Source organism: Trachypithecus francoisi, unplaced genomic scaffold (genome assembly GCF_009764315.1).
Source record: "Trachypithecus francoisi isolate TF-2019V2 unplaced genomic scaffold, Tfra_2.0 Lachesis_group2, whole genome shotgun sequence".
Taxonomy (NCBI): domain Eukaryota; kingdom Metazoa; phylum Chordata; class Mammalia; order Primates; family Cercopithecidae; genus Trachypithecus; species Trachypithecus francoisi.
Genome location: NW_022681465.1, coordinates 176,850,848 through 176,915,563, shown reverse-complemented (window position 1 = coordinate 176,915,563; position 64,716 = coordinate 176,850,848). Strand labels below are relative to the sequence as shown.

The window sequence follows — 64,716 nt, the reverse complement described above, 5'->3', positions numbered from 1 at the left end:
CTTAAACTCTAGCCTGTCTGCCCTCCCAGGAGATTTGGGGGTTGGGCTGAAAGTTCCAGGCTTCTAATTAAGACTTAATCTTTCTGGTTACCATCGCCAATCTTAAAGCTATACAGGGGCCTACCAAGAGTTACTTCACTAGAACAAAAGATTCCGCCATCTCTCTTATTACTCGGGAAATTCCAAGGGTTTTAGGAACTCTGTGCCAGGAACCAGGCACAAAGACCAAATATTTTTCTGTGGCACCACAGCCGCTGTACACTTGTGCTCTGATTAATGAATCATAGTGATAGTTGGGGTTCCAAGAATCGGTATTAGTCAGTACATAATAATCTTCAAAATTGAAGTTATTTCTCCAGTGCATGGTTTCTGAGGTAAAGGTTCAAAAATCCCTTGGGGGAAGACTAGCAGTATGATCACGGAAAGGGCCTTTCTCAACAATATCCAACATCTTTTTATTCAAAACATTCTAGGTGTGGAAACCGACTCAGGTCTGGAATTGGATGGAAGACTGGGATTTTCTAATGTGGAGGTTCAGAGCAGATTTCTGTTAGCCTTCAGCTTACTTGCTGTTCTGTGATTGTATAAATCAAGGACTTTAGTAGGTTGCTTATCAGTTTTATTCATGTAGACCCTACAAATTAGTCACAACCAGAAATCTCTGCATATTACCCCTTTCTTTAGGTCTAATTAACAAACCCACTCTGCTGCCTTTGCAAATTAGCAGAACCACATTCCTTAGAGCACTGTTCTGGGAGATCCTCTTTATTCTCCTGAGTTCAGGGAGCCCATTTTTATTCAGCTTTTCCCTCAAGCCCTTCCAGCTAAGGACAGACAATAAACCATGTTTTAATGATTCAAGTGCACTCCTCACCAAACTGATTATCATGGCAAGTGTGAAAGGAGAGCCTTCTGGGCTGCAGGGTGGTGAAGGTGGATGGGAGGGATGCTTATCATATTCAGTTCAACATGGATGTCCTCTGAAGTCTTCGAATTTCTTCCTCAACCTCATGCAAAGGAATTTGCTGCCTTTTAATATCACTTAATGAGCCATTCATTGCAGGCTTGTATTTGCTGGTTCAGCCAGCACACTTTTAAAATCACAGTGGATTGCCTGAGCCAGCTCAAGGAATGGCAACACCTGCATCAAAACATAAGCTATCTGAAAAATTCCCTCCCAGACAAAGAACCTTCAAAATCTATTTTCATTAACATTCTCCAGATTTTTTTTTTTTTTTTTAGGGATAATTTTTCTTTTTCTTTTTTTTTTTTTTATTATACTTTAAGTTCTAGGGTACATGTGCATAACGTGCAGGTTTGTTACACATGTATACTTATGCCATGTTGGTGTGCTGCAACCATCAACTCATCAGCACCATCAATTCATCATTTATATCAGTATATAACTCCCCAATGCAATCCCTCCCTCCTCCCCCCTCCCATGATAGGCCCCAGTGTGTGATGTTCCCCTTCCCGAGTCCAAGTGATCTCATTGTTCAGTTCCCACCTATGAGTGAGAACATGCGGCGTTTGGTTTTCTGTTCTTGTGATAGTTTGCTAAGAATGATGGTTTCCGGCTGCATCCATGTCCCTACAAAGGACGCAAACTCATCGTTTTTTATGGCTGCATAGTATTCCATGGTGTACATGTGCCACATTTTCTTAATCCAGTCTGTCACAGATGGACATTTGGGTTGATTCCAAGTCTTTGCTATTGTGAATAGTGCCGCAATAAACACACGTGCATGTGTCTTTGTAGTAGAATAATTTAATCCTTTGGGTATATACCCAGTAGTGGGATGGCTGGGCATATGGTACATTTAGTTCTAGATCCTTTTTTTTTTTTTTTTTTTTTTTTTGAGACGGAGTCTTGCTCTGCGCCCAGGCTGGAGTGCAGTGGCCGGATCTCAGCTCACTGCAAGCTCCGCCTCCCGGGTTCACGCCATTCTCCTGTCTCAGCCTCCCGAGTAGCTGGGACTACAGGCGCCCGCCTCGCGCCGGCTAGTTTTTTGTATTTTTTAGTAGAGACGGGGTTTCACCATATTAGCCAGGATGGTCTCGATCTCCTGACCTCGTGATCCGCCCGTCTCGGCCTCCCAAAGTGCTGGGATTACAGGCTTGAGCCACCGCGCCCGGCCTAGTTCTAGATCTTGAGGAATTGCATACTGTTTTCCATAATGGTTGAACTAGTTTACAATCCCCCAACAGTGTAAAAGTGTTCCTATTTCTCAAATTCTCTCCAACACCTGTTGTTTCCTGACTTCTTAATGATTGCCATTCTAACTGGTGTGAGATGGTATCTCATTGTGGTTTTGATTTGCATTTCTCTGATGGCCAGTGATGATGAGGATTTTTCATGTGTTGTGGGCTGTATGGATGTCTTCTTTTGAGAAATGTCTGTTCATATCCTTTCCCCACTTTTTGATGGGTTTGTTTGTTTTTTTCTTGTATATTTGTTTGAGTTCTTTGTAGATTCACATTCTCCAGATTTTTTATGGCACGCACGAATTAGTAAATGCCTGCAATTCCTTGTGAATGGAACTCTTATTTATTTATTTTTTTTCTACTCTGGTTCTGTACTTCATTTGTTTTGAATTCTGGTTACTAGCCAAGCTACAATAAGACTTAGGTAATGATTCTTAGCTTTCTTCTGCAAGGGAGGTGAGCTACCATGGCAAAGGCAAGCAGTGGTGAGCATTTCAGAAGATTTTCAGGGTTCTGAGTGTGCCCAAATGTTGCTCTTCTAATTGTCAGGGTCTTAATTTTTCTTGATGATTGTCCTAATTTAACCAGAAATAGTGAAGTTTTAAATTCAACCAACCTTGTAATAAGGCAGCCCAATAATTAATCTCTGAGTTTGTTTTTCAGGAACCTCAGACTCTAGCAATCTTTGGAAAGGTTCTGAGCATTGTGCTGTGCTTTTGGGGAAGAATTTTAAGATTTGAACATGCCTTTCTTTCATTTTATTAGTTACTGCCTTGAAGAACAATTCTCCTGCCCCCACACACCAGAGATTTGCAAGAGAATATAAACCCTCAGAGATGAGCCATCTCATCACTACCTGCCATGGGTTGTAACCTTCACATCCTGGAATCTGCACATAAGTTTTACTACCTTTTGTCTAAGGCAGCTTCTTCCACAAGCTTTTCCAAGTTATTAAGAACAGCCAGTGGAGCACATTTTAGTGATTCCAGTGCTGCTGTCACACCATTCTAATTATCATGGCAAGAGAAAAAGGAGAGGCTTCTGAACTCTGTTGTGATAGTAGTGAGAGGGTGAGTGGCAGAGATGCTTATTATAGATCCAATCCAACATGACTGTCCTCTGAAAATCTGGGAATTTCTTTCATAACCTGATGAAAATGAATAATTGAAGTTTAAAAAATATCATTTAATACAGTCAGTTCTTTTAGAACCACAATGTTTCCCAGAGGCACTATTGCCTCCCTCTAACTCTTTGATACTAGTATCTGAATTAGTCAGAGTTCCTTGGCTGCAAGCAATAGAAACCAGCTCTGGATCACCTAAGCTGAACAGGGTATTTGCTGAAAGAATACTGAGTCAAAGCACTACTCAACCTCAGGAAGGACCAGAATCGGGGAAGCCCCACTTAACTCTGCAGATATCTAAGTGTTCCCATTGGATGACTCAGGTCCAACAGTCTTCCATTCCTATGTCCCCACTCAAGAGTCAAATTCTCCAGAGCATATGATAAGCCTAGCTTGGAGCATCCACTCTTGTGGCAGGGTAAAGGAGGGAAATGTCTCATCACTGGTACACTTCAGAATCACAAGCCAAAGGTGTCCTCTGAGGTCCCTGCAGTGACCAGATGGCACATACATATGAACATACACACACATCCACATGCATGCAAACACAATGGTGGCCTTTTAACTTTCCGTTTTAAATGCAAAGATTAGAATACTCATCATGAACTTTCTGTTACGTGGTCAATCTGAAGTAATTTTGGGAAAATATTTTACAAAGGCAAAGGATTGAAATGTGTTTTTACCTTATACTTCAGTTCTTTGGTAATCTAATTTACTATTACCTCTCACCACCCCTTGGGCAATGGTACAAAGAGGGCAGCCAATCTCTGACTTGTCCAGCTGCTAGAAGTTTAGCCAGTAATCACTGTATCTCCACCCACCTTGCTTGCTGGAAAGTTACATGTTGAGACTGACCAATGAGCTTAGAACAGTGGCATATTGAGCATCATATGGCAAAGGTAGCATTGACTTCAACAAAGGAACCGATGGCAGAACAATCCTGGCTAAGGGATTCTGTGGGGCTATGAGCTGCTCAGCCCAGATACAGGGGTTCCTGAGTTTCCTTGCTTGGTTCAGCTCCTGTGTTTGTAAGGCTAGACCTGCAATGACTGTTCAGTAGATTTAGAAAAAGAAGAGGCTGCTCATTCTACCACTGTGGGGAAAAGAGAGGTCAGCCTGTTACTGTGTTATTATAGAAAAAAGTAAGTTGAAGAGACTCCATCTGGCTCTGTATTTGAGATGCTGTTAATCTGTGACTCTACCCCCAACCTTGTCCTTACTAGAGACAGCGCTGTGGTGATTAAGGTTTAAAGGATTTTGGGCTGTAAGGAATGTGCTTTGTTAAACAAATGCCTGAAGACTGCTTGTGGTTAAAGGTCATTACCATTCTCTTAAATCTCAGTAAAAGAAAAACATCTGTCTCCTGCCCGTCCCTGGGCAATGGAACATCTCCGTGTATCTGTATGTCTTACTGTTGATTTACTCCCTTATCTTTTGAGCAATAAATACTGAGGGAACTCAGAGACCGGTGCCGGTGTGGGTCCTCTGTAAGCTGCGCACCGGTCCCCTGGGCCCCGCTTTTCTTCCTCTATACTTTGTCTCTGTGTCTTATTTCTTTTCTCAAGTCTCTCGTTCCACCAAATGAGAAGCACCCACAGGTGTGGAGGGGCAGGCCACCCCTTCATCTGGTGCCCAACAGGGAAGCTTTTCTCTAAGGTGAAGGTATGCTGGAGCGTGGTCATTGAGGACAAGTCGACGAGAGACTCCCGACTACGTCTACAGTCAGCCTTGCGGTAAGCTTGTGCGCTCGGAAGAACCTAGGGTAACAATGGGGCAAACTAAAAGTAAATATGCCTCTTATCGCAGCTTTATAAAAATTCTCTTAAAAAGAGGGGGAGTTAAAGTGTCTACCGAAAATCTAATTACGCTCTTTCAAACAATAGAACAGTTTTGTCCATGGTTTCCAGAACAGGGAACTTTAGATCTAAAAGATTGGGAAAAAATTGGCAAAGAATTAAAACAAGCAAGTAAGGTAAAATCATCCCACTTACAGTATGGAATGATTGGGTCATTGTTAAAGTAGCTTTAGAACCGTTGCAAACAGAAGAAGATAACATTTCAATTTCTGATGTCCCTAAAAGCTGTGCAGTAGATCGTAAAAAAGAGGCAGGGAGAGAATCCCGGAAAGGAAAAGAAAGTCACACTGTAAATGTGTAGCAGAGCTGGTAATGGCTCGGTCAACGCAAAATGTTGACAATAATCAATTACAGGAGGTAATATATCCTGAAACGTTAAAATTAGAGGAAAAAGATCCAGAATTAGCAGAGCCATCAGAGTCTAAACCACGATGGCCAACTCCTCTTACAACAGCTCAGATGCCTGCAACCTTAGAACCTCAAATGCAGGTTAAACAAGTACAAACTCCAAAAGAAGATCAAATAGAAAAAGATAGAGTCTCTGTCATGGCAATGCCAATCCAGATACAGTGTCCACAATATCAGCAGGTAGAAAGTAAGACCCAGCCGCCAGTAGCCTATCAATACTGGCCGCCAGCTGAACTGCAGTATCTGCAGCCCCCAGAAAATCTGTATGGACAGCCAGGAACATTCCCAGTGCCACAGGGCAGGGCGCCATATCCTCAGCCGCCCACCATGAGACTTAATCCTACAGCACCGCCTAGTATACAGGGTAGTGCAATACATAAGATTATTGATGAGGCAAGAAAACAGGGAGATATTGAGGCGTGGCAATTCCCAGTAATATTAGAAGCAAGACCACCTGGAGAAGGGACCCAAGAGGGAGAGCCTCCCGTAGCTGAAGCCAGATATCAGTCCTTTTCTACAAAAATGCTAAAAGAAATAAAAGAAGGAGTAAAACAGTATAGACCCAACTCTCCTTACATGAGAACATTATTAGATTCCATTGCTCATGGACACAGACTCATTCCTTATGATTGGGAGATTCTGGCAAAATCCTCACTTTCACCCTCTCAATTTTTACAACTTAAGACTTGGTGGATTGATGGGGCACAAGTGCAGGTCCGAAGAAATAGGACTGCCAATCCTCCAATTAACATAGATGCAGATCAACTATTAGAAATAGGTCAAAATTGGAGCACTGTTGACCAACAAGCAATAATGCCAAATGAGGTCATTGAGCAAATCAGGGCTATCTTCCTTAGGGCCTGGGAGAAAATCCAAGACCCAGGAACTGCCTGCCCCTCCTTTAATACAGTAAGACAAGGCTCTAAAGAGCCCTACCCTGATTTTGTGGCAAGACTTCAAGATGCTGCTCAAAAGTCAATTACCGATGAGAATGACCGTAAAGTCATAGTGGAGTTGATGGCATATGAAAACGCCAATCCGGATTGTCAATCAGCCATTAAGCCATTAAAAGGAAGGGTTCCCGCAGGATCAGATGTAATCTCAGAGTACATTAAAGCCTGCGATGGAATTGGAGGAGCTATGCATAAAGCTATGCTTATGGCTCAAGCAATCACAGGAGTTGCTTTAGGAGGACAAGTGAGAACATTTAGGGGAAAATGTTATAATTGTGGTCAAATTGGTCATCTAAAAAAGAATTGCCTAGTCACAAATAAACCAAATGTAACTACTCAAGTTACTACCACAACAGATAAAGGGCCACCTGGCCTATGTCCAAGATGTAAAAAGGGAAAACATTGGGGTAATCAATGTCATTCTAAATATGATAAAAATGGGCAACCACTGTTGGGAAACGAGAGGAGGGGCCAGCCTCAGGCCCCGCAACAAACTGGGGCATTCCAAATTCAACCCTTTGTTCCTCAGGGTTTTCAGGAACAACAACCCCCACTGTCGCAAGTGTCTCAGGGAATAAGCCGTTATCACAATACAGCAATTATCCCCCGCCACAAGTGGCAGTGCAGCAGTAGATCTATGTACTTTACAAGCAGTCTCTCTGCTTCCAGGGGAGCCTCCACAAAGAATCCCCACGGGGTATACGGCCCATTGCCTGAGGGGACTGTAGGACTAATCTTGGAAGATCAAGTTTAAATCTAAAGGGAGTTCAAATTCATACTGGTGTGGTTGATTCAGATTATGAAGGCAAAATTCAATTGGTTATTAATTCCTCAATTCCTTGGAGTGCCAGTCCAGGAGACAGGATCGCTCAATTATTACTCCTACCTTATATTAAAGTTGGAAACAGTGAAATAAAAAGAACAGGAGGGTTCAGAAGCACTGATCTGGCAGGAAAGGCTGCATATTGGGCAAGTTTGGTCTCTGAGAGCAGACCTGTGTATAAGGCCATTATTCAAGGAAAACAGTTTGAAGGGTTGGTAGACACAGGAGCAGATATCTCTGTCATTGCTTTAAATCAGTGGCCAAAAAATTGGCCTAAACAAAAGGCTATTACAAGACTTGTCGGCGTAGGCACAGCTTCAGAAGTATATGAAAGTACAATGATTTTACATTGTTTAGGGCCAGATAATCAAGAAAGTACTGTTCAGCCAATGATTACTTCAATTCCTGTTAATCTATGGGGTCGAGATTTGTTACAACAATGGGGTGCAGAAATCATTATGCCTACTCCATTATACAGCCCCATGAGTGAAAAAATCATGACTAAGATGGGATATATACCAGGAAAGGGATTAGGAAAAAATGAAAATGGCATTAAAGTCCCAATTGAAATTAAGAAAAATCAAAAAAGAAAAGGAATAGGGTATCCTTTTTAGGGGCGGCCACTGTAGAGCCTCCTAAACCCATTCCATTAACTTGAAAAACAAAAAAACCGGTATGAGTAAATCAGTGGCTGCTACCAAAACAAAAACTGGAGGCTTTACACTTATTAGCAAAGGAACAATTAGAAAAGGGACACATTGAGCCTTCATTCTCACCCTGGAATTCTCCTGTATTTGTAATTCAGAAAAAATCAGGCAAATGGCATATGTTAATGGACTTAAGAGCCGTAAACGCTGTAATTCAACCCGTGGGGCCTCTCCAACCTGGATTGCCCTCTCCTGCCATGATCCCAAAAGACTGGCTTTTAATTATAATTGATCTAAAGGATTGCTTTTTTACCATTCCTCTGGCAGAGCAAGATTGTGAAAAATTTGCCTTTACTATACCAGCCATAAATAATAAAGAACCAGCCACCAGGTTTCAGTGGAAAGTATTACCTCAGGGAATGCTTAATAGTCCAACTATTTGTCAAGCTTTCGTAGGTCAAGTCCTTCAACCCGTTAGAAACAAATTTTCAGATTGTTATATCATTCACTATATTGATGATATTTTATGTGCTGCAGAAACAAGAGACAAATTAATTGACTGTTACACATTTCTGCAAGCAGAGGTTGCCAACGCAGGACTAACAATAGCATTTAATAAGATCCAAACCTCTGCTCCTTTTCATTATTTAGGGATGCAAATAGAAAATAGAAAAATTAAGCCACAAAAAATAGAAATAAGAAAAAATACATTAAAAACATTAAATGACTTTCAAAAATTGTTAGACGATATTAATTGGATTCGGCCAACTCTAGGCATTCCTACTTATGCCATGTCAAATTTGTTCTCTATCCTAAGAGGAGATCCAGACTTAAATAGTAAAAGAATATTAACCCCAGAGGCAACAAAAGAAATTAAATTAGTGGAAGAAAAAATTCAGTCAGCGCAAATAAGTAGAATAGATTCTTTAGCCCCACTCCAACTTTTGATTTTTGCCACTGCACATTCTCCAACAGACATCATTGTTCAAAATACTGATCTTGTGGAGTGGTCATTCCTTCCTCACAGTACAATTAAAACTTTTACATTGTACTTGGATCAAATGGCTACATTAATTGGTCAGACAAGATTATGAATAATAAAATTGTGTGGTAATGACCCAGACAAAATAGTTGTTCCTTTAACCAAGGAACAAGTTAAACAAGCCTTTATCAATTCTAGTGCATGGCAGATTGGCCTTGCTGATTTTGTGGAAATTATTGATAATCATTCACAAAAACAAAAATCTTCCAGTTTTTAAAATTGACTACTTGGATTTTACCTAAAATTACCAGACATAAACCTTTAGAAAATGCTCTGACAGTATTTACTGATGGTTCCAGCAATGGAAAAGTGGCTTACACAGGACCAAAAGAGTGAGTAATCAAAACTCAATATCAATCAGCTCAAAGAGTTGGTTGCAGTCATTACAGTGTTAGAAGATTTTAATCAACCTGTTAATATTATATCAGATTCTGCATATGTAGTACAGGCTACAAGGGATGTTGAGACAGCTCTAATTAAATATAGCATGGATGATCAGTTAAACCAGCTGTTCAATTTGTTACAACAAACTGTAAGAAAAAGGAATTTCCCATTTTATATTACTCATATTCGAGCACACACTAATTTACCAGGACCTTTAACTAAAGCAAATGAACAAGCTGACTTACTGGTATCCTCTGCATTCATAAAAGCACAAGAACTTCATGCTTTGACTCATGTAAATGCAGCAGGGTTAAAAAACAAATTTGATGTCACATGGAAACAGGCCAAAAATATTGTACAACATTGTACCCAGTGTCAAGTACTACACCTGCCCACTCAAAAGGCAGGAGTTAATCCCAGAGGTCTGTGTCCTAATGTATTATGGCAAATGGATGTTACCCATGTACCTTCATTTGGAAAATTATCATATGTTCATGTAACAGTTGATACTTATTCACATTTCATATGGGCAACATGCCAGACAGGAGAAAGCACTTCCCGTGTTAAAAAACATTTATTATCTTGTTTTGCTGTCATGGGAGTCCCCAAAAAAATTAAAACTGACAACGGACCAGGTTATTGTAGTAAAGCTTTCCAAAAATTCTTAAATCAGTGGAATATTACACATACAACAGAAATTCCTTATAATTCCCAAGGACAGGCCATAGTTGAAAGAACGAATAGAACACTCAAAACTCGGTTAGTTAAACAAAAAGAAGGGGGAGACAGTAAGGAGTGTACCACTCCTCAGATGCAGCTTAATCTAGCACTCTATACTTTAAATTTTTTAGACATTTATAGAAATCAGACTACTACTTCTGCAGAACAACATCTTACTGGTAAAAAGAACAGTCCACATGAAGGAAAACTGATTTGGTGGAAAGACAACAAAAATAGGACATGGGAAATAGGGAAGGTGATAACCTGGGGAAGAGGTTTTGCTTCTGTTTCACCAGGAGAGAATCAGCTTCCTATTTGGATACCCACTAGACATTTGAAGTTCTACAATGAACCCAGCGGAGGTGCAAAGAAAAGCGCCTCCACGGAGACGGAAACACCGCCATCGAGCACCATTGACTCGCAGGATGAGTCAAGGGGTGATATTAGAAAAACAGATGAAGTCACCACACACCAAGAAGGCGGAGCTGCCGACCTGGGCACAGTTAAAGAAGCTGACACTGTCAGCTAGAAAAAGCCTAGCTAGCACAAAGGTGACACAAACCTCAGAAAAAATGCTGCTTGCAGCTTTAATGGTTGTATCAACGGTGGTAAGTCTCCCCATGCCTGCAGGAGCAGCTGCAGCTAATTATACCTACTGGGCCTATGTGCCTTTCCCACCTTTAATTCGGGCAGTCACATGGATGGATAATCCTATTGAAGTATATGTTAATAATAGTGGGTGGGTACCTGGTCCCACAGATGATCGTTGCCCTGCCAAACCGGAGGAAGAAGGAATGATGATAAATATTTCCATTGGGTATCGTTATCCTCCTATATGTCTAGAGAAAGCACCAGGATGTTTAATGCCTACTATCCAAAATTGGTTGGTAGAAGTACCTACTCTCAATCCCACCTGTAGATTTACTTATCACATGGTAAACAGAATGTCACTCAAACCACAGATAAACTATTTACAAGACTTCTCTTATCAAAGATCATTAAAATTTAGGCCAAAAGGGAAACCTTGCTCCAAGGAGATTTCCATAGAAAACAGAGATTTAGTTTGGGAAGAATGTGTGGCCGATAGTGCGGTGATTTTACGAAACAATCCATTTGGAACTGTTATAGATTGGGCACCTCGAGGTCAATTCTACCACGATTGCACAGGACAAACTCAATTCTGTCCCAGTGCACTAGTGAGTCCAACTGTTGATAGTGACTTCACAGAAAATGTAGACAAACATAAGCACAAAAAATTACAGTCTTTCTACCCTTGGAAATGGGGAGAAAAGGGAATCTCTACTCCAAGACCAAAAATAGTAAGTCCTGCTTTTGGTCCTGAACATCCAAAATTATGGAAGCTTACTGTGGCTTCATACCACCTTAGAATTTGGTCTGGAAACCAAACTATAGAAACAAGAGATTATAAGCCATCTTACTCTATCAACCTAAATTCCAGTCTAACAGTTCCTTTACAAAGTTGTGTAAAACCCCCTTATATGTTAGTCATAGGAAACATAGTTATTCAACTAGACTCCAAAACTATAACGTGTGAAAATTGCAAATTGTTTACTTGCATTGATTCGACTTTTGGTTGGCAGCACCATATTCTACTAGTGAGAGCAAGAGAAGGCGTGTGGATCCCTGTGTCCATGGATCGACCATGGGAGGCCTCGCCATCCATTCATATTTTGACTGAAGTATTAAAAGGCATTTTAAATAGATCCAAAAGATTCATTTTTACTTTAATTGCAGTAATTATGGGATTAATTGCAATCACAGCTACAGCCGCTGTGGCAGGAGTCGCATTGCACTCTTCTGTTCAGATAGTAAGCTTTGTTGACAATTGGCAAAAGAATTCCACAAGGTTGTGGAATTCACAATCTGGTATCGATCAAAACTTGGCTAATCAAATTAATGACCTTAGACAAACTGTCATTTGGATGGGAGATAGGCTCATGAGCTTGGAACATCGTTTCCAGTTACAGTGTGACTGGAATACGTCAGATTTTTATATTACACCCCAAATTTATAATGAGTCTAAACATCACTGGGACATGGTTAGACGCCATTTACAAGGAAGAGAAGATAATCTCACTTTAGACATTTCTAAATTAAAACAAATTTTTGAAGCCTCTCAAAGTCACTTAAATATTGTGCCTGGAGCTGAGGCGTTAGATCAAGTGGCAAAAAATCTTTATGAATTAAACCCTACGACTTGGATTGAGTCTATCAGAAACTCTACTACAGTACATTTTGGAATTATGTGTCTCTGTTTAATCGGTTTGTTTTTAGTGTGCTGGACCAGTCAAAGAATCCTGCGCCAAAATCAAGAGAACGAACGAGCCTTCATCGTCATGACACATTTATATAGAGGAAAAGGGAGGGAGAATGTTGCGGGAAGTCAGGGACCTTGAACAGAGGGACTGGCTGGAGCCACAGCAGAAAAACATAAAATATAAAGATTTCATGGACATTTTATTAGTTCTCCAAAATTTATACTTTTGTAATTTCTTACGTCTGTCTTTAATCTCTTAATCCCATCATTTTCTTTGTAAGATGAGGAGGATATATGTCACCTCAGGACCCTGTGATGATTGCCTTAACTACACAAATTGTTTGTAGAGCATGTGTGTTTAAACAGTATGAAAACTGGGCATCCTTTAAAAAAAAAAAAAAACGAGATAACAGCGGTGTTCAGGAAACAAGGGAGGTAACCTTGAACTGGCCGCCATAGCTCTTCTCCTTTTGCACACAAATAGGAGAGATATCGCTGAATTCTTTTTCTCAGCAAGGAATATCCCTGAGAAAGCAAATGCGCTCTAAGGGTAGGCCTATAAACGACCCCCTTGGAGGCGTGCCGCCTTTTACAGTTGAAGCCGAAGGGATGAAATAAGCCCCGGCCTCCTGTAGTGCTCTCAGGCTTATTAGGATGAGAAAATTCCCACCTAATAAATTTTGGTCAGTCAGGTTGTCTGCTCTCAAACCCTATTTCCTGATAAAATGTTATCAATGACTATGCGTGCCCAAAATTTCATTAGCAATTTTAATTTTAATGTTAACACCATCCTGTGATCCCATCCTGCCTCCACTTACTTTGTAATATTCTATTACTTTGTAAAGTATGTAATCTCAGTGTCATGATGACAATGGTGGTTTTGTTGAAAAGAAAAGGGGGAAATGTGGGGAAAAGAGAGGTCAGCCTGTTACTGTGTTATTATGGAAAAAAGTAAGTTGAAGAGACTCCATCTGGCTCTGTATTTGAGATGCTGTTAATCTGTGACCCTACCCCCAACCTTGTCCTTACTAGAGACAGCGCTGTGGTGATTAAGGTTTAAAGGATTTTGGGCTGTAAGGAATGTGCTTTGTTAAACAAATGCCTGAAGACTGCTTGTGATGTAGCTGGTATTCTTGTAGTCACAAGGGGCTTCTTAGAATCATTACCATTCTCTTAAATCTCAGTAAAAGAAAAACATCTGTCTCCTGCCCGTCCCTGGGCAATGGAACATCTCCGTGTATCTGTATGTCTTACTGTTGATTTACTCCCTTATCTTTTGAGCAATAAATAGTGAGGGAACTCAGAGACCGGTGCCGGCGTGGGTCCTCTGTAAGCTGCGCACGGGTCCCCTGGGCCCCGCTTTTCTTTCTCTATACTTTGTCTCTGTGTCTTTTTTTTTTTTTTTTTTTTTTTGAGATGGAGTCTCGCTCTGTCGCTCCAGCTGGAGTGCAGTGGCCGGATCTCAGCTCACTGCAAGCTCCGCCTCCCGGGTTCACGCCATTCTCCTGCCTCAGCCTCCCGAGTAGCTGGGACTACAGGCGCCGCCACCTCGCCCGGCTAGTTTTTTGTATTTTTTTTAGTAGAGACGGGGTTTCACCGTGTTAGCCAGGATGGTCTCGATCTCCTGACATCGTGATCCGCCCGTCTCGGCCTCCCAAAGTGCTGGGATTACAGGCTTGAGCCACCGCGCCCGGCCACTTTGTCTCTGTGTCTTATTTCTTTTCTCAAGTCTCTCGTTCCACCAAACGAGAGGCACCCACAGGTGTGGAGGCGCAGGCCACCCCTTCATACCACATCCCCTGTCTAGCCCTTGAGACTACCCTGACAGTCTGAAAAGGCCTCTAAAACTGTACCCCACCTGTACTTGATGCAGCTGGTATTCTTGTAGTCACAAGGGGCTTCTTTTTTTTTTTTTGAGACGGAGTCTTGCTCTGCCACCCAGGCTGGAGTGCAGTGGCCGGATCTCAGCTCACTGCAAGCTCCGCCTCCGGGTTCACGCCATTCTCCTGTCTCAGCCTCCCGAGTAGCTGGGACTACAGGCGCCCGCCTCGTCGCCCGGCTAGTTTTTTTTGTATTTTTAGTAGAGACGGGGTTTCACCATATTAGCCAGGATGGTCTCGATCTCCTGACCTCGTGATCCGCCCGTCTCGGCCTCCCAAAGTGCTGGATTACAGGCTTGAGCCACCGCGCCGGCCACAAGGGGCTTCTTAGTGGACATAAATCTGTAATAATTAAAGTAGTGGAGGATCGGGATTGTTATTTTTGCTTTTAGCAAATCTTTAATTTTTATTCTTCAGATCTTGTTGCAAATCTTTAGAGAGGAAAAGTGAATTCCCAGTATCTGAATGGCTGAGAGCAAGTCATGCTAAGATTGGGACCTACTTTTAACCAGCGAGAGTTAGGCAAGAAGGTTTCTGAGTAGAGATTGCTCGGTAACATAAATGAATGAATGGATGAATGGAGTCCCCCTGTTTCACTCTCTGCTAATCCTGATACTTTCCCTCAGGGGCCTTGAGCACAATCACTACTCATTAATTATTTCTCAGCTTATTGGTCTTATGCCAGTCTAATATGTTCTAGCTGGCAAGCCCATGGGAGTTGGAACTTTTCTACATTTACTCACCATTGGATCCCAAGCACCCACCTACTGCCTGGCACACAGAGGGCACTCAGTGAATATTTCTTGATTGATTATGTAGCAGGGTTATACATTGAACTCACACTGGATTTAAAGGTGCAGAATTGCTACATTTTCTGAAACTGTTCTGCTCTGGCCTTCCTCATGAATACCCCCAACCTCTTGGGTAATACCTTATCTAGGGTATGAAGATACCTTAGATGTGACAATTGAAAGATGTTGCTGGGCATGGTGGCTCAAGCCTGTAATTTCAGCATTTTAGGAGACCGAGGAGAGTGGATCACTTGAGGCCAGGAGATCAAGACCAGCCTGGCCAACATTGTTAAACCCTACGTCTACTAAAAATACAAAAATTAGCCAGGTGTGGTGGCACGTGCCTGTAGTCTCATTGACTCAAGAGGCTGAGGCATGAGAATTGCCTGAACCTGGGAGGCGGAGGCTGCAGTGAACCGAAATCACACCACTACTGCACTACAGCCAGGGCGACAGAGTGAGACTCGGCTTCAAAAAAAAAGGAAAGAAAGATGTTTCCGTTTCTTTTAGTTTAAACAGTGTAAGTAGACAGAGCTGGTTTATAGAGTGTGTGTGTGTGTGTGTGTGCCACCCTCTTTAGGTAAATGCTTAGTCTTCCTGAGCACTTTGTCCCTTTCCTGTGACCTTCTCTAAAATTATATCTGGGTGTAGGACCAGGTGCTTTGACAGAAGGATGAAATCACTGAATCCAGGAAGTGTCCTCTGGAGTGTCCTCTGGTGTCCTCAGTGGTGTCTCTTGAGTGCTAGCCACATCCTGCCCCGCAGGCATGAGTGGCTGATGCCTGAGGCCGGTGGAGCTCTGTTTGTGATCCACAGGCCCAGTTCTTCTGGTTGGGTCAGGGCCTGGCAGTGCCTCTGCTGCAGCCTCACCTGGGCTTTTGCCAGTGCTGTGGACCCTCTGAATCTCTGCCACATGCCCCATCCAAACCTTGACTAAGCAATCTACCGTACAGCCTCTGAAGCAGGATGACTTCCTTCCTCACCATGCCAACACCTACTAAGGCTGCCTGCCCTCCACACAGGCTTCTTCACAGGGTCCCTGTGTTCTATAGGAACCTCTGGGTCCTGCCACCTGGAAACTAATAGAGAATTGGTAAAGTTAATCCCAGCCCTCTCTCTGTCTAATGAGGCTACACAATAGATTCGTAAACCTCCCCGTTTGGTGGGGCAAATGGAGAGAGAATTGCCTCTTTCGTGTTCCAAACATGAGTTGGATGAGCATCAGTCCCTTAATTCATCTACCATGTTTCCAGTTAAAGCCTGTAGAGGAGAACTGGGGCTCCCTGCCTTTTTCATTCTCTTCCCATAATTTCCCAGGCCTAGAGTTTTGGGCTGCCTACTCTTAGGTCATGTTTTCCTCCAACTTGACTGCAGCCTCACAGCTAAAATAAAATGGCAGACAGCATGCTGTAGAGAAAACAGTGCCCAAGCTACAGATGAGGAATTTTAAATTGGGAATGACTAAAAAATTATATATTTTGTAAATAGATGGCTCCCTTCAGGCTTTCACTAATATTACAGTTTAAGTTTTATTTTGCTATAAGATGCAAAATAGATAATATGAGAGCATCTAATGTGGAAGTGAGTTATTGACCTAGTCAGGGCGGTCAGAGAAGGCTTCCAGGAGGAAGTGAAAAGCAAGCTAAGGACTATAGATTGTGCTAAAGGGTTTTCCCTGTGGAAGAAACAGCACGCCTAGGTGTCCTGTGGTCAGAAGGTGGCCCATTACTATTCATTTTACCTTCAATGATGGTTGATTGTCAATTTAACATATGAGAAGGATATAATCTGACCATAGACTGAGCTAGGGCTAATGAGGACAAATGGCAAGGAAGACAGTTTCTAATTACCATCTCCTGTATAATTCCAGTCTAATGGAGAACGATTTGTTAAATTAGTAGAGCTTGGTATCTTTTTGTTAAATGATTCTCTGATAATATTAACTTTTCTGCAAACTAGAAAGTAGAAAATTATTTTCTTTTCTTGAAAACAATGATTTCAAGGAGGCAATATTGCTTAAAGCAAAGAAATATTTTTAAATTCATAATAGGTATATAAACCTGACCTTAACAATTTTTTTTTTTTTTTTTTGAGACAGAGTCTCGCTCTGTCGCCCAAGCTGGAGTGCAGTGGCTGGATCTCAGCTCACTGCAAGCTCCGCCTCCCGGGTTCACGCCATTCTCGTGCCTCAGCCTCCCGAGTAGCTGGGACTACAGGCGCCCGCCACCTCGCCCGGCTAGTTTTTTGTACTTTTTAGTAGAGACGGGGTTTCACTGTGTTAGCCAGGATGGTCTCGATCTCCTGACCTTGTGATCCGCCTGCCTCGGCCTCCCAAAGTGCTGGGATTACAGGCTTGAGCCACCGCGCCCGGCCAACAATTTTTTTATAGGGCTAAAATTTTATTTTCCTCTTTAGAGGCATTGACTCAGTTTGATCTTTACAGAATATGTATGAAACACAATACAAGAGTCATTTAGATTAAAGAGGCTTGTGATTAAAACCAGATGGATAAAATGTTTTATTATTGGGCATTTTGATATTTATGCTGACTAAACATTACCCTTGAACTTGTCTCCAAAGGTCCTGACAAAATGATGACAGCGCATCCCTTGTGAAAATTCCGCCCATCAGACAGTGTGAGAACATGAGCTCAGAATTACATCTGATAATTGTTCATCTTTAATTCATTTTAGAATATGATACACATAGGTGGAAAAAAAACAAAACCCAATGACTAATGACTCATTCTTTTGTTGCCTTTAGCTTTACTTTCACAATAGCTTTTTGAAATACTGTGACTTGTGTGGTACAGAATCTGACCCCATCAAGAAAGGCACAGAAAGATTATATAACATACGTTAATCACCATCAGAATATCAATACGATTAGATAACTGCACCCTGATGTTTCTGAACAGATAAAAGAAAATTTGGTATGTTGGCAACCCCCACGTGGCAATCATTTGTTATCTGCCCAATATACAAATTTCTCAACATACAGCTGATTAAGCAAGAGAAAGAAAAATATCCACCAGTAATTTGACATATGGTATACTCAGTATTGAGTGTGGATACTTCATATTTTATGTATTTGCATAATTCCAGTGGAGAATAGGGTAAACTTTTATTTTTGAGGTTATAATATTTGAGATGAAAATGAACCTGCCCCTTATTCCTCACTCACTGGTTACATGTGATGAAGTCGTTAATCTTCAAAGTGGGTGAATTGAGTTTTTTTCAGGCTAAACTTATGGCAAAGACACAGTTTCTGAATTATGATCTACTATACATATATATGTATGTATATGTACATGTATATTATATATATATATATTTGGTTTGAAAATTCCCTTCAGAAATTTGATGCGGGGAAAAAATAGAAATAGGACAAGATAACGTGTTAAAGATGAAAATGATAAAATGCTAAGGTGCAGAGAATAATCTCACATGAGCTTTCTTAATACTTGGGAATAAAACATAACAACATGCTGTTCTTATATAACTCTGGTCTAGTTAATGGTGTGTTGTCTGTATATGGCACTACATAATACTGTGTTTTCCCTAAACCCATGCATGATACTTTACACTAATTTATAAAAAGAAAGTATGTTCCCATGGACTAAATGCAAGAATACACACTGCAGTAGGTAGACAAGCTCAGGGAGCAGAAGTCAAACAATGAAGCTCTTCTTGAGGAACTGTGGTCATAAGATGAGGTCCTGCCACAGTATACGACCAGAGCTGCAAACAGTTGAGAACACTGAGAATCTTTGGGGAAGGTGGTATGCAGAGTTGAGCTTGGGTATGGGTGGCATACCACAGGATGTGTGTGAGGGGCAACTATGAAGTGATATGTGAGATTTAACTCATGTGCCAAAAGTAAGTGTGGTCCTCTCTGCCCTCAGTGTTGTAGCTTAAGAAACCAATATCCCAGGTCACAAAAGATTCTCTTGACCTCTTCCTTGGTTATTACTCATAGCATATTCTTTTGAATATACTAGGGTGGAAAATTTTTTAGATTTAGGGGGACAGATGATTTTAAGGAATTGCCAAATGCCATTGGATGGGGAGTAATTTAGCTTTTTTTTTTTTTTTATAGTATTGTGATTTTTTTTTCTTTTTAGAGAAAGAAGGAGAAAGAGAAAAGAGATTATTATAAAATAATGAGGCATTTTCTTGCATATCTTCAGTAAATTTATTTTAAAATATTATATACCTCATATATGTATGCTCCTAAGTATAAAGCATGTCTACTCAAAAATATATAATTACATAATATTACCAAGTTGTTCTTAAAACAAGAAAGGTAGCTAATTTCTATCTGGACTACAGGTCTTGTGTGATTGGTTCATATGGAATATGTTCATAGTACCCATGTCAAGTCTGGGGATGGATAAAAATAGGAAAACAAAATACATGGACAAAGAATAAATCTTGGTGCCAATATGCATAACAAATGAAAGCTTTAATTGCATCAAAAAATGAATATAGTATAGATGTAAGGAGCTGGCACAAACTCAGCACTCAATATGTGCGATCTGTCAGAGGATAGAGCTGCCACAAAAGCTATCATTATGAGCATTTACTGTGTACTAGACCTGCCAAATTGCTTTACACATATATTTTGCTTCTTTCTCAGGATGGTCCTATTACAGGGAAATTACTACTTTCCACTTTTAATATAGGGAGGTCTAGAGAGGTTAGATAAGTCAATTAAGGTCATACAGCTAACAGTAGCAAAGCCAGATTTTGAAACCGTGTCTGTCTAAAACCAGATTCTGCACTTTTAATCCCTTAACTCTCTTTTGTATGTTTTCTGCAAAAGTAAAAAAGGAATTGAAATGAATGTACTCTGCTTATATTAAAACTATTACACCAAAAGTCTGTTCCTTGGCCACACACACACACACACACACACACGGCAAACAAGTAATGATTACATCAACACTATAAAATAAGAACTAATTTCGCTCTGCTTATGTATAAAAAATAAACAAATGCTATACAATGTCCCTGATGTAAACGTCCAATTCTTTCAAAACTTAATAGCTTTATAACATCATTGGCTAAGAATAGCTAAGAGAGTAGTCTAATAGTCTCTGTTCTGCTTAAGTAAACGTCTCTTCTGTAACACATTATCCGAATTCTGCTTATCTTTGATTTTTAATGATTCCCAGGCTGTTCCTGTTTCAAACTGAGATGTCACCTCTCTGTGTGAGGAACCCTGTTGCTAGTCAGTAAATGACCCCATCTGCAACTACTTAAAGTTCAGATTTTAAACAACAAAAGTCATTGTCATAGAATTGCCAATGTGTGTTTTCAATATACTCACCGAGATGCCTGGCACTAAGTACTTGTTGCTCCAAGAATAGCGTCAGGCAAGGAACAGGGGCCTAGTAAAATGAGGTTAAGGAGAAAAAAAAAAGCAATTTATTAGAAGGATGGGGGTGATGTGGGTAGCTTATAGTTCCTAAAGACAAGAAACTCAACTAGCTTCTCCAAGTTACTCTGTCCACAGTCACAGGATCTCTCTTGTTTCCAATTTTCTCTGGGCAAAGGCTTCATTCTCTCTCTTCTAGGCTGGCTCTCTGTGCTCATCCCAGCGTATGGGAGGATATAGCCACTGCACCAGCCCTAGTTGTTCTTCCCTTCCAATTCATACAATCAATAAAGACTTAGAGTTTGCATGTGCCTAATCCCCATTTGCAGGAAAATGAACAGATTGACCAGCAGAAATTAAGTTTCCATTGGGTCCAACACACTAAGGGAGGGGGCCAACACGGGAGCCCACAAGAGAAGGAGGTGAGGAACGGTTCTCAAAGGAGAAGGGTAGGATGAGGAGAACAATGGCTTCTGTCTCTGGGATAAATGGCTTCACTTTCTCATCACTGTGTCCTGCATGCTTCTGCACTCTTGAGCAGGGCAAATAATTTTTTTTAACCAGAGCCCAAGAGGCAAACTGATCAACCACTGGGCTTAATAATGGATGTTAGGACATGTCCCATGTATTACCATTAAACATGCTCCTGATAATACCTTTTCAAGGCTACAAGGATATAGCTGTTTAACGATGGTATCCTCTTGCTTCAGAGACATAGAAGCAAAGAGGGGAGAACCAAACCTTTGTTCATGAGCCAAGAATGAAAGGAACAGCAATCGAAAGAAGTTTGTTGTATCTTATTCCCCCATTCTAGGTTGTTATCTCTTATCAGGATTTAAATCCTATCCAAGGGAGGCTCTCTCCCCGACATAGTGGAGGCTAGAAGTCAGTCAACTAATTTTTTTAGAGTCAGTTAAATGTGAAATTATAAAAAATACACATATACCTTAAACATTTTATTTTATTTATTTATTTATTTATTTATTTATTTTTGAGATGGAGTCTCGCTCTGTCGCCCAGGCTGGAGTGCAGTGGCCGGATCTCAGCTCACTGCAAGCTCCGCCTCCCGGGTTCCCGCCATTCTCCTGCCTCAGCCTTCCGAGTAGCTGGGATACAGGCGCCCGCCACCTCACCTAGCTAATTTTTTTTGTATTTTTAGTAGAGATGGGGTTTCACCATGTTAGCCAGGATGGTCTCGATCTCCTGACCTCATGAGCCGCCCGCCTCGGCCTCCCAAAGCTCTGGGATTACAGGTGTGAGCCACTGCACACGGCCTAAACATTTTAACTTAAAACATGTAAATGCATATTCATTTGCAAATCTTTTGATGTAGCCCTGCCTTTTCTTTGAATATAGAATCATTGTTTGGTATTTAGTTCCACATTACTTGTCTAAACCACATTTATTTTTTCTGATCTCCAGATATGGTTTATTTAAAGTGGAATGAATAACGACTCATAAAAGAGTACAAAACAGTAGATGTTCACCAATTTTTCTCTTTCAAGAACATTTTTTAGTGACTTATTTTCATTGACTTTCTAAAATATTCAATGTGGTTGTCATAGAAACAATCATTCCTTTTCTTTTGCCCTCATATTTCACTGGTAAACATAATCATTAACTGAAATATGTAAATCGAGTGACAGGTACAATTGTCATGAACAGGTGTGAGAACTAGCTCTGCAGTCTCAGTAAGGACGCAGCTCAGATGAAGGAAGGGGAGTTTTGCAGCCTGCACAGGAGCAGTGTCTTCTCAAACTTGGGTGTGCCTCAGAATCACCCGGAAGGCTTATGAATACACAGGTTGCGGTGTTTTAGCAATTCCAGGAGGCCTGAGAATTTGCATTTATATTTACTTATAGGGGCTGCCAATGCTTCTGGTCTGGGGACCATACTCTGAGAGCCACCGTTCTAGTGCGTGACCCAGTAGCCACGAGCATTCAGCAGGTCATGGCAACAGTTTGGATGCTTTTCAGAGTGATTGGAAAGTGCCAGACAATCCAGCAGGCTAATTACACAAAGTTTGTTGTGAGAGTTTGCCCTGTGATTCTTCTCTATCAGTCTCTCATATTGCTTATCCAAATGATCCGTGGTTAGCTGCTGAGGCTCAGTCAGTCACCCTGGGCTCTGGTTCCATCTGCAATGGATGACCGTGTAAATAACCATGTGCTCTGGGCTGGCTATTTAATTTTAATGAACCCCAGTTTACTTATCTGTAGAAAATGGGATGATAACATTTTTAAGGGACAAAGGACCTTGTTACTCATTGCACAGCAGACAACATGAGCATCAACTTGTTTATGTTGATTTCCTTTGCCACCAAGTCCCATAGGGTGACACAACACGGGCCATATGGATGCTATACGCACAGGGGGTTTGTGTTATATCTAAGGAACACTGAGCTTTGGGAATCTATTGCTTTATAGCAAGCAGTATATAAGCCTACTCTTGGTGTGGAGGAAGATTGTACCTTATCTCTCAAATTTTCCAGCACATAAAATAACCTTGAGAAATTGCCCTGTAACAGAGCAATCAGTCTTGCAGCCCTACCACACCCAGAAGAAGAGTGCCAGGGGCCCAAGGAGGACTGGCTGTTCCAGCACTGTGCACTTGTTCAAAGTGCAGAATTGATGTATCTAAGCATATTCCTATTTTATAACTTGGCATTCATTACCAAATTGCCCTTCAAAAAATTTTTACCAAGTTACATTCCCAGCAAGGACCCATTTTCTTACGTTCTTACTACACTGAGTATTATCACCTTTTAATCTTTGCAATTTTATAGGTCAAAGACAAATTCTTGTTTCACTTGTGTCTCTGTGATCAATAGTGAGATTAGACACCTTTTTACACTCATTAGTCATTTATGTTTTTTCTGTTGTGAATGGCAGGTGCTGGTTTTCTCAAAACGAGTTGACTTGGCTCTTCTCCTTGGACCCAGGAAGAATGCAGCCTGGACCTGATCTTATGTGCTGAGTACCTATTAAGAACAAGGCTCTGGTCTCTGTCTTGAGCGTCCCCACAGTAGTTGGGAAAATGAACCACACTCAAGCACAGGGGAACTTGCAATGCCAGCCTCTGAGTCCTAAGGGCAGAATGTACAACACAATCATTTATTCAGTCAGCTATCACAGAGCCCCTTCTAGTACCAGGCATTTCTCCAGGCACCAGAGATAAAAGAACCAGACATATTTCTGCTCCTAAAGCACTCACTGTCTGGTAAAGAACAGGCAAGTAGAATACAGTGTGAGGAGGAGCTATGATAATAGGAGTGTACATGGGGTGCTATGGCAGCAAATCAGGAGATAATTTTTATATTTTCTAATTTATGTAACTTTGTGAGTAATGAGAATATGTAAGACAATATACAGCTCAAAAAATTATAAGATGTTATTATTAGGGATGGCATGATACTATGAGAGGACTGTAGTTTACACATACAAGAGTTGGTATCTCATTTCAGCCACTTTCTTTTTTTTTTTTTTTTGAGACGGAGTCTCGCTCTGTCGCCCAGGCTGGAGTGCAGCGGCCGGATCTCAGCTCACTGCAAGCTCCGCCTCCCGGGTTTACGCCATTCTCCTGCCTCAGCCTCCCGAGTAGCTGGGACTACAAGCGCCCGCCACGTTTTTTGTATTTTTTAGTAGAGACGGGGTTTCACCGTGTTAGCCAGGATGGTCTCGATCTCCTGACCTCGTGATCTGCCCGTCTCGGCCTCCCAAAGTGCTGGGATTACAGGCTTGAGCCACCGTGCCCGGCCTCATTTCAGCCACTTTCTAACTGTGTGATCTTGAGGAAGTTTCTTAATAATATCTTCTTCATAGAATCACAATGAGTCATAAAAATAATATAAAGTCCAATCTGTTTGTGGGGCCTGGAGAGCTACATATCATATTTATATATATTTAAAAGTTTAAATCAAGTTAGTTATAGATCAAATGCAATTTCTGTCAAAATGTCAGTTGCCTTCTTTGCAGAAATTGACAAGCAGACCCTAAAATTCATATGGATATGTAAAGGACTTCAAATAGCCCAAATAATCTTGAGAAAGAAAAGCAGTTGGAGGATTCACACTTAACAGAAAACTCACTACACAACTACATTAATCAAGACATAAAAATCAAGACATTAAAAATAGACATACAAGTCAACAGAATGGAATTGAGAGGCCAAAAATAAAACATTACATTTACAGCCAATTGTGCTAAGACAATTCAGTGGGGGAAAGATTAGGCTTTTCAGTAAATGGTGCTGGTCCAACTAGATGAAGCTGAAACCCCTTTCTCACACAAATATAAATGAACTAAAAAATGAACTATAGATCTAAATGTAAGAGCTTAAACTATAAAACCTTCATGGGAAAGCACAGGTATACATTTTCATGACTTTTTATTAAGATATGGTTTCCTTTTTTTTTTTTTTTGGAGACGGAATTTCGCTCTTGTTGCCCAGAACTAGAGTGCAGTGACGTAATCTTGGCTCACTGCAACTTCTGTGTCTCATGTGCTTCCATGTGAAGAGACCACCAAACAGGCTTTGTGTGAGCAACAAAGCTGTTTATTTCACCTGGGTGCAGACTGGCTGAGTCCGAAAAGAGAGTCAGAAAAGGGTGGTGGGATTATCATTAGTTCTTATAGGTTTTGGGATAGGCAGTGGAGTTAGGAGCAATGTTTTGCATGCAGGAGGTGGATTCTCAAGGGTGGGGAGAATTACAAAGAACCTTCTTAAGTGTGGTGGAGACTCCAAAGAACCTTCTTACGGGTGGGAGAGATTACAAAGTACATTGATCAGTTAGGGTGGGGCAGAAACAAATCACAATGGTGGAATGTCATCAGTTAAGGCTATTTTCACTTCTTTTGTGGATCTTCAGTTGCTTCAGACCATCTGGATGGATACCTGCAGGTCACACGGCTTATGACGGCTTGCTTGGCCTCAGAGGCCTGACCCTCTGCCTTCCGGTTTCAAGTGATTCTGCCTCAGCCTCTCGAGTAGCTGAGACTACAGGTGCCTGCCACCATGCCTGGCTAATTTAGCTGTGTTCTTAAAAACCTAAAACCCCTTTGACTCACACCTGACCTAAAACCTAAACACCTTATTTTCTTCTGCAATACCACTTGACCCCAGTACAAACTCGATAATAGTTCCAAGTAGCCAGAAAACGGCACTTTTGATATCTCCATTTTACAAGATCTGGATGACTTTTGTCAAAAAATGGGCAAATGATCTGAGGTGCCTGATGTCCAGGCATTCTTTTACACATCAGTCCCTACCTAGTCTCTGCTCCCAGTGCAACTCATCCCAAATCTTTCTTCTTTCTCTCCTGTCTGTTCCTTCAGTCTCCACCCCAAGTTCTGTGTCCTTTGAATCCTTCTTTTCTATGGACTCATCTGACCTCTCCCCTTCTCCCCAGGCTGCTCCTCACCAGGCCGAGCCAGGTCCCAATTCTCCCTCAGCCTCTGCTCCCCCACCCTATAATCCTTCTATCACCTCCCCTCCTCACACCCAGTCTGGCTGATAGTTTCATTCCACGACTAGCCCTCCGCCACCTGCCCAACAATTTCCTCTTAAAGAGGTGGCTGGAGCTAAAGACATAGTCAAGGTTAATGCTCCTTTTTTCTTTATCTGACCTCTCCCAGATCGGTTAGCATTTAGGCTCTTTTTTATCAAATATAAAAATCCAGCCCAGTTCATGGCCCGTTTGGCAACAACCCTTAGATGCTTTACTATCCTAGACCCCAGAGGAAGGCTGTCTTATCCTCAATATGCATTTTATTACCCAATCAGCTCCTGACATTAGAAAAAGCTTCAAAAATTAGATTCTGGGCTTCAAACCCCACAACAGGACCTAATTAACCTCACCTCAAGGTGTACCATAATAGAGTAGAGGCAGCCAAGTAGCAACGTATTTCTGAGTTGCAATTACTTGCCTCCACTGTGAGAGAAACCTGCCACATCTCCAGCACACAAGAACTTCAAAATGTCTGAACCACAGTGGCCAGGTGTTCCTCTAGGACTGCCTCCCCCAGGACCCTGCTTCAAGTGCCAGAAATCTGGCCACTGGGTCAAGGAATGCCCGCAGCCCGGGATTTCTCCTAAGCCGTGTCCCAATTGTGTGAGACCCCACTGGAAATTGGACTGTCCAACTCACCTGGCAGCCACTCCCAGAGCCCCTGGAACTCTGGTCCAAGGCTTTCTGCTTAACTCCTTCCTAGATCTTCTCAGCTTAGCGGCTGAAGACTGATGCTGCCTGATCGCCTTTGAGGCCCCCTGGACAGTCATGGATGCTGAATTTCAGGTCACTCTTACAGTGGAGGGTAAGTTCGTCCCCTTCTTAATCAATATGGAGGCTACCCACTCCACATTACCTTCTTTTCAAGGGCCTGTTTCCCTTGCCTCCGTAACTGTTGTGGGTATTGACGGCCAGGCTTCTAAAGCTCTTAAAACTCCCAACTCTGGTGCCAACTTGCACAACATTCTTTAATGCACTCCTTTTTAGTTATCCCCACCTGCCTAGCTCCCTTATTAGGCTGAGACATTTTAACTAAATTATCTGCTTCTCTGACTATTTCTGGGCTACAGTCACACCTCATTACCACCCTTTTCCCCAGTTCAAAGCCACCTTTGCATTCTCCCCTTGTATCTCCCCACCTTAATCCACAAGTATGGGACACCTCTACTCCCTCCTTGGCAACCAATCATGTACCCCTTACTATCTCATTAAAACCTAATCACCCTTACCCCACTCAATGCCAATATCCCATCCCACAACAGGTTTTAAGAGGAGTAAAGCCTGTTATCACCTGCCTGCTACAGCATGGCCTTTTAAAGCCTATAAACTCTCCTTGCAGTTCCCACATTTTACCTGTCCAAAAACCAGACAAGTCTTACAGGTTAGTTCAGGATCTGCGCTTTATTAACCAAATTGTCTTGCTTATCCACCCTGTGGTGCCAAACCCATATACTCCCCTATCCTCAATACCTCGCTCCACAATCCATTGTTCTGTTCTAGATAAACCTAGCTGACCCCATAAATCCTAAATCCTTTCCCCACTCCCCTTTTCATTCCTTAAAAAGCTGCCCTAAAAGCTGCTCCCACACTAGCTCTCCCTAACTCATCCCAACCCTTTTCATTACACACAGCTGAAGTACAGTGCTGTGTGGTCAGATTTCTTACACAAGAGCTGGGACTGCGCCCTGTAGCCTTTCTGTCCAAACAACTTAACCTTACTCTTTTAGCCTAGCCCTCATGTCTGCGTGCAGCGGCTGCAGCTGCTTTAATACTTTTAGAGGCCCTCAAAATCACAAGCTATGCTCCACTTACTCCCTACAGTTCCCATAACTTTCAAAATCTATTTTCCTCCTTACACTTGATGCATATACTTTCTGACCCCCAGCTCCTTCAGCTATACTCACTCTTTGTTGAGTCTCCCACAATTACCATTGTTCCTGGCCCAGACTTCAATCCAGCCTCCCACATTATTCCGGATAACACACCTGACCCCCATGACTGTATCTCTGCTCCACCTGACACTCACTCATTTCCCCGTATTTCCTTCTTTCCTGTTCCTCACCCTGATCACACTTGGTTTACTGATGGCAGTTCCACCAGGCCTAATCACCACTCACCAGCAAAGGCAGGCCATGCTATAGTATCTTCCATGTCTATCACTGAGGCTACCACTCTGCCCCCCTCCACTACCTCTCAGCAAGCTGAACTCATTGCTTTAACTCAGGCCCTCACTCTTGCAAAGAGACTACATATCAATATTTATACTGACTCTAAATATACCTTCCATATCCTGCACCACAATGCTGTTATATGGGCTGAAAGAGGTTTCCTCACTATGCAAGGGTCCTCCATCATTAATGCCTCTTTAATAAAAACTCTTCTCAAAGCTGCTTTACTTTCAAGGGAAGCTGGAGTCATTCACTGCAAGGGCCATCAAAAGGCATCAGATCCCATCACTCAGGGCAACGCTTATGCTGATAAGGTAGCTAAAGCAGCAGCTAGCATTCCAACTTCTGTCCCTCACAGACAGTTTTTCTCCTTCTCATTGGTCACTCCTATTTACTCTCCCACTGAAGTTTCCACCTATCAATCCCTCTCCACTCAGGGCAGATGGTTCTTAGACCAAAAGAAAAAAAAAAAGTATCTCCTTCCAGCCTCACAGGCCCATTCTATTCTGTCATCATTTCATAACCTCTTCCATGTAGGTTACAAGCCATTAGCCTGCCTCTTAAAAACCTCTCATTTCTTTTCCATTGTGAAAATCTATCCCTATTCCACCACTCTTGACTCCCTCTTGGAGTGGATAGATGATCTTTGCTGACAGGACACACTCCCACACTTTCCACCCTGATGAAGTCCTATTCTTTACTTTTATGCTCACTCTTATTCTCATTCCCATTCTTATGCCACCCTCTACCTCTCCCCAGCTATCTTCACCACACTATCAATCTCTCTCACTGTCTCCTAGCCATTTCTAATCCTTATTTAACAAACAATTGCTGGTTTTACATTTCTCTTTCCTCCAAAATCACCAAGGCCTCGATTTACTCACTGCTGAAAAAGGAGACTCTGTATATTTTTAAATGAAGACTGTTTTTGTTGTTGTTGTTGTTGTTTTTACATAAATCAATCTGGCCTGGTATATGACAACATAAAAAAACTCAAGGAGAGAGCCCAAAAATTCGCCAACCAAGCAAATAATTATGCTGAACCCCCTTGGGCACTCTCTAATTGGATCCTGGTTCCTCTCAATTCTTAGTCCTTTAATAGCTGTTTTTCTCCTTCTCTTATTTGAACCTTGTGTCTTCCATTTAGTTTCTCAATTCATAAAAAACTGCATCCAGGCCATCACCAATCATTCTATACAACGAATGCTCCTTCTAACAACCCCACAATATCATCCCTTACCCCAACATTTTTCTTCAGTTTAATCTCTCCCACTGTAGGTTCCCACACTGCCCCTAATCCCGCTTGAAGCAGCCCTGAGAAACATCGCCATTATCTCTCCATACCACCCCCTACAATTTTCGCCACCCCAACACTTCACCACCATTTTGTTTTGTTGTTCTTATTAATGTAAGAAGACAGGAATGTCAGGCCTCTGTACCCAAGCGAAGTCATCATATCCCCTGTGACCTGCACGTATACATCCAGATGGCCTGAAGCAATGGAAGACCCATGAAAGAAGTGAAAATAGCCTTAACTGATGACATTTCACCATTGTGATTTGTTCCTGCCCCATGCTAAATGATATGACATAGTTTCCCCCTCCCTTAAGAAGGTACTGTGCAATATTCTCCCCCGCCCTTAAGAATGCACTTTGTACACCTATCCCAAACCTATAAGAACTAGTGATAATCCCACCACCCTTTGCCGACTCCTTTTTTGGACTCAGTCTGCCTGCACCCAGGTGAAATAAACAGCCTTGTTGCGCTTGTTTGGTGATCTCTTCACATGGACGTGTGTAACACAAATCATACATCTGACAAGGAGATGTACCGTCAGAGATGTCAATAATAAATCAAATAAGCAACTGTAAAGTAAAATATGTTCCATCCTCTTGACAGAAATAACTACATAAAGAAAAAAAGAAAAATTTGTGTTAAGTATGGTTTTATGTGATTGCAAGTTGGTAAAATATTAAACAACAAAATTTAATAACTATTGATGTGTAAAAGACATAATTCACAAAATATATTTATTTAATAAAATTTATTTTTTCTTGCTGTCATTTCAGCAAAATCATTAATTTTGCAGTGAAATTATGTACATAATTTATCTTCTGGTGAAAGTAATGATTCTGAAGGATAACATTTAGTTGTATTACAGTGTATGAAATGTGAATATATTTTAATGAGAAATGTAAAGTAAAATAAATGTAAAAATCAAAACTTTAATTATTGTTATGTTTTAAGAAGTTTCCTTCTAAAATATTTAAACTTATGTATTAGAATTTCAAGCAAAATAGAATGTACAGTGTAGTTAATAAATATCAAAAATATAAATCAAAAGTATTTAAAGTAAAATTTTTAATTTAGTTTTTTGAAAATGTAATGAACTATCATCAAATATTATTATAAAAGCAGAACTATTTGTATTTTAGCATTTACTGTCTATCTAATTGCCAATATAAACCATCATTAAGGGATGTTACAGTTTAAGCCTAGATACATACAACTCTAAGAGAATATGAATTGTTTAAATTGCAAAATATTTGTCAGTTGTTCTTTGCGCAGTGCAACTTTGTGAGTTTCCTATTTCACTGGTACCTCTGGAATTGGGAATTGAAAGTTAATAAAAAGGAAGAATATAGATGCTGTTCAACCTTACTGGGAAAGAATACTTCTACATAAAAGAATCTATTTGATTCATGCTAAGAGGACAGTGTGAAAAGTTAATTAATTTGTCTTTTGTTTTTAAATGTTTCTACTGTTTAAATCTTCCTGCATTCTGAAGCATTGTTTCTCTGATGTCAGCAGCAGTACAAACAACAAACCTTCAAGTTTATGGACACAGTTAATTTATTTTTTCAAGGACATAGGGGAAGAGAGGTGGAGAAGAATTTCCCTATGGCCAGAATGATCCTGAAGGGTGACTGATAAATGAATTGTGTATGTGTGTATGATAGACAGAGCCCTCTACAATGCGGATCCCAGGTGGGTCTAGCTCAAGTGTAAGGGTGGTCCTGTGAGGCATGGCACATGACAGAGGAGAGGTAATGACCATTCACACTCTTTATCCTACTTGATTATCAGAGGGTTGAGTACTGTAGACTTTAGTTGTCTTGAAACACCTTTTCCTTGTCTTTTGTTATTCCACCTTTTCTGACTTTCTTCTCAAGTCCTCAGCTACTTTTTCTCAGTCTCCTTTGCAAGACCATCTTCCTCAACCAAATATTAAAGTACAAGGAAGCTCAGTTTATAGGCCCTCTACATCCACAGTTTTAAATATGGTCTGTCTACCATTAATGGCTACTCAGCATCTACATTTGGACATCTTTAAGGAACCTCAACTTTTAACATCAACAAGATCCAATTCATATTTTGCTGGATATTTTATGATTGCCCTTCTAGATCCACTCTTCATTCCTTTCCATCCTTATGTGTGTCCTGAAAGGGTATAGTCTACCTCAACAGACTCCCTTGTATTAATTTCCTTGTATCCTGTAGGTATAGTGTACCTCAACAGACTCCCTTGTATTAATTTCCTTGGTATTTGGATTTTGGTTTGAAGATCCCTGGTAGAAAATCTGAGGGAGGGCAAAAAGTAAGGTAGAGGTATTTGTTCCCTTAGCTACCTCCATCCAGAGTTACCTAGGCCTGAGGGCAGAACCTCTTGCCCAAATATCTTATCTCCTATCATGCGACTTCCTAAACTAGGTTCCCATCATTGCTCCTTCTCTTTGCCTTTTGTAAATTCTACTATTTACAGTCCCAGAGTATTGCACTATTTCTCATTGTTTACCCTACTCTGATTGCACTTTTATAAATAGTCCCTTCAAATTACCCAATTTGACTGTACCATCTTTTTCCCACTGGGACCTTAATTGGTACAGTAACTGATACTATGACTGGTCCCAGAAAACAAAGTAAAATCCTTAAAACCCTGGATTGGATTGTGCAATACTTGAAGAGTACAGGGGGAATGGGGTATGGACAATCCTTGACATGCAGTAGTATCACAGTTATTCAAACTGTCACTGGTGATGACACAGGAGGTCAGGGTTTTGGGAAATCAAGTAGCTGTAAAACTTGATCGCTATGAGTTCTACAGCCCTTAGGAACTATAATGTCATCTGGGTTGTTCTAATGGCCCTAGGGAGAATAAGTAGGGACAAGGAGAAATGAAATTGCCACATGAGAATTTATGTGGAAAATCACAGAGCCCTGATGGCACCTTTAAAAGCACATCTTAATTCCAATAACTGCAGGAGGAAGTAGTTGAGAACTAAGCTTAGGATCTGATTATAAGGGTTGCAGCATTAATTAAATGCTCAAGTTCATGAGGCTTATGATATTAAAATAGAGGCACTTATGGGGAATGAGTGCAACCCTGTCCCCTGAGTCATAGAATGAGTCACACTACTGCAAAGAAAATATGACAATGTGTTCACACCACTGGAATTCACTAGTCTTGCCCATCTCCAAGAAGGAGCTGGATCACCAGAAGAGCAGAATAGCCTGCTGACCACACAATTTTGGCACCAGCTAAAAGAGAACAACTTCAAGGTTAGGGGGGCTATTCTACAAGATATGGCAAATACCTTAAATGAACAACATCTCCCTCTATATCTTTCTCTACAAGTAGAACGAATGGGTCTGGAGACCAAGCAAACGTGTGACATTTGCAAAAATGTATAATGTACAAGGCTACAAAACAAGGCTTAATAAATTCCAAAGAATGGATGCTATACAGCTTATTCTCCAAAAAGAGTGCAGTAAAATTAGAAACTAACATTAAAAAGAGATTAGAAACCCTCATATGTTTTGAAATTTTAAAAAAACACTACAAAACCATTCATGGGTACAATATGGCAAGAGAAAAAATAAAAGGTATAGTGTCTGGGATGAAAGTAATAAAATTGTCATTATTTGCAGATGACATGACTTGGAAAATAAAATGAACTTTGATACTTTTGTATACAATATAAAAAATCAGTATAAAATGGGTCACAAACTTAAATGTAAAGGTAAAACAGTGAAGCTTTTAAAAAATACGTAAGAGAATATCTCCATGGCCTTGATGGGGGTAAACATTTCTTCAACAGGACACTAAAAGCACTACCAATGAGAGAAAAAAAAAATTTCATTGAAGTACAAACTTTTGTTAATAAAAAGAGATTATTTAGAGAGTGAAAAGACATGCTACCAACTGAGAGAACAAATTCACAATACATATATCTGTAAAAAGACACATGCAGAATACACAAAGAACTCCTATAACTCAATTATAAAAAGACAATAATGTAATTTAGAAATGAGAAAAAGGTTTGAATTAACATTTCATAAAATAAGATATGCAAATGACCAATTAGCATATAAAAAGGAGTTCAAAATTATGGTCAGCAGGTAAATGAAAAATAAAATGACATGAAGGTACTATGCTTCACACCAAAATAAGTAAAATTTAGAAAAAAACAAACTGACAATACCAAGTATGATGGAACGTGGAATGACCAACTCTCACACATATACTGAGTGTACGTTGGTAAAAACCACTCTGAAAAATAGTTTGGAGGTATCTAATAAAGCTAAATATATGCTTATTCTATAAATTCAGAAATAACTACTGCTAGCTATATGCCCAACAGAAATGAGTAAAGATGGCCAGCAAAAGAAATTTATAAGAACTTTCATACTAGTTGTATTCATAATAGCCCCACACTGGAAGCAATCCAGATATGACTTGAGAGTAGAATGGACAAATAAGTCTATTCATTCCCAGTAATGGAGAGGGGGGAAAATCCTGTTGCTACAATATGAATGAAACTCACAGACATAATGAGGAGTGAAAGAAGTCACAAAATGGGACACATGGTTCCTTCGAGATGATATTAAGAAGAGGTAAGACTGATCCACGGTATTAGTCAATAGTGGTTACATCTGGCGGGGTATTTTGGGGAAAGGGGCATAGAAAAACTCCTTGGGATGCTGGAAATGTTTTATATCTTGATCTGGGCAGTAGCTACACAAGTGTATACATATGTAAAATTCATTGAGTTATTCACTTAATCATGTACTTTATATATAATAAGCCTTCATAATAATGTTTCTTAAGTCACAGAATAAAGAAAAATTTTAATGAGCATTATAAAATATTTAGAACTGGATGACATAGAAAGCACTGCATGTCAAACTTGTTGGATACAGCTAATGCAGTACTTAGAAGGCAATTTATAACCTTAATTGCAATATTACAAAAAAGAAAGATGAAAATTGAATGAGCTATTCAAATAAAAAATTGCTAGAAGGACCACAGAGAAACTCCAAAGAAAACAGAAGAAAGAATATATGTTGAAAGCAGAAATTAATACAATATAAAACAAAAATAGTAGTACAGAAGATGACAAACACATAAAGAGAGAACGATAAATAGAAACTATGAACAAATGAAGAGCAGAAATGAGTCAGTAGCCACAAAAACAGAAGAAACAGAAGCACCATAATGGCTAGGTACCACAGGAGGAAGCATGCCAGACTCTAAGACTCAGAGGTGGCAAATTTTTAGAGCGGCCGTTTTGTTCCAGACTTGCCGTCAGACTACTGGAGCTACAGTGGCATAGGAATTAGGCTGCATTCCTCAATGAAAATGGTTGAGATTGTTTCTGATCTACCTTATTTCCACACAAATTCTTGCAATAAAATCTTGACCCTAGACATAACTTGAACTTTAATTCTTGCAACCTGTTACATTTACCCGACCGACACCCTTTCCCTCTTCTTTTGCTAACCACATATGATTTAGCACTCTGGGATGCACCCTCAACATGTTATGATTACATGAGTCTTGTTTCCTGAGATGCAGACTCGATCCCCTTCCCAGCCAGGCCAATCAATGTCATTCCTATAGATGGCTTTTCCTAAAACCATTGGGAAGAAGGCAATCTTTTTCCTTAAGGTTACTAGCTGGGTCGAATTAAACATCAAGTTACTGAAGACTATCTTTCCAAAACAACGAAAAGAATGCCTTGTCTGAGAATGCAGTTGACATAGAGGAAAGCAGAGTAGAGATGGGGAATGAGGCAGCAAGGTGTAAGAGTGACTGATTGCTAGCAATATTGTTGAGGCCCTGGATCCAGCCATGGCTGAACCCATAATCAATTACTTTCTTGCTTAAACTAGTTTGTTTTAGATGGCTGCACTTGCAACCCAAATTGCCCTAGTAGCAATTGTTGATCAGTATTAAAAAAAAAAAAATCTGTCTTAACACACAAAAAAAGTCACTGCTCACAGGATCTTCATATAGGTTTCCCTTAGTGTTACACTTATATTTTCTGTTCAAATTAGTGCCTGTAAGATGATTCTATATTCTGCATCAACATATTCAAAGTTTTTGCTAGTTTGCAGATTCAACATTTTTGCTAGATTACAAGTTTTAGAAGATTCACTCAGTGGGTTTAAGTTTAAATTTGAGAGAAGAATAAAATAATCTAGCAAAGCCCGTGTTCATTCAGTAGAGGTAATACAAATCGAGTTTTCCAAGGAATCATTGTCTTCTGTGGAGCCTCCCGGTGTAGGCTGCTAAAACGAGATTTACAATTACTCGCACAATCAAAATGCTCAGAATGATTGGGGCTCTTAGTAACTATGTTGGACTCTCACAGTTTTCCAAACACTTGGCATTCAGCTCATCTGAATATCACTCTAAATTTCCCCCACAGAATCTATGAGTAAAGAAAATAAAATCTCAAAGCCAACAGAGCCAGCAGAATGAGTGCTGAGTTAATCTCCATTTCACCCTGTGACCTACTCCCAGACTGAGTTAGCCCTCAGCCAACACTCATGAATGTGCTCTCCTCCAGAGAAAAAGCTCAGCATTCCAGCATTCCTACACTAGAGATGCTGAACAGATTCTTTGGTGCTTTCAAAGAATACAACATGGCTCTAAGAAAGCTTGTAGTTTTTATTGTTACAGTTTTCAATTCCAATTTTAATACAGTGCATTTTGACAGCAAATCTTTCTTCTTAGTTAAAGCTTACCAGTGGTTAATTGTACATAATTTTAGAGGCTGTAGATGCCTGGATTACTATTCCCTCAAAAGTAGAATCTTAACTAATGAAATGTACAGCTTCCTGAAGGAGGCTATTCAAAGAACAACCCTGCAGTCTCCAAGCCAACAAATCCTCTCACAATGACTTTGATGGATTTTGTGTATAGAATTTTCCTCTCTGACTGGAGTAGGCAAGTTGCATTCTTTTCTAAGAGATGCTGAAAACTAACTACTTTTCAGTAAACAACCAGTAGAAGTATTTCTTTCAGCTTGCTGCTTTGTTCATTTTATTTCTAAAAACTGATAGCACAGTATTGATATAAGGCTATATACTGAATCCATTTTATAAATATTTAATTATTGAAGTAAATTCAGATAAGACTACATATAAAGTTCTTCCAAGAAGTGAAAAACAAGAAGCATATTTGCTTCCTATCAGGAGTATCTATGACTTAATACTTATAAGTAACTTTTGGAAAAAAAAAAACAAAAAACTTTTATTTATTTATTTATTTTTGACCAAGGCTCATCATTATATCTCTGGCATCTAGCATAAGTCTTTCTTGAGTAAGTGGATTAGTGAATGGATAAATTTTGGTTCATCATGGGGTTGGCTTTTTTTTTTTTTTTTTTTGAGGCGGAGTCTCGCTCTGTCACCCAGGCTGGAGCGCAGTGGCCGGATCTCAGCTCACTGCAAGCTCCGCCTCCCGGGTTCACGCCATTCTCCTGCCTCAGCCTCCCGAGTAGCTGGGACTACAGGCGCCCGCCACATTGCCCGGCTAGTTTTTTGTATTTTTAGTAGAGACGGGGTTTCACCGTGTTCGCCAGGATGGTCTCGATCTCCTGACCTCGTGATCCGCCCGTCTCGGCCTCCCAAAGTGCTGGGATTACAGGCTTGAGCCACCGCGCCCGGCCGGGGTTGGCTTTTAAAAATTATACTCTGGCATTTACGATAAATTTATTTATTTGTACCATTCTAATAACTTTGGTGTCAAATAGTTTGCAATTTAACCTTTGCTGTTTGAGGTTAAGTAGAAACCTTTGTTTTATTAGAGCCTCAAGATGTCTCTTTTAAAGGAATTGTTCCCTTCTTAGATTTTTGCCCAAGAATCCTAAAGAGTGGTAGAAAAGGAAAACACAATATTCATAATCTTTCTTGGAATTGGCCGGTAATTGTGTAGCCTGAGAAAATGTCCGTGTTCATTATTTGGTGGAAATCTGGCCGGGCGCGGTGGCTCAAGCCTGTAATCCCAGCACTTTGGGAGGCGAGAGGATCACGAGGTCAGGAGATCGAGACCCTCCTGGCTAACACGGTGAACCCCGTCTCTACTAAAAAAATACAAAAAAAAACTAGCCGGGCGAGGTGGCGGCGCCTGTAGTCCCAGCTACTCCGGAGGCTGAGGCAGGAGAATGGCGTGAACCCGGGAGGCGGAGCTTGCAGTGAGCCGAGATGCGCCACTGCACTCCAGCCTGGGCGACAGAGCAAGACTCCGTCTCAAAAAAAAAAAAAAAAAAAAAAAGAAATCTTGTGAATGCGTAAACAGATCTTTGCATGATGCTGATCTGCAAAATCGGATTGGTCGGTCACAGGGTGTCAAAGTAGAGGCAAATCCCATTTCCCCAGAGGGACAATGCACTCTGCAGAAACAGAGTTTCCAGAGATTTACATTGTTCTACACATCATGTCCAAGTATGCCTTCCTCTATAATTTACCCCATTAGTACCACAATGGATTTGAAAAAATTTTTCTTTCTTTTTATAGAGAAAGGGTCTCACTATATTGCCCAGGCTGGTCTTGAACTCCTGAGCTCAAATGATCTTCCTGCCTTGGCTTCCGAAAGTGCTGGGATTACAGGCGTGAGCCGCTGCACCTGCCCCTGAACCATAGATTTTTAATCTAGAAAGAAAACTTTCTTCCAGAACTTTTAAGCAATTTGTTCAATTAATCATCTGTTGCTTTTCATGGCAATGGTTACCTTTTAGAGTGAGAATGCAGCCTGTAGCATCTAGTGTGTGGGGGGTGGGGTGGGGTGGGGGATTTGTTTGTATTTTGCTTATATTGTATAAGAGCAGCATTCCTTGCTTTAACTGTTTCAGCAACACCCAACATCCATTTCTTTAAGATTTTCTAGTCTCTCAACTTTTGCCAGCGGGCACCCAACCCACTGTCTTTGTGGTCTTCATTTAAAAAACAAAATCGGGGCTGGGCACAGTGGCTCACGTCTGTAATCCCAGCACTTTGGGAGGCCAAGGCAGGTGGATGGATCAGGAGGTCAGAAGTTCGAAACCAAGCTGACCAACGTGGTGAAACCCCATCTGTGCTAAAAATACAAAAATTAGCTGGGTGTGGTGGCAGGCACCTGTAGTCCCAGCTACTCAGGAGGCTGAGGCAGGAGAATCACTTGAACAAGGGAGGTGGAGGTTGCAGTGCGCGGAGATCACACCACTGCACTCCAGCCTGAGTGACAGAATGAGACTCCGTCTCAAAAAAAAAAAAAAAACCCACCAACATCTGGACACACCTTTTGATCAGGCCATTATGTCTTGATCTTTTTGAAGCATCAGAGTAACACACTGTGGTAGTGATCATCTTTCCTCTGCTACTATGTCAGGAGCTCCACATTTTCTCTCATCCATTCTCACTCAAGGACAAACTGATTGCTATATATAAATAAAAAAAAGCATGAGTTTTGGTATTTATTCCATGTAAATGATGACTTCATTTTTTGAAATAATGTTACTTTGATGAACGATTAAAGTGTTTTCTCCTTCTTTTCCACGACTTCATTATTGCCTTATTCCAACCTCCTGTTCATTCTCTCATATGATCTTCCACCTCATTCCTCAATGTCCACCATCCTGAAATACCCACTGGCCCTGTGGATCACCAATCAAATAGCCTAGCTTCAGAGTTCCTTGACCTCCTCATTTCCAGTGATTTCCATCCACAATTTCATAAAAGTAATTCACATGGGTCATACTCTGGATTATGTCATTTAAAGTTTTTTTTTTTTCCAACTGATACTTTTAGCATTAATAGCATGCCTTCTGTCAGAAACCTCTTATTCTTCTAGCTCTGCCTTTCACTCACAATATATCTAATTTTACCCAGGTCCATTTATTTGAACCCCTCAATTTTTTTCCAGTGTACCACCTTTCCTTAGATGATGCTTTTGTTCCATCACTGTATTTGCTTGTCTTCATGCCCTTCTATTTTACTGGACTCACAAAACCACAACCCAGATTCTATGCATCACTTTTCTCATCTGATCATACCTGTAGTTGAGTATAAATGGTGGAAATGATTGTACAACATAAGAGATTAGAAATGCTGGTGAGAGGGGCAAAGCAAAATGGCTGAATAGAAGGCCTTACTGTTCCCCACCCTCACCCCCACAAGGACACAAATTTAACAACTATCTACACCAAAAAAACCCTTCAAAAGAACCAAAAATCAGCTGAGCACTCACAATATCTGGTTTTAACTTTGTATTGCTGAAAAAGGCATTGAAGAAGGTAGGGAAGACAGTCTTGAATTGCCAGTTTTACTCTTCCCACATCTGTTGGCAGTGGCCATGTGACATGGAGAGAGAATCTGTGGGCTTGGGAGAGTGAGAGAGTAGCAATTGTGCAACACTGTATTGAACTCAGTGCTGCCCTGTCACAGCAGAAAGCAAAACTGGGCTAACTCAGGTGATGCTCATTCATGGAGGCAGTATTTAAACTAGCCCAGCTAAAGGAGAATCACCCATCCCAGAAATCAGAACTTGAGTTCTGGCGAGCCTCACCACCATGGGCTAAAGCACTCTTGGACTCTAAAAAAACTTGAAAGAAAGTCTAGGCTACAAATACTGCAACTCCTACATGAGTCCTAGTGCTGAACTGGGCTCAGAGACAGTGGGTTTGGGGGGGAATGTGACTTACTGAGACACCAGCCAGGGTGGCTAAGAACATGCTTGCACCAACCCTCTTTTAACCCCAGGCTGTACAGCTTGCAGCTTCAAAAGATATCACATCCTTCTGCTTGAGTAGAGGATAAAAAATAGTAAAGAGGACTTTGTCTTGCATCTTGGATACCAGCTCAGCCATTGTAGGATAGGGCACCAGTCAGAGTCATGAGGCCCCCTTTCCAGGCCCTAGCTGCTGGACAACATTTCTAGGCACACTCTGGGCTACAAGGGAACCTGCTGCCTTGAAGGGAAGGACTTTGTGCTGTCAGGACTCATCACTTGCTAACTAAAGAGCCCCTGGGCCCTGAAAAACCAGCAGCAATACCCAGTAGTGTCTTGTAAGCCTTGGGTGAGACTCAGACTTGCTGGCTTCAGGTGAGACTCAATACATTCCCAGCTATGGTGGCTATAGGGAGAGACTCCTTGTGCTTGAGAAAAGTGGAGGAAAAAGTAAAGGAGACTTTGTCTTTCACCTTAGGTACCAATTCAGCACAGTGAGGTAGAGCACTGAGTGGGATCTTAGGGTCCTCACTTCCAGGCTTTGGCACTTGGACAGCATTTCTGAACCTGCCCTGGGCCAGAGAAGAGCCCACTGAAGGTTGAGTCTTAGGCTAGGCAACATTCAGCACAAGCTGACTGAAGAGCCCTTGGAACTTAAGGGAACATTGATGGTAACCTGGTAGAACTCACTGAGGGCTTGTGGTGGTGGTGGTCATGGGGTAAGGCACCTCTACCTGTGGAAAGGGAAGCGAAGAGTGGGAAGTACTGTATATCTTGGTTTGAGTACCAGCTCAACTGAAGTACAACAGAATACCAAAGAGACTTCTAAGGTTTTTGACTCTAGTCCCTAGCTCCCAGACAGCACCTCTGGACCCATGTGGGGCATGCGGGAACTTGCCACACTGAAGGGAAGGACATAAGCCAGGCTGTTTTCACCATCTGCTGATTGTAGAGACACAGGGCCTTGAGCAAACATATGTGGTAGCCAGGTAGTGGTTACAGTGGGCCCTGGAAGATAGCTAGTGCTGTCCGGGCTTCAGTCTGACCCAGTACAGACTCAGGAGTGGTGGCCACAGGGGCTCTCCAACCCCAGCTCCAGGAAGCTCAAAACAGAGACTGAGAGAGACTTCATTTGTTTGGGAGAAAGTAAGAGAAGAGAACAAGAGTCTCTGTCCCATAATCCAGCTAATTTTTTTGGGTCTTATCCCAGACTATGAAGGTGGTACCTTTATGAGTCTGCAAGGACCACAACATTACTGGGCTTGGGGTGCCCCCTAAAGTAGGCTTAGATCACTACACTCAAGACCATTTAAATACTTGGAAAGCCTTCCCAAGGACAAGTACAAACAAGCCCAGACTTCAAAGACCACAGTAAATATCTAACTCTTCAATGCCTAGACACCGAAGAACATCCATAAGCATCAAGACCATACAGGAAAACATGACCTCACCAAATGAACTAAATAAGGCACCAGAGACCAGGCCTAGAAAAAAGAAATATGTGACCTTTCTGACCGGGAATTCAAAATAGCTGTTTTGGGAAAACACAAAGAATAAAGAAACAAGCAGAAATTCTGGAGGTGAAAAACGCATTGGCATACTGAAGAACACATCAGAGTCTTCCAACAGCTGAACTGATCAAGCAGAATAAAGAACTGGTGAACTTGAAGACAGGCTATTTGAAAATACACAGTCAGAGAAGACAAAACAAAAAAAGAATAAAAACAAAGAAGCATGCCTGCAGGACCTAGAAAATAGTCTCAAGAGAGCAAATCTAAGAGTAATTGGTCTTAAAGAGGAGGTGGGATAGAAAGTTTATTCAAAGGAAAGTTTATTCAAAGGGAGAACTTCCCAGACCTAGAGAAAGATAGCGATATCCAAATACAAAAAGGTTATAGAATGCCAAGCACGTTTAACGCAAAGATTACCTCAAGGCATTTAATAACCAAACTCCCAAAGATCAAGAGTAAAAAAGGACCCCAAAAGCAACAAGAGAAAAGAAACAAATAACATACAATGGAGCTCCAATACATCTGGCAGCAGACTTTTCAGTAGAAACCTTACAGGCCCAGAGAGAGGAGCAGGACATACTTGAAATGCTGAAAGCAAATAACTTTTACCCTAGAATAGTATGTTGGGTGAAAATATCCTTCAAACATGAAGGAGAAATAAAGACTTTCTCAGACAAACAAAGCTGAGGATTTCATCAATATCAGACCTGTCCTACAAGAAATGCTAAAGAGAGTATTTCAATCTGAAAGAAAAAGATGTTAATGAACAATAAAAAAACATCTGAAGGCACAAAACTCACTGGTAATAGTAAGTACACAAAAAAATCACAAAGTATTATAACACTGTAATTGTGGTGTATAAACTACAATGATCTTGGGTAGAAAGAGAACCAATCTTTTTGATGAACCAATCAAAAATAATAACTGTAGTAACTTTTCAAGAATACACAGTACAATAAGATATAGAGACAATAAAAGTTAAAATGGATGAAGCTAATATGTATAGCATTTATCAGTTCCTTTTGCCTATTTGTTTGCTATTTGTTTATGCAAACAGGATTACATTTTTGTTTTAAAATAATGGATTATAAGATACTCTTTGCAAGCCTCATGGTAACCTCAAATTTAAAAACACACAACAGATAAACCAAAAAATAATGAGCGAGAAATTAAATTATACTACCAGAAAAAAATTAGCTTCACTAAAAGCAAGACAGGAAGGAAAGAAAGAAGGAAGAGAAGATCACACATACACACACACAAAATCAGAAAACAAATAAAATGGCAGGAGTAAAGTCCTTACTTATCAATAATAACATTGAATATAAATGGACTAAACTCTCCAATCAAAAGACATAGACTGGCTGAAGGGATAAGAAAAACAACAACAACAAAAAACAAGACCCAGTGGTATGTTACCTACAAGAAACGCAGTTCGCCAGGCTGGGTGCAGTGACTCATGCCTGTAATCCCAGCATTTTGGGAGGCCGAGGCAGGCAGATCACGAAGTCAGGAGTTCGAGACCAGCCTGGCCAACAGAGTGAAACCCCATCTCTACTAAAATTACAAAAATTGGCCAGGTGTGGTGACACACACGTGTAGCCCCAGTTACTCGAGAGGCTGAGGCAGGAGAATCACTAGATCCCAGGAGGCAGAGGTTGCAATGAGCTGAGATTACGCCACTGCACTCCAGCCTGGGAGACAGAGTCAGACTCCGTCTGAAAAAAAAAAAAGAAACACATTTCACCTATACGGGCACACATAAACAGAAAATAAAGAGATGGAAAAGATATTCTATATCAATGAAACCAAAGCAGAGCAAGAGTATCTGTATTTATATCAGACAAAATAGATTTGGAAACAAAAACTATAGGAATAGACAAAGAAGGTCTCTACATAATGATAAAGGAATTAATTCACCAAAAGGATATGACCATTGTAAATATATATGCACCAAACACTGGAGCACCCAGATATGTAAAACAAATATTATTAGAGTTAAAAAAGAGATAGACCCAAATACAGTAACAGCTGGAGATTTTAACACCCCACTTGTGGAATCAGATAGACTTTCCAGACAGAAAATCAACAAAGAAGCATCAAATTTAATCTGCACTATAAACCAAATGGACCTAATAGATATTTATAGAACATTTTACCCAACAGCTGCAGAATAAAATCATTCCTCAGCACATCAACCATTCTCAAGGATAGACTATATGTTAGATCACAAAACATTCAAAAAATTTTGAATAATATCACACATTTTCTCTGACCATGATGGAATAAAACTAGAAATCAATAGCAAGAGGAATTTTGGAAATTATACAGACACATGGAAATCAAACAATATGTTCCTGAATGACCAGTTGGTCAATAAAGAAATTAAGAAAGAATTTGAAAAATTTCTTGAAACAAATAATAATGGAAACACACATACCAAAATCTGTGGGATACAATGAAAGCAGTGCTAAAAGGAACTTTATAGCTATAAGTGCCTTCATCAAATAGCCAAAAAAATTCAAATAAACAACCTAATAATGCATCCTAAAGAACTAGAAAAGTGAGAGCAAACCAAACCTAAAATTAGTAGAAGGAAATTATAAAGATCAGAGCAGAAATAAATGAATTTGAAATGAAGAAAACAATACAAAAGGATAATGAAAGAAAAAGCTGGTCTTTTAAAGATAAGCAAAATTGACAAACCTTTAGCCAGACTAAGAAAAAAGGGAGAAGATCCAAATAAATAAAATCAGAGATGAAAAAGGAGATATTACTACTCGCACCTCATAAATTCAGTAAAGTTGCAGGATACAGAATGAAAATACAAAAATCAGTTGCATTTCTATATGCCAACAGTGAACAATCTGAAAAGAAATCAAGAAAATAATTCCATTTACAATAGCCACAAGTAAAAGAGAATACCTAGGAATTAACTTAATCAAAAAAACAAAAGATCTTTACAATGAAAACTATAAGACATTGATGTAAGAAACTGAAAAAGACACAAGAAAGTGGAAAGACATTTTTATGTTCATGGATTAGAAGAATTAATATTGTTAAAATATCCGTATTTCTCAAAGCAATCTATATATTTAATTCAATCCTTATGAAAATACCAATGACATTCTTCACAGAAATAGAAAAAAAATCCAAAATTTATATGAAACTAAAAAGACCCAGAATATCCAAAAGCACCTTAAGCAAAAAGAACAAAATTGGAGGAATCACATTGCCTGACTTTAAATTATACTACAGAGCTATAGTAACCAAAACAGAATGGTACTAGCATTAAAACAGACATATAGATTAGTGGAACAGAATAAAGAACACAGAGATAAATCCATATATCTACAGCAAACTCATTTTTGACAAAGATGAAAAGAACATACATTGAAGAAAGGACAGTTTCTTCAATAAATGGTGGTAGGAAAAATGAGTATCCATATGCAGAAGAATTAAACTAGACTCCTACCTCTTGCCATATATACAAATCAAATTAAAATGGATTAAAGACTTAAATATAAGACATTCAACTATGAAACTATTACAACAAAACATTGGGAAAACTCTCCAGAACATTGATCTGGGCAAACATTTCTTAAGTAATATCCCACAAACACAGGCACCCAAAGCAAAAATGGACAAATGGGATCACATTAAGTTAAAAAGCTCCTGCACATCAAAGGGCACAATCAATCAAGCGAAGAGACAATCACAGAATGGGAGAAAATACTTGCAAACTATCCATCTGACAAGAAATTAGTAACCAGGATACATAAGGAACTCAAACAATTCTACAGGAAAAAGTCTAATAATCCAATTAAAAATGGGCAAAAATATTTGAATAGACATTTCTCAAAATAAGACATAGAAATGTCAAACACATATGAAAAGATGCTCAACATCACTGATCGTCAGAGAAATGCAAATCAAAACTACAATGAAATATTATCTCACCCCAGGCAAAATGGCTGATATCCAAAAGACAGGCAATAACAAATCCTGGCAAGGATGTGGAGAAAAGGAAACCCTTGTACACTGTTGATGGGAATATAAATTAGTACAACCACTATGAAGGTTCCTCAAAAAGCTAAAAATAGAGTTACCTTACGATCTGGCCATCCCACTCCTAGATATATACCCAAAATAAAAGAAATCAGGATATCGAAGAGATATCTGCACTCCCATGTTTGTTGCAGCACTATTCACAATAGCCAAGATTTGAAAGCAACTTAAGTGCCCATCAACAGACGAATGGATAAAGACAACGTGGTCCATATACACAGTGAAGTACTACAAAGCCATAAAAAGAATGAGATCCTGTCATTTAAAACAACATGGATGGAACTTGATTGAGGTTATTATATCAAGTGAAATAAGCCAGGCACAGAAAGACAGACCTCACATGTTCTCACTTATTTTGTGGGAGCTAGAAACTAATATAATTAAACTCATGAAGACAGAGTAGAAGGATGGTTATCAGAGGGTGTGAAGGGTAGTGAAAAGTGGCGGGGGGTGGGAGTTGAAATGGTTAATGGGTACAAAAAGTTAGAAAGAATGACTAAGACCTAGTATTTGCTAGTACAACAGGGTGACTATAGTCAAAAATAATTTAATTGTACATTTAAAAATAACTAAAAGTGTATAATTGGATTGTTTGTAACACCAAGGATAAATATTTGAGGTGATGGATACCTTACTTGCCCTGATGTAATTTTTATGCATTGCATGCCTACATCAAAATATCCTGTGTAATCTGTAAATATATACAGGTACTATGTACCCACAAACATTTTTTAATCAGAAAACAATGCCAAAGAAAGAAATACTGGCAACTAATGATCTCAAGCCACAATGCTAAACCCTGTCCTAACTCTGTCCTCAGTCAGCAGATGATTTTTGACCTGACTTCACTGAGAAAATCCAAATCATTGCAGGAGCAAACCCTTAACTGACTCTCCTAGCCACAAATAAATACATCTCATTTGCAGCTTACCCTCCTTATCTTCTTTCATGCTTTCTCAGTAAAAGAGCTGTCATTCCTTCTGAAAAAGACTAATTTATCCACTTAAGTTTTGATCCTGTCCCCCTACTCCACCTGGGGTAGCTTTATTGACCATTCTCTCTTTTCTTCATGACTTACCTGTTCCACTAACTCATTCTTCCACAGTAAATATTTAGTAAACACCCAATTTTTGCTCCACAACACATTTTCTCCACCTTTTTCTGGGAAAGTCTCTGCATGTCTTAGAAAATGCCACCTGTAATGACAAGGTGACAGTGTCCTCTGCCATGGTCTTACGTAATCCTGTATGCCAGTCACAGTTAATTTTCCAGGAAACATTCCTGGGAATAAAGCAAAGGTGAGACCCGGAAAGTCCTGAGAATTCATTCACAGGTGACACAGCTTCAGAAAAATATCAAAGCTCTTCCCCTGAGAGAATCAGATGAGCTGGTTTGTTGTTCTAAACAGAGGAGAGAAGAAAACCAAAAACAAAGAAGAGAATCAAGAGGAGAAGTAAGATGAAGACCAGCTAGTGCAAGGTGAAGAGCGTTAGCCAAACTCCAAGGTTGTGGAGGAGGGGAGGAGAAGAGGAGAAAGCAAGGAGATGGGTGAAGACTATTTTAAGCACAGAAACTTATTCCTTTATTTGAAAGTGTTTGTTTACTGTCATATCACTCCTCTGTCTTCCCATAAATCTTCATGAAACATTTTTCTGAGGGGACTTTGTTGTTGATGATTTTATAAGAAGGCAGAGGCTCACTCACATCTGCATTGCTGTGGCACAGCACAGAGATCTGTCACACAAGAGAGAGAATCAAAAGAAACAGGTCATGAGATGGTAACATGTGGCCCACTTGCATTCCACCCCAGAAATTTATAGAAATTATGGGAAGAGCTTTGAACTTACAGAAGGCATGTAATCAAGTCAATCTTACTATTTTCTCTAAAAAGACAGAAAGAAGGCTGTGATGATGCTGTCATATGTCCAAATACAAAAATGGTAACTCACAGATAGTTCTAAAGCAGTGATTCTCAAAATAAAATCTGTCAAACATGAATGGGAATTGAGGCTCCTTTTCTTGTAAGTCTTTGACCCTTATGGGTGGCTAATGATAATAATATAAACTTATATCACTGAGTAAATACTAAGAGTTCTTAAATTGGGTGGTCATAACATAAAATTCATCAGTTGCCAGAGTTTACTGAAAACTCTATTACAAACGATCTGGCTGCCACGGAATGCTATAAAATTCCCATTGTGCCTGCTGTCCAGAAAGATTTCCATAATTCTCAGACTGGACTACATTATCTGCACCATCAATGTTAGCATGAGTGGGTCACAGTTCCAATTGCTGCTATTCCTGAACTAATAAATATAAATTAATAAGTTTTACTTTTGTGGATCATTTTGTTTTTGTGTAATTGCTGCAATGTTACCATTTTGATTTTAATTTTGGCCCTCTCCAAGTCTTTGTTGTCGTCAAGTTCTTCTTTCCAGTGGGAGGTGGGAACAGCTTGTGTAGATATGCTGTGGCACCTTTTGTCCTACATTGTCAGAAGTTCAAGCAATTTAAAAGCTACAAAATTTAGTAGCTTTCGGTAACGGCTTTGTAAGCAGTTTTTCATTCTATGCTTCAAATAGACTGATGCTGGAGAATAGGAAAGTTGTGTTCAGTTTCACTTTGGAAAAGTTGGTAACCACAGTCTGTTGCATCCTTTCTTTTGTTTGTCTAGGTTCAGTGGTAATGTCTCCTCTTTTATTCCTGATTTTAGTAAGTTTAGTCCTCTGTATTCTTTTTCTTGACCACCTAAAGATTTTCCAATTTTTGTTAATCTTTTCAAATACACAACTTTTGGTTTTATTATTACCTTTCTTCTGCTTGTTTTAGATTTAGCTGCTCTAGAGTGTTTTAAGGTGCTCCCAGTGGTGAGGCTGTTGATATGAGCTCTTATTTCTTTTTTAATACAGGCATTTACAAATTTGCCTTTTGCATTAGTTTCATGGCATCCCATATGTTTTGGTACATTATGCCTTTATTTTCATTCATCTTAGAATATTTTTAATTTCTCTTTTGATTTCTTCTTTAATCCATTGGTATTTAGAACTGTCATTTAACTTCTACATATTTGTAAGTTCCAATTTTTTTCTGTTATTGATTTCTAATTTTATTTTGTTGTGATTGGAGAACATATTTTGTATTATTTCAGTCCTTTTACATCTATATTTTATGGCATAACACGTAGTTTGTACTAGAAAATGGTTCATAGGCACTTGAGAAGAATATATATTCTGCTGATTTGAGGTGTTCAATAGAGCATCTGTTGGTCCTAGTGGGTTTATAGTGTTGTGGGAGTCTTCTTGAACTAGTCTGCTGAGTTGTTCTATCCATTATTTTTTACAGAGATAAATGACTTTATTATTCACAGCGCAACAAGCAGCATAAGCATCCCCACGTTTACTTTGGTTTTCTGAGTCTCAGTTCCCACAGAACAATGTGAAGCAGGTCAGGCTATTCATGAGGGTTTCAACCTCCTAACACCATCATACTAGGGATGAGGGCTTTAACATATAAATTTTGGGAAGACACGAGCATTAGCTTCATAGCACATCACTATCCTTTTTTTTTTTTTTTTTTACACAATACAATAGCTCAAACTATTTCTGTTTTTCAAATCACCCAATCCCTTTGCAAGTCACGCATTTTGGATTTCACTGAGACTCCTGAATCCAAGGGATCCTTTGTATTCTTATTTAACTTGTTACTCTCATAAATTTTCATACTCATGACAACTTCCTCCTTCTTGAGGCTATTCCCCCTAGTTTTTTCTAAAATGAAATACTTATACCTTCCTTCTTCCTGCTTCTTCCCTTCCTCTTCCTTTTATTGAAATATAATTCATATAACATGAAATTAATCATTTTAAAGTGTATAATTTTTAATATATTCATTTTATTGTACAACCATTACCACATGTAATTCCACCACATTTCCATCATCCCCAAAAGAAACCTTATACCCATTAGCAGTCAGTGTTAATTTTCTCCTGCCATCATCCTTAGAAAATCCTCATCTACTCTCTGTTCTATGAATTTGTCTATTTCAGATATTCCATATAAATTAAATTATACAGTATATGTGTATGGTTTTTGTGACTAGCTTTTTTCACTTAGCATGATACTTTCCAGGTTCATCTGTGTTGTAGCATGTACTGGTAGACATTTCTTTTTAAAGTTGAATAATATTGCATTGTATGGATATGCTATGTTTTGTTTACCCATTCATCAGTTGATGGACACTTGGGTTGTATCTGTTTTTTTTTGGCTATTAGATAATGCTGCTATGACATTTGTGTGAATGTTTTCATTTATTTTGGGTTATACTCATTATTGAACATAGATTATTGAAGTTTCTATGAATTATTGTTGTCTATTTCTCCCTTTAATTCTGTCAGTTTTTCTCCATGCATTTTGGTCTTTGTTGTTAGGTACTTATAAGTTGTTTTTTTTTTTTTTTTTTTTTTTTTTTTTTTGAGACGGAGTCTCACTCTACCGCCCAGGCTGGAGTGCTGTGGCCGGATCTCAGCTCACTGCAAGCTCCGCCTCCCGGGTTCAAGCCATTCTCCTGCCTCAGCCTCCCGAGTTGCTGGGACTACAGGCGCCCGTCACTGCGCCCGGCTTGTTTTTTGTATTTTTTAGTAGAGACGGGGTTTCACCGTGTTAGCCAGGATGGTCTCGATCTCCTGACCTCGTGATCCGCCCGTCTCGGCCTCCCAAAGTGCTGGGATTACAGGCTTGAGCCACCGCGCCCGGCCTAGGTACTTATAAGTTTTAATTGTTTTATCTTCCTGGTGGGTTGACCATAAAATATCAACCTTTATCTTAGTAATTTTTTTTACTGTGAGTTTTGTTTAATATCATGTAGCCACTCCAACTGTCTTTGGTTGCTATTTGCATCATACATCTTTTTCCATATTTTATTTTCAACCTATTTGTATGTTTGAATCTAAAGTATGTTTATTATGAATAGGATATGGTTGGATCTTGTTTTTTATTGGATTGTTTAGTTCATTCACATTTAATGTTACTACTGATATAATTGGATTTACATCTGACATTCTACTTTTTGTTTTCTATATGCTTCATCTCTTTTTCCTGATCTCCTCTACTGTTTTCTTTTGCTTTAATTGAATATTTTTAGTATAACACTTTAATTCTTTAAAATAATTTTTTAATTTTTTTGCATTATTTTCATAGTAGCAGACTTAGCATATGCATTTTAACACTTTAGAATCTACTTCTAGGTTTATGCCAACTTAATTTTATCTTCTTCTTCCTTTTTGTGTTATGATTGTTATATATAACACATACATATTATATAATGTATAAATGTAATCTATATCTATTCCAAGTGTTATCTACCTATCTATGTATCTGTCTGTCTATTTATCTATCTATCATCTATCTATCTGTCTCAGCTTTCCTCTTCCAGTGGATCTGTGAACAATACTGACTTGTCCTGGCATTGATGTGTGATCATGTACACTCAACTGTAAACCTCAGGCAGACAGAGAACATGTCCATAGTGTTTCCTGCTATAGCCACTGAGTTACCACACTTGATAAAGTAGAAGCAATAATGCATAGTGGTTAAAAGTGCCACCTACAGTCCAAGAGACCCCGATATACAGTGTCTCTACTATCTACTAGTGTAGTGACATCCAGCATTTTACATAGCTTCTCTGTGCCTATTTTCCTCATCTATCTGTGATATTGTAATGCTGTCATTCTTATTGCTTGTCTGACACATTGTTCGTGTTCAGAGCTGTTCCCTTTTATCTTATCTGTTGGAGAAGTTAACCGAAGCTTCAGCACAATCTAGCCCATTATTTTATTTTTATGCAATGAATGTTTGAGGTTTTGACCATTTTTTTTTCCTTCCCATTTGGTACCCATTTTTTAACATTAAAAACAAAACGAAACAGAATTAAAGTTTCAGAAAGAAACAAAATTCATGACGAGATCAGTTTTCAGTTGTTTAGTGGCCTTTTGGTCACAGCCAGAAACGCCCAAGCTAAGAGCCCACCTGTGATCACTGACAGCCCCCACCTCAGGCAACTTGACTTTCCTCAGCCCCGATTTGGGATTTTGCATTTGTTTGATCACTATTTATGAATATATTCAGAATATTTCTTTTTCTGATCTATAAAATATAAATATTTTTCCTGTCCCTTAACTTTTAACCTTTTATTGTCAATATTAATTCTAAGTCTCATTTAATTTGCTTCATAACTATATGGAGTTTAACTAAATAGGGTAACTATATTTACTCTCCAGGGCAATTCTGACTTTTGAATTTGCCCTTGGCTGGTTTCAGATGTTTGATGACTCTCCTTTGTGTCTCTATTTGAGAACTCCTTTTTGTCTGTCTAGTTCCATAGATGTATTACCAGGCTTCATGCACTGACTGGGGAGGCGTTGACCATTGGCTGTCTTCCAGATGAGGGTGCTTCCCTGTCTTCCTGGATGTCACCAGCTTTCTAGTATTATCTGTAGCCCAAGAGTCCTCACTCTCTTCTCTCACCTAGGAACAGATACCTCTCTTGTTTGCTTCTGGTCCATGGGAATGGGATGGAATGGAAAAAAGGAGCTGATCTGCATGGCTCCTCCTCCTCCCATCCCTGAGCATTACCCTTTTGGTTGCCTCAGGGCCCAGCTGCTTCACTGCCTGCCACCTCTGAGACTGGGGCATCTCAGAAGCCCTGACACCTTTTGCCACAACATCATTGCATAGGTCTGGTGTATGACTCTTTCCACCTTCTATCTTCCAGGACGTTTTCAGCCTCTGATTCACTATGGCAACTCCAACTCTTGTTCCAACACAGGTATAGAGTTTTTAAAAATTATTTTCTTTTGTCATGTCCAAAAATTTCAAATACAAGACAGAGACTCCTTTGCTTTACACATTTGCTTGACTATTTCCTTCCCTCAATCACCTGATATTTTTATTCTAATCTACTGGTAACATCCTTTAGCCATTGGCTCAGGTGCTGAGATGGTGTGTGGCTCTCTGAAATTATAAAGCAAAATTTTATGTCTGTAAACACTTGCATTTTCCTACAGCACAGGCTGGTAATTCCTGTTTTCAAAGAAAGCCATGAACCAAAGAGTCTAATGATTGCACAAAAACAAAAGACAGTAAGACAATGATTTCACAGTTTTAAGTCTTGCCTGGAATTTTAGATTTCCTTTCAAATTTCTTTCAGATTTTAGGATCTGATGACTTTTGAACGAGGGAGTAAAAAGAGAGAATCTGCTACAGCCTCAGCTGATTTTCCACATAGGTTTGGAACTGCTTTATGGGAATAATCCATGTCTTCACTTTTAGTCAAACCAGAAGAGAGAGGAAAGATAAGAAGTTAAGAATCCAGCCAAGGTAAGCCTGAGCCAGCAGCAGCCTAGAATCCCACAGCATGCACTCAGCCCCTACAGTGGCCAGCAGCCCGGGTGCTAGTTGCTTTGCCTTCTCATCCCTTGGTCTCCCTTGGCAATGACTTCTTAGAGAGGTCTCCCTGTAGAAGTGATTGCAATTGGAAATTAAGAAAATGGACGAGAGAAAATAATTATTTTCTTCCGTTCTTCAAATAAGGCCTGAGGTTAAGCATATGAGAGAACAAAATAAACCAATTCCAGCATGTAAATGATCAGCATCTATTTTAATAGCTACCCTTGGGATTCTGTAAATATAATGAATAGGGGGTCAAGTAGTATATGGCTTTTGAAAACCATTTAATGGATCCTTATCATCAGCCTACAAACAGGATCTGAATGGTCTGGATAATAGGACACAATTTAGGGATTGAGGGAAAAACTAACTTTGCTAATCTCTTGAACAATCAACAAAATGTCTGGAATTTATAAATAAGAGTGGAGAGAAAGCATGAACTGCCAGAAAGCTGTTATTCCTCTGCTTGGCTTTTAGCAGAGGCCGAGGAATTTGTTTGGGTTGTTTGGGAAATTCTTGTGGTACTTATAATCAGGCAGAGGTTTTCCTCTTTTAATATATCTCTGCTTGCCTGCCAAATGCTAATGATTGTTGGATGCCAATTGTATACAGGAGTTGTTAAATGAGTTTCCCTTCACATTTCCTCTGGGGGTGTTTAAAACGGTGAGGAATCTGTCAAGAAGTATGCTGTAGAAAGCAACAAATCCCAGTCTCTTTCTACTCTGGAGGTACTGAGCTGAAAAGAGGCCAGGGTTCTTCAGACTCCACTCTTTCCTGACATCGCCCAGAACCTTGGCGAGGTTGCAAAGTCTTCAGGGGCTTAACCAAAGACTCTGGGATGGAGGTTCACTAGGTTCAGGAAAGCTTTCGCAGCCCGAAGACTTCTGCTTCTCTTAACTACTTCCCTCTGTTCTCCATCCCTAAACCCTGTCAACCACTAATCTGTTTTCCATTCCTAACACCCTGTCCCTTCAGAAATGTTATATAAATGGAATAATATAGTACCTAACCTTTTAGATTAGCTGTTTTTACTCAGTATAATTCCCTGGAGAGTCATCCAAGTTGTGTCCCATTTCAACAGTATTCCATGGTGTGTATGCACCACAGCTTGTTTAGTGACTCACCTATCCAATTTGGGTTGTTATGAATAAAGCTGCTATGTGAACATAAGTTTCCATTCCTTTGGACTGAATGCCCAAGAGTATAATTGGTGGGTTGTAAGCTTTAGTTTTATAGGAAATTGTCAAATTATTTTCCAGTGTGGTTGTGCCATTTTACATTCCTACCAGCAGCAGTTGGATCCAGTTTTTCCATGACCTGGTCAGTGTTTTCACTGTTCTTTATTTTAGCCATTCTGATACGTGTGCAATCACATTTAACTGTGACTTTAATTTTTATTTTTCTTATGGCAAATGATATTGAACATCTTTTCGTGTATACCTTTTGACCACTTTCTAGTTGGATTGGTTGTTTTTAGTGCTGAGTTTTGAGATTTCTTTTTTTTTTTTTATACTTTAAGTTCTAGGGTACATGTGCATAACATGCAGGTTTGTTACATATGTATACTTGTGCCATGTTGGTGTGCTGCACCCATCAACTCGTCAGCACCCATCAATTTGTCATTTACATCAGGTATAACTCCCAATGCAATCCCTCCCCCCTCCCCACTCCCTGTGATAAGCCCCGGTGTGTGATGTTCCCCTTCTCGAGTCCAAGTGATCTCATTGTTCAGTTCCCACCTATGAGTGAGAACATGCGGTGTTTGGTTTTCTGTTCTTATGATAGTTTGCTGAGAATGATGGTTTCCAGGTGCATCCATGTCCCTACAAAGGACTCAAACTCATCCTTTTTTATGGCTGCATAGTATTCCATGGTGTATATGTGCCACATTTTCTTAATCCAGTCTGTCACAGATGGACATTTGGGTTGATTCCAAGTCTTTGCTATTGTGAATAGTGCCACAATAAACATACGTGTGCGTCTTTATAGCAGCATGATTTGTAATCCTTTGGGTATATACCCAGTAATGGGATGGCTGGGTCATATGGTACTTCTAGTTCTAGATCCTTGAGGAATCGCCATAATGTTTTCCATAATGATGGAACTAGTTTACAATCCCACCAACAGTGTAAAAGTGTTCCTATTTCTCCACATCCTCTCAGGCACCTGTTGTTTCCTGACTTTTTAATGATTGCCATTCTAACTGATGTTAGATGATATCTCATTGTGGTTTTGATTTGCATTTCTCTGATGGCCAGTGATGATGAGCATTTTTTCATGTGTCTGTTGGCTGTATGAATGCCTTCTTTTGAGAAATGTCTGTTCATGTCCTTGCCCACTTTTTGATGGGGTTGTTTGTTTCTTTCTTGTAAATTTGTTTGAGTTCTTTGTAGGTTCTGGATATTAGCCCTTTGTCAGATGAGTAGATTGCAAAAATGTTCTCCCATTCTGTAGGTTGCCTGTTCACTCTGATGGTAGTTTCTTTTGCTGTGCAGAAGCTCTTTAGTTTAACTAAATCCCATTTGTCAATTTTGGCTTTTGTTGCCCTTGCTTTTGGTGTTTTTGACATGAAGTCCTTGCCCATGCCTATGTCCTGAATGGTATTACCTAGGTTTTCTTCTAGGGTTTTGATGGTTTTAGGTCTAACATTTAAGTCTCTACTCCATCGTGAATTAATTTTCACATAAGGAGTAAGGAAAGGATCCAGTTTCAGCTTCCTACTTATGGCTAGCCAATTTTCCCAGCCCCATTTATTAAATAGTGAATCCTTTCCCCATTTCTTGTTTCTCTCAGGTTTGTCAAAGATTAGATGGCTGTAGATGTGTTGTATTATTTCTGAGGACTCTGTTCTGTTCCATAGGTCTATATCTCTGTTTTGGTACCAGTACCATGCTGTTTTGGTTACTGTAGCCTTGTAGTATAGTTTGAGGTCAGGTAGCGTGAAGCTTCCAGCTTTGTTCTTTTGACTTAGGATTGTCTTGGCAATGCGGGCTCTTTTTTGGTTCCATATGAACTTTATTTTTTTTTATTTTTTTATTTTTTTATTTTTTTTTTGAGATGGAGTCTCGCTCTGCCGCCCAGGCTGGAGTGCAGTGGCCGGGTCTCAGCTCACTGCAAGCTCCGCCTCCTGGGTTTACGCCATTCTCCTGCCTCAGCCTCCCAAGCAGCTGGGACTACAGGTGCCCGCCATGTCGCCCGGCTAGTTTTTTGTATTTTTTAGTAGAGACGGGGTTTCACCATGTTAGCCAGGATGGTCTCGATCTCCTGACCTCGTGATCCGCCCGTCTCAGCCTCCCAAAGTGCTGGGATTACAGGCTTGAGCCACCGCGCCCGGCCCCATATGAACTTTAAAGCAGTTTTTTCCAATTCTGTGAAGAAACTCATTGGTAGCTTGATGGGGATGGCATTGAATCTATACATTACCTTGGGCAGTATGGCCATTTTCACGATATTGATTCTTCCTATCCATGAGCATGGTATGTTCTTCCATTTGTTTGTGTCCTCTTTGATTTCACTGAGCAGTGGTTTGTAGTTCTCCTTGAAGAGGTCCTTTACATCCCTTGTAAGTTGGATTCCTAGGTATTTTATTCTCTTTGAAGCAATTGTGAATGGAAGTTCATTCCTGATTTGGTTCTCTGTTTGTCTATTACTGGTGTATAAGAATGCTTGTGATTTTTGCACATTAATTTTGTATCCTGAGACTTTGCTGAAGTTGCTTATCAGCTTAAGGAGATTTTGGGCTGAGATGATGGGGTTTTCTAAATATATAATCATGTCATCTGCAAACAGGGACAATTTGACTTCTTCTTTTCCTAACTGAATACCCTTGATTTCTTTCTCTTGCCTGATTGCCCTAGCCAGAACTTCCAACACTATGTTGAATAGGAGTGGTGAGAGAGGGCATCCCTGTCTTGTGCCAGTTTTCAAAGGGAATTTTTCCAGTTTTTGCCCATTAAGTATGATATTGTCTGTGGGTTTGTCATAAATAGCTCTTACTATTTTGAGATACATTCCATCAATACCAAATTTACTGAGCGTTTTTAGCATGAAGGGCTGTTGAGTTTTGTCAAAGGCCTTTTCTGCATCTATTGAGATAATCGTGGTTTTTGTCTGTGGTTCTGTTTATATGCTGGATTACATTTATTGATTTGCGAATGTTGAACCAGCCTTGCATCCCAGGGATGAAGCCCACTTGATCATGGTGGATAAGCTTTTTGATGTGCTGCTGAATCCGGTTTGCCAGTATTTTATTGAGGATTTTTGCATCGATGTTCATCAGGGATATTGGTCTAAAATTTTCTTTTTTTGTTGTGTCTCTGCCAGGCTTTGGTATCAGGATGATGTTGGCCTCATAAAATGAGTTAGGGAGGATTCCCTCTTTTTCTATTGATTGGAATAGTTTCAGAAGGAATGGTACCAGCTCCTCCTTGTACCTCTGGTAGAATTCAGCTGTGAATCCATCTGGTCCTGGACTTATTTTGGTTGGTAAGCTATTAATTATTGCCTCAATTTCAGAGCCTGCTATTGGTCTATTCAGGGATTCAACTTCTTCCTGGTTTAGTCTTGGAAGAGTGTAAGTGTCCAGGAAATTATCCATTTCTTCTAGATTTTCTAGTTGATTTGCGTAGAGGTGTTTATAGTATTCTCTGATGGTAGTTTGTATTTCTGTGGGGTCCGTGGTGATATCCCCTTTATCATTTTTTTTTTTCGAGATGGAGTCTTGCTCTGTTGCCCGGGCTGGAGTGCAGTGGCCGGATCTCAGCTCACTGCAAGCTCCGCCTCCCGAGTTTACGCCATTCTCCTGCCTCAGCCTCCGGAGTAGCTGGGACTACAGGTGCCCGCCACCTCGCCCGGCTAGTTTTTTGTATTTTTAGTAGAGACGAGGTTTCACCGTGTTAGCCAAGATGGTCTCGATCTCCTGACCTCGTGATTCGCCCGTCTCGGCCTCCCAAAGTGCCGGGATTACAGGCTTGAGCCACCGCGCCCGGCCGGATGAACCATCTTAACAGAAGTCATGTGCTATTCTTCAAGACAGTGGAAATATAACCCCAAGGGTATTTCAGAGATCATCAGGGCGGCCATTTCTGTCACAGGCCAAAGTACACGGACCCAGGGGACCCATGTACTTCCACCTAGGTTTCAAAGAACGGGGCTGCTGAGAGCTGTGGGGTGCTGATCTCAGCTCAGCAGAGTCATGAGCACAGGACCCCAGCTCGGTGGAGCTGTGACATTCCAGCAGGGAGCTACTTCAGGGCCATTTCACCAAACTGTGGGGATGATGTCCTAATAGGATAGGAAGGCAGGGCATCAATCAAAGAGGATTATTCTCAAACTTTGAGGTTTAATGAAGTGTAGCTTCTAAAGTTTTGTCTTGTTTGAAATCTATTCCCCCTAGCTTCTTTCCTATTTCTCCATTTTAGAATAGATACGTCCATCCTATACCTGTCCAATCACTACATTATGAAAGCATATAACAAGTTTGATTTCACAGGCTCACAATAGAAGAGAAATTTTGCCTCAGAATAAATTGTACCTCAAGTGCCACCCATATCAGATTTAGATGATATTTAGATGAGATTTTGGAGTTTAGACTTTAAAGTTGATGCTGTAATGAGTTAACACTTTTCAGGCTATTGAGATGGAATGAATGTATTTTGCATGTGAGAAGGACTTAAATTTGGGGAGACCAGGGGCAGAATCCTATAAACTAGATGTGTGAGTACTCACCAAAATTCATATGTTGAACAGACTAAGATAGCATTTTTTAATATAATATTTTTTCTGCTATGACAGCCATTAAGATCAAATGTCAAACCAAATCTAGTGCTGCTACATCACAATATATTGAACCAAGGTTAAAAAAGAAAAGAAGCCAGCTGAGCACGGTGGCTCACGCCTATAATCCCAGCACTTTGGGAGGCCGAGGCAGGTGGATCACCTGAACTCCTGAGTTTGAGACCAGTTTGGCCAACATAGTGAAACCCCGTCTCTACTAAAAATACAAAAATTAGCCGGGTGTGGTGGTGTGTGCCTATAATCTCAGCTACTCAGGAGGCTGAGGCAGGAGAATTGCTTGAACCTGGGAGGCAGAGATAGTCAGATTCTGCTGCAGCACTGCAGTCTGGGTGACAAGAGCAAAACTTCATCTCAAAAGAAAAAACAAAACAAAACAAAGAAAAAAAGGAGCCTATTCCATTATATCGTTCTGTTTTAAATGTGATTAATAATAAGCTTTTAGTTATAGCAAAGATACTATAAATAATACACATTTAAAAGTCATTTACAATGTTTATTTCATTTTAAATTATTCTCTTTTATTTATTATTTTGTGCATGTTTTATAATGTCATGCTGCAGTTGTATAACAGAGCATTATACACTTCACACATAAGTATATACACAATGGGACTGTAACTTCATAATGTTTTGTAGATAGGAATTCGGAGAGCTCCAGGTCGAATGAGGGCCAGTGGATATTCCACACAGTCCTCAGTTTGAGGGATACTCACAAATCTGCTAACTGAAATGAGACATCTTGCCCATTTTCACATGCTTTGGGGATTTATTTTAATGGATAAAGTACTCACTGGATATCAAAATGTAAATATTACAGAGATTAGACTTAAGAGACAGTCAGGTGATGGAGATTAAGTTAAAGGCTTAGTTGCTTCCACCATTAAAGGAATTATAAAGAGTACTGAGAAGACAAAGACAACTAATAAAACTGCAAATTGCACATTCATGAGCAGTAGTAAATTATAGTGGCACCACATCCTCACAAGCAGTATCCTCTTATGACTCCGTTTATTACACTGAATCAGTGGTTTCATTGTCTTGAATGAATTCATAGTGCTAAGAGGGATTCACTTAAAGAGAGAGTTCAGTAGTATGTACAGATTAGGAATCCACTTAGCTAATTTTAAAGGAAAATTTCTCTACGAAACCCTTAAAAATAAGTTTTTCTTCATCAGAGTATATCTAGTTCATAAAGGAATAATTGCTCAGGGAATAGAAAAAGCAGGACAGGATTCTAAAGTATTAAACCTGGCTGGGTGATGTGTCATTAAAATAAGGAAGTTCTTTTTAAAAACAAAAAAAACAAAAAAAAAAAACTGGAAACATAACAATGCAGGAATTCCCCAATTGTAATATACGATGTTCTGCTTCAGGAGAGGTGCTCAGAGACCGTAGAAAAGGATGCTTCTTTTCTGCCACATGTATTTATAACATATCCATAAATTTTTAATTCATAATTGTGTTTGCATTTTAAGGAATGAACTCCAACTCCAGCAAAATTTACACTCACAAAAATGTAATATGGTGAAAAGAATGTGATATGGTGAACTTTGAAATCACAGCAATTTGGATACAAATTCCAGCTTCACTATTTACGTGCCATTTAATCTTGGGTAAGTTGTCTTACTTTTGTGAATCTAGGTACCCTTATGTTAATAAATCTACTAATCTCATTGTTTTTTGCTTGTTCTTAAAGTGAGACAATACATATATAATTTGACTCATAAAGTGGCCTTCCCACTTCATTTAACATTTTAACCCTTAAATGTGGCCTAGCTTTGTAAGTTTCTTCATGTTTTTCTCCCTGACACTTATCATTTGCTTACTTTGCTTATTTTCCATCTCTTCAATTAGATTTAATATAAAATTGTGCAGGCACTTTGGAAAACAGTTTGGCATATCCACAAATAGTTAAACATAGAGTTATCTTATGACCAAGCAATATCACTCCTAGGTATATGCACAAGAGAAGTCAAAATGTGTCCGCACAAAAACATATGCGTGAATATTCATTGCAGCATTATGCATAATAGCAAAAAACAGGGAACAACACAAGTGCCCATCAGTTGATGAATGTATGAACAAAATATTACATAGCCATACAATGGAATATTATTCAGCATAAAAAGGAATGATATAATAATACAAGGTACAATATGGATGAACCTTGAAAACATCATGTTGACTGAAATAAGCCAGTCACAAAAGACTACATATTACACAATTCTATTTACATGAAATGTTCAGAATGGGAAAATCCCTAGTTCTCTAAGTAAATAAGTAGTTGTTTAGGTCTGCAAGGGATGAGCAGTAGGGGAGTGATAGCTCAAAAGTATGGGGTTTCTTTTTGAGAAGATGAAATATTCTGAAACTGACTGTGGTAATGGTTACACACATCAGTAAACATACTAAACCCATTGAATTGTACACTTTAATGGGCAAACTGCATGGTGTGTGAATTATATCTCAATAAAGCAATTAAAACTGTATAGTTTCTTGCCAGTTTTTATTATAATGTGAAATAAGTTAAAATATATATTCTCTTTTCTGTAAGACTTAGGTTTTGGTTACTCCTGAAAAACATCTAATTAACTCTGTAAATTTCTTGATAGTCAAATCGGTCAGATAAGTTATCTCCACAAAATATTTGAAGTCACAAAAACATAAACAAATACGTTTGACTAAATTAAAGGATAATAATTGTTATCTTTTAAAAGGATTGTGTCTTGTAAACTATAAACACTACTGCAAAAAAAGTTGACTTAATTATTACACTTTCTGAAAACTGTTAAATGCCATCTGTCTAAATTTTAATACCAACAGAAATCACCTTAATCTCTACTATTACAACTTAATATAATTCCTAAGATCCCTGAAACTTGAACTAATAGTAAATTATACATAAACTTTGGTTGTCTAAAATCTTTGGTTATCTGGACATATTCTAAGATATTAAAATTTGAAAAGCTAGAAGTCACAACAGTAGTACAAATAAGTAATGCATATTTTATCTTTGAAAAGTGCCAATCATGACAATACATTTGATGTAGTGCATTTATAGTCATATAAATTAAATGATACAGCTAATATATCTGAAAACTGAAAAAAAGCTGAAAACATTTTATCACACATATTGGTGTATGTTTAAACATAGATACAGAGTTATATTAGAATTGTGAAACTAAGAACCTTACGAATAATCAAAGAAAAACTAACAATTAGGTGGGAAGTAGTCTTTGAACACTCAATCTGCCCTTTAAAAAAAAAAGCAACAACTACAAACAATCATGTTTTCTTACTTGGTGGCTACGATGGAGAACAGACCTCCTTACTTCATAGCAAGAGAGCTTAGAGCTTCTGGAGAGACTCCTAAACCTTTGTGGTTTGGTGTAGATTTCTTAATTTTTTAATTAAAATTTTTTAAGGAGGGAGTCTCGCTGTTTCCCAAGCTGGCCTCAAACTCCTGAGCTCAAGTGATACCCCCCAACTCAGTCCCATGAGTAGCTGGGATTACAGGTGTGCACCACTGCAACTGACTTGCAATTACTTTCTGACCAAAATCTTTTATTTCTATTAAGAAATAAATTCTATTAAGAAATAAAGAAATAATATTAAGAAATATTGCTTTTCCTAAATATAGATTCCAAATACTGCATAATAAAAATTCTAACATATTATTTTATCTAAACTATCTTTGGGGTTTCCCAGGAGTCTTCTGAGATACAAAAGATTTGTTCCAAACTTTATTAAATTAATAACGCTACAAATAGGAATATGTGTATGTTCTACACAATTATGACAGCAATCCTGTTATCAGTCTCACAGTATAGGGACAAACCACTCTCAAATCAAAAGGAGAAACTTAATCCTCTCCAGGTTAATTGCATACAGATGAAATGTTATTATTATAAATATATTCTTATGTCTTCAGGATGCTTATAAATCACATATGTTAATAGAGGATTCCATTTTTCCTTATTCCAATAATTCTGGCTAATATATTAATTAGAGTTATTCAGTTTTGTCATCAATAGATGGCTTCTGGTTTCCTTTACACTAGCTTAAAAGTAACTGCTATAAACCACAGATCAGAAGTTCTGGAAAAAATTTCAAAAATGTCTCCAAAAATTTCAATGTCCTTCAGCAAAGAATTGTCGACTATTCTACTCCACAGAAAAGTAGATTTATGGATCCCGACTTGCCAGACAAAGCTGGTATCTTTATTACAAAGAGACCCGACACCTTTCAGACTTCACAAGATGAGTTTGACCTTTCACAGTTCTTTCATCCGGAAGTGGTCAACCTCATGGAAGGAGATATGTAAAGCTAACATTAATAAAACCAGAATTAACTAGGGTTAAAAGAACTGATTTGAGTATGATTACTGCTTTTTATTAAAATTGGCATATTAAATTTAGTTTTTTCTTCATAATATCCTCAGGAACCATTTTGTACAGCTGTCACTGGACTGTTAATTGCTGAAATCCTGTCCAAAGCTAACATTCTTTGAGCTAATATGAATAGTAACTCAATCACCAACGTTTATTACACGCCTCTCCAAACGTATATTTTGAACATAATTAGATCACCAGAAATGTGATTTGTGCTTCTGAATATCTACATCAACTGCATTATTAATGTGTTGATATTAACGAGATTTTACCATTAACAACACATTAATTTTGTTTATAAATTGTATCTTAAAATATTGACCACTCTTATTAGGAGTGCCTGCTGTTTTTTCCAACAAGGAAAAAGTGCTCTGTTTCAGAATTTATCAATATACCCTGTTCAGTTTTGTTCTGCTTTTTTTTTTTAACAAGGGAACACTGATAGTCAATTTTATATGTCAATTTGGCTTGGCTCTAGTACCCAGTTAGTTAATCAAACAGTAATGTAAGTGTTGCTGTGAAGATATTTTGTAGAGGTGGTTAAGACCTATTTGACTTTACGTAAAGAAGATTACCCTTGATCATGTGGCTGGGCCTCTTTAATCTGCCGAAGGAATTAAGAGAAAAAACTGAGGTTTCCCAAGAAAAGGAATTCTGCCTCAAGACTACAGCACCAACTCCTGAACTCTTGCCTGAGTTTCAAGTCTGCTGGCCCGCCCTACAAATTTTGGAGTCAAGACTACATGCATCAACTCCTGTCTGTTTCTAGCCTGCTTGCTATGTTTACCCTACACATTTCAGACTTGCCAGGCCTAACAATTGCATAATCAATTTTTAAGATAAACTCCTTTACATCTACATCTATGTCACATCTATATAGATATCTATCTATCTATCTATCTATCTATCTATCTATTCTATTGGTTTTTATTTCATTGGAGAACCATCACTGATATAGAAATGAATTTGCATAGAAGTTGGCTAAGGTTAGGAGTATAGGCTGTGCCAAAGAAGATAAATCTTCCCTACGGAAAGTTCATTAAAGCCATTTAAGGACCAAATCCATTAACTTGATCTCATGAGGCTGATAGAGGGCAAGAGAGCCCCAAAGTGGAGTCTTAGGCCAGGAGGGTTCTTGGCTTTGCCCAGGAAATAATTCAAGGGTGAGCTAGTGGTGCTAAACAGTGACTTTTATTGAAGTGGCAAGCATAAATGCATTGTCAGCAGTGATTTCCTTATGGGCACGAGACTGGGAGTTGGGAGGGGAAAAAAAAACCCTGCTTTTTCTTCCTTCACAATTACCATATATATTTCAGAGTCATTTAGAAAATTTTCAAAGACCATAGATCAGTAT

General features: G+C 39.5%; 1 long non-coding RNA gene across 1 annotated transcript; it reads right to left on the bottom strand.

Moving 5' to 3' along the window:
* Positions 1-17,845: 17,845 nt before the first annotated feature.
* LOC117064633 lies at positions 17,846-47,118 on the bottom strand. Its single transcript, XR_004429569.1, has 5 exons — positions 46,931-47,118; positions 39,676-39,807; positions 38,728-38,866; positions 20,442-20,502; positions 17,846-18,019 (listed from the first exon to the last, which is right to left on the bottom strand). It is a non-coding gene; the product is annotated as an uncharacterized LOC117064633 (long non-coding RNA).
* Between the last annotated feature and the right edge of the window lie 17,598 nt (positions 47,119-64,716).